At 35.8% G+C, this 71,133-nt stretch overlaps 8 protein-coding genes, 2 long non-coding RNA genes and 1 other non-coding gene across 11 annotated transcripts in view; 6 read left to right on the forward strand and 5 right to left on the reverse strand.

Moving 5' to 3' along the window:
• LOC108213731 (protein NRT1/ PTR FAMILY 5.5) overlaps window positions 1-1,821 on the forward strand; it is a 2,256-nt gene extending 435 nt beyond the window's left edge. Inside the window, exons 2-4 of the mRNA XM_017385521.2 lie at window positions 1-182; window positions 273-799; window positions 885-1,821. The exon at window positions 1-182 is cut by the window's left edge and continues 27 nt beyond it. Of these exons, the coding sequence (XP_017241010.1) occupies window positions 1-182; window positions 273-799; window positions 885-1,821 (1,646 nt within the window). The remainder of the gene's footprint in view (window positions 183-272; window positions 800-884) is intronic.
• LOC135151168 (uncharacterized) lies at window positions 606-4,216 on the reverse strand. The gene is made up of 4 exons (XR_010289715.1): window positions 3,793-4,216; window positions 3,521-3,661; window positions 914-2,113; window positions 606-741 (listed from the first exon to the last, which is right to left on the reverse strand). It is a non-coding gene; the product is annotated as an uncharacterized LOC135151168 (long non-coding RNA).
• A 4,704-nt stretch (window positions 4,217-8,920) lies between these two features.
• Window positions 8,921-19,285, reverse strand: LOC108212470 (uncharacterized). Its single transcript, XM_064090051.1, is given in 10 exon segments — window positions 8,921-8,971; window positions 9,452-9,655; window positions 10,742-10,877; window positions 11,011-11,087; window positions 11,194-11,630; window positions 12,650-12,773; window positions 12,915-13,034; window positions 18,927-19,065; window positions 19,067-19,185; window positions 19,187-19,285. Coding segments are annotated over 10 exon segments (1,506 nt in total).
• A 15,989-nt stretch (window positions 19,286-35,274) lies between these two features.
• On the reverse strand, window positions 35,275-40,019 carry LOC108211490 (glucan endo-1,3-beta-glucosidase). Its single transcript, XM_064088833.1, has 5 exons — window positions 39,747-40,019; window positions 37,022-38,588; window positions 35,931-36,907; window positions 35,504-35,822; window positions 35,275-35,400 (listed from the first exon to the last, which is right to left on the reverse strand). Exons 2-5 carry the CDS (start codon window positions 37,272-37,274, stop codon window positions 35,378-35,380), a joined length of 1,572 nt encoding a protein of 523 aa, XP_063944903.1. The 5' UTR covers window positions 37,275-38,588; window positions 39,747-40,019; the 3' UTR covers window positions 35,275-35,377.
• A 2,158-nt stretch (window positions 40,020-42,177) lies between these two features.
• On the reverse strand, window positions 42,178-42,248 carry TRNAG-CCC (transfer RNA glycine (anticodon CCC)). Its single transcript has one exon. It is a non-coding gene; the product is annotated as a tRNA-Gly (tRNA).
• Window positions 42,249-43,361: 1,113 nt separating this feature from the next.
• Window positions 43,362-44,682, forward strand: LOC108212471 (F-box/kelch-repeat protein At3g23880-like). The gene has a single exon (XM_017384196.2). It carries the CDS (start codon window positions 43,422-43,424, stop codon window positions 44,547-44,549), a length of 1,128 nt encoding a protein of 375 aa, XP_017239685.1. The 5' UTR covers window positions 43,362-43,421; the 3' UTR covers window positions 44,550-44,682.
• Window positions 44,683-45,375: 693 nt separating this feature from the next.
• LOC108212473 (F-box/kelch-repeat protein At3g23880-like) lies at window positions 45,376-46,566 on the forward strand. The gene has a single exon (XM_017384197.1). The coding sequence runs from the start codon at window positions 45,376-45,378 to the stop codon at window positions 46,564-46,566; it is 1,191 nt and encodes a 396-aa protein (XP_017239686.1).
• Window positions 46,567-49,105: 2,539 nt separating this feature from the next.
• Window positions 49,106-51,101, forward strand: LOC108213942 (uncharacterized). The gene is made up of 6 exons (XM_017385725.2): window positions 49,106-49,629; window positions 49,892-49,994; window positions 50,083-50,148; window positions 50,274-50,432; window positions 50,511-50,607; window positions 50,694-51,101. Exons 1-6 carry the CDS (start codon window positions 49,173-49,175, stop codon window positions 50,814-50,816), a joined length of 1,005 nt encoding a protein of 334 aa, XP_017241214.1. The 5' UTR covers window positions 49,106-49,172; the 3' UTR covers window positions 50,817-51,101.
• Window positions 51,102-56,950: 5,849 nt separating this feature from the next.
• On the forward strand, window positions 56,951-62,678 carry LOC108214485 (importin subunit beta-1). Its single transcript, XM_017386494.2, has 3 exons — window positions 56,951-57,128; window positions 59,053-61,485; window positions 61,579-62,678. The coding sequence occupies exons 2-3, from the start codon at window positions 59,060-59,062 to the stop codon at window positions 61,775-61,777; spliced, it is 2,625 nt and encodes an 874-aa protein (XP_017241983.1). The 5' UTR covers window positions 56,951-57,128; window positions 59,053-59,059; the 3' UTR covers window positions 61,778-62,678.
• Window positions 62,679-64,440: 1,762 nt separating this feature from the next.
• LOC135151647 (uncharacterized) lies at window positions 64,441-65,463 on the forward strand. Its single transcript, XR_010290450.1, has 3 exons — window positions 64,441-64,669; window positions 64,767-64,819; window positions 65,019-65,463. It is a non-coding gene; the product is annotated as an uncharacterized LOC135151647 (long non-coding RNA).
• A 1,039-nt stretch (window positions 65,464-66,502) lies between these two features.
• LOC108211010 (protein phosphatase 2C 57) lies at window positions 66,503-70,651 on the reverse strand. The gene is made up of 11 exons (XM_017382489.2): window positions 70,208-70,651; window positions 69,027-69,155; window positions 68,792-68,894; window positions 68,579-68,689; window positions 67,971-68,050; window positions 67,800-67,853; window positions 67,514-67,630; window positions 67,356-67,410; window positions 67,251-67,283; window positions 67,119-67,165; window positions 66,503-66,840 (listed from the first exon to the last, which is right to left on the reverse strand). Exons 1-11 carry the CDS (start codon window positions 70,528-70,530, stop codon window positions 66,717-66,719), a joined length of 1,176 nt encoding a protein of 391 aa, XP_017237978.1. The 5' UTR covers window positions 70,531-70,651; the 3' UTR covers window positions 66,503-66,716.
• Between the last annotated feature and the right edge of the window lie 482 nt (window positions 70,652-71,133).

A 71,133-nucleotide genomic window follows, 5' to 3' on the forward strand; every position in this document is an offset into this window, starting at 1 on the left:
TAATGTGGGTGATGCAGACATACTTGACGGATGTTTGGCAACTAGGTGTTTCGCATGCTGCTGGCATTATCAATGTCTGGAATGGAATAACATTTTTCTTGCCAATACCCTTCGCGTTCTTTGCTGATTCCTTTCTTGGAAACTTCTATACGCTCCTCATCTCCTGTTTTGCTGATGCCATTGTAAGTACCATGTGTAGTTGATTGTGATTTGTGCGTTTGTATATAGATCTATTAGTGTTGTAAAAATGACACGAAACATTTTCACTATAGGGGCTCGGGGTCTTGACACTGTCAACACCTCGGTTTCTTGGGCCATGTAAGGAAAATAAGCCGGAATGCATTGGTGGAACTCAGAAAACGCTGTTTTACTTTGCTTTAGCTTTGATTGCAGCAGGAATAGCCAGTCGTAATGTATCCCAGGACCAATTTTTCAAAGAACAGCAAGGAGAAACCACGGAAAATAATAAAAAAGAAGAAATTTGTGACTGTGGCTTAGGCCAAAAACTAGGCTGCTTTTTTATGGTAATTGTGATTGTAGTAAGCACTTTAGTCCTACCATTTATACAATCATGGTCAGTCAAGTTTGGGTTTCCAGCAATATGTAGCCTCGTGGCGCTACTCGTCTTCTTGAATGGCCAGTTTTGGCATCCCTACCAACACAAAGGACCTCAGGGAAGCCCATTAACGACATTCTTCAGAGTCTTTGTGGCCGCCATATCCAAAAAGTCCATGAAACTCCCTGAGGAAAAAAATCTTTATCAGTCAGATGATCGTGCTGAGCTCACTCGTTCCCTTCGGTATACAACCTTTTTAGTTTATATACTTGATCAGTCTAGATGTTTTGTATAAATAACATAATTCATTATGAATTCAAAACTGCAGGTGCTTGAACAAGGCTGCAATAATCTTACCAAGTCCATCGGAAGAAGAACAGAAATTGGATAAGTGGCACCTTTGCAGCGTGAGAGAAGTAGAGGACACCAAAGTCTGCCTTCGAATGGCTCCATTGTGTATTACCTTGATAGTCTGTGGATTTGTCCTCTCCCTCGGGAACACCTACTTTCTTGAACAAGCAAATCACCTAAATCAAACACTGGGCCGCCTCAGAGTTAACAGCATCATCTTCTTTTTCTTCTCTTTCGGTGCAAGTATCATTTCTACACGCATCTACCTCTTTGCCAAAGGATGGTCAGCCAAAGAGAAGAAAAAGTATTTCCCAATACTAGGAATAGGTCTCGCTTTAGTTACTTCCATTTTGTGCTGCATTACTGCTGCAAAGGTTGAAACACGAAGATTAAAAGTGATAAGTAGCAAACCTGATCTACTAACAGACAACCCTTCCAAAGATACTAAAATTTCGATGTCAATGTTCACCTTGGTTCCACAATACCTACTTCTTGGAGTGTTTAATGGAATTTCATATACTTGCTATGAAGAATTATTCAAGACCAGATATCCATCAACTATGGACAAGTACATACAGTATTTTACAACAGGATTGACAGGTATAGGAATTGCAGCTAGTTACTTGTCGGTGTATATAGTAGGAAAGGTGAGTGAGAATGGAGGATCGAAGACAAATTGGTTCAAGCACACATTAAACCAGTGTCGTCTGGATAATTATTATTGGACTTTGGCAGTTATCAGCTCACTCAATCTCTTTTGTTACCTTATTATTGTTGCCCTGATTTTACCTGAACCGAAACCGAAACCGAAACCAGCCACAAGACTACAGAAGGTGCGAGAAATGCTCTGTACATGTGCTCGCTGTGTGTGTAAATGTGCTCGTTGTGTGTGTGTATGTACGCGGTGTTGTTAGAAAATTAACTCCACATATGAGATTCAGGTAAAATATTATATATATGCATGTAATTTTTTTTTGTATATTCATGTAAGGGTGCCTGACAAGTCGAAATAAAGTTATAAAATAAAAATTTCTCAATATATCTCAAACCCGAATATTTGGCCTCCGTGAACAACTAGGCTGAATTACTCACCAAAACAAGTCTGTAGCTGATTATCTCCAGGAGATACGCACCATCTCCGATCAACTCTCAATTGCAGGATCACCAACGTCTAATGAAGGTGGTGCAAATTCTGGCTGTTTAATCCTGTCTCAATAGAAATACAGCAGATCTGCTTCAGGATTCTTATATGAATGATATTAATGGTTTACAAGTAAAATTTAACCTAACAAATAATCACAGCATGGCTTCCTTCACGCGTATACCATCACCAGCTACTGCTTAAACTTGACACTCTCTCACACCTCAAAGCCATAACCAAAAGCACACTATCACGCAACAAATTGAAGTCAATGTATATTTACTGTGCAATATAAAGTAAGAATTATATACAACTGAGCCATTCATTCTTAAAGTCTTGTATTACCAATTCAGCTGTTATGTAAATTAACCTAAAGCCAGCTACTTTTGCAGCCATATATATGGATGTGCAAAAAAATATTTAATAATTTATGAATTAGCTATTTTATATGTAAAATTTGCATGAAGCCATTAAAATTATTCTTTAATTATTTATTTATTTATTTATTTGATAAAGTCTTTTTATAAAAAAAATTCTTAAAACTTATGTAATAATAATCATATCTATCCAATAGCATAACAATAAAAGTTAAAAGGACATTTATATTGAAGGTCAAACAAATTTATCTATTTAAAGAGCAAAATTATTAAAAAAACATCATTTAAACACTATTAAATTTAGATGACAAACAATATATATTATTCAGCATTCAGATATTTAATTCATTCATATCATTCCAATAATCAGATATTTTAATCAATTAGATGTAACTCATTCAGATTTGCCAAATGACCTTAACTCTCTAATTAATATATTTTTTATATTTAAAAATAATAGCTGTGGTTCTGCACGGTTTACACGTTGGAATGTTTGTACTTCACCATCTATAGACTTGTATAACAGATACAATGCAGTGGAAGGCAGGGTGGCAGTTTCGGGTAACGGGTCGTGTTCGTGTCAGCAATCGGGTCGATTTCGAGTTGATTTCGGGTCAAGCTAAAATCACTTAAAATTGAATAAAACTTAAAATTGAAATTATTAGAAACAAAATTAGAATTTCGGGTCATGTCGGGTCCATTTCGTGTCAAAACGGGTGATTTTCGGGTCACTTTCGGGTTTTGTCTCAGTAAATCGGGTTACGGGTTTGGGTCGGGTTCGGGTCGGGTTCGGGTCGGGTTCGGGTCGTGTCTGATATTGCCGGCCCTTTTGTGCAGCTAGTGTGAAATGCCATTGAGCAAGAAAGGGATTGATACTTAAACAAAATACTGTGGATTAACTCTTATATCCCCTGAACTCCTTTTAATATACTAGGGGTTTTCTGTACTAAATAAAGTAATCCACAATAAATAAATCTGTGTTAAGCCCAAGTCCTGAGCGGAGCTATTGATATCATACAACACTTTGTGCGTATAACAGGTTTAATTTGGGCGAACATATTAAATGGGATTATAATGTGGGTGACGCAGACTTACTTGGACGAATGTTTGGAAGCTAAGTGTTGCACACGCAGCTGGTATTATCAACGTCTGGAATGGATTAACGTTCTTCTTATCAATACCTTTTGCATTCTTTGCCGACTCATTCCTTGGAAATTTCTATATGCTCCTGTTCTCCTGTTTTGTAGATACCATTATAAGTTATTTTGTAGTGTATGCTGTATACACATATCATATATAAGTGTATGTTTAAATATATATTATCAATATGTGTATCTATAACGCTCAATTTGTCATAAAAGAGTTACTTCTCTACTATTCAGGGGTTGATGCTTCTAACTGTGTCAATGCCAGCATTCAATATCGGACAATGTAGCAAGTATGAGCCAGAATGCATTAGTCGAACACAGAAAAACGTTTTTACATTTCTTTAGCTTTGATAGCATTGGCAGTACGCAGTCGCGTATCCCGGGTCCCATTCCTTGAAGAACAAGATGAAAAACAGAAAGAAGAAGCAACGGACAGTAACAAATAAATTGTAATTTTTGACTTCAGCTTGGGCCAACAATTAGGCTGCCTTGTCCTGGTGGTTGCTACTATAGGACGTTTTGTCTTGCCATTCTAGAAAGCAAGGATACTTCACTTGAGTGAAGAACTGCGTATGGAATACTTCACAGTGCGGGGGTGCGGCGGGGTGCGTATGGGATATGCCACGTGGAGTATCGGTGACGTTAGAGATGGGGATACGCCTTCCAATGTGATCTCCCAATCTCTCGGGCTTCTTCCAATTTCTATAACCCTTATTGACAAATGTCTCATTGTTTCCCCGAGCACCGCACTCATCTTTGAACAGGTAACAGAATAAGCAAAATGCAGCATCCTTTTGTATGCTATATTCCAACCAACTAGCATAATCTTTAAACCAAGAAACTTTAAACCTTCGCTTTTTCTTTCCAAATAATGTAAAAGGAAATACGTGGCTAACTAGTTGGAAAGGCCCATTTAGCAAATATGCTCGTCGAATTCTATCTTTCTCATTTAGAGAAATTTCGCTGATAGGTTTCCTCAGTCCCAGATCAACTTCAGTATCAGAAATATCAATTTTAATTGGAGACATATTAACTTCGGCAAGAGGAGTTGCTACTTCAGGTCATTGGATATATTAGCTTCTGAATCACTACTACTTCTGGAATCACAGGATTACTATCAGATGGTTTAAGCCTCTTATAAAATCTTTCCATGACTATGGCTCAAATACTGAAATAAATAATATAAACTTATCTATTGAAAGAGGGATTCAAGCATTTGAGATTTTATTTAAGACACCACAATTCAAGCATTTGGGATTTTATTTAAGAGACAACAATTAACATACAAAATTGAGATTGGAATTTAGAATAGAGGCAAAGACACACTTACATATGGATATGATATATAGAAATAGAATGCCGATTGCCGATGCTCTTCGGTCTTCAGTTTATCATCTTACCAAATTGCCAATGTTTCTTCAAGGTTTTAAGTTTTAAGTTTTAACCTCAAACCCCAAACTGAGGGGCTCAAATGTATGCACATGTCTGCTTATGCTTAAGAGAATTGATCTATCATTTTTTTAACAATATATACGGGGGCAAGTGCAGATATTTACATAAACAAAAGTAAAAAAATTAAAAAAAATCAAAAATAAAATTATTAGGTGGGCACGTGACCCCAAGGGTCCTTTGTATCCGCCTCTGGATACACGGGAATACGTAAAGTGGGGTGCGGGGATACATCATAATGGCAATTTTCGTAATTTCCAGTAACTTTTTTTATAAAAAAAACAATTTAATTTACACAATTAAAAAACGTTAATTAGTCAAAATAAACAAATAACATACCTGTGTGTCTATATGAGTTGTATATATATCTACTCGTGTGTTTATATAAGTTGCAGATCTCTGCATCAGGTATATTTGTATTATTGGTGAGTGTGTGTGATACACACACACATATATTATTTTTAATATTTTGCCTTATCCCCCGCACTTGTATCCCCATATTTTTAATTTTTCTGAATTCTAGAATCTCTGTATCCTGCACCCGCACTCATGCTTTCTAGCCATTCATAAAATTTTGGTCAATCAAGTTTGGCCTTACAGCAATATGTAGCTTGGTGGCACTATTCATTTTCTTAAGTGGCTTGTTTTAGCATCCCTACAAATGCAAAGGACCTCAGGGGAGCCAATTAACAACAATTATCAGTCTTTGTGGCCACTATACACAAAGAGTCCGAGAAACTCCCAAAAGATCGCAACAATGTAAAAAATTTTAAATGTCAGATGACCCTGTTCAGCTCACTCCTTCCCTCAGGTAGATGACACTTTAAAATTCATACATTACATCAGACAAATGTTCGTATCAATAAAATGCTATATTATTACTTTTACCTGCAGGTGCTTGGACAAAGCTTGCAAAGTCACAGTACTTCCGCCTAGCTCTGTCATATTGATTTCCCTACAGTACAATCACAAAATACATATTTTAGCAGTCTTTCTGAATTCCCACAGCAATAACAGAACACCGTTACTGAAGAACAAGAAGCAAAATTCAATGTAATTTCAGGCAACCCAAAGTGGCATTCATAAGTTGATCTTCTTCACAGATATTTCATCAGTTAATAAGTAAGAGTTACCTGCCACCGTCTCCAGACGCCCTCAAGCATAACAAGATGAAACAAACACAGGGATAGATTATGAAAATCATTTTTTATATAATAATTGACAAATAGCTGTGGTATGTTTTACATGTCATCCGAAGCCAATTATGCCTTGTAAATTTATAATCAACTGATGTGATGGTCCAAAATGACCTGTTTTCATGTAGTCCGGCTCTCTAAAATAATCTATTTTGTATATTTTAAAAATATAGCTGTGGTTCTGCACGGTTTACACGTTTGACTGTTAGTAGTTCATCGTCTATGAGAAAAGAGTAGCTGCTGACTTGTATTACAGATACAATGCAGTGGAAGGCAAAGGAGAGTGCATCCACAGTAAAGGAGCATGATTATGCTGGAGTGAACTGACAATGGCAAGAAAGGAATTGATACTTGGACAAGATGTTGCAGATCAACTTTTATTCTTCCTTTAGTATAAATCCTCTCAACTTTTAATAAACTGCTGGGTTTTCTACACCAGACACATTAATCCACAATCAATAAATCTGCATTGAGCAAAGTTGTGAGCCCAGCAATTGATATCATGCAACACTTTGTGCGTATAATAACAGGTTGTTTTCCCTTTTATTCAAACACATATATAGTTTTAATTTTGTATTAACAAAATCTGATTAATTATTATAAATTTGTTCTCTGTAAATTATTGTAGTATTAACGGGGCTGGACATATTAGAATCGATTATACTGTGGGTGATGCAGACATACTTGACGAATGTTTGGAAACTAAGTGTTTCACATGCTGCTGGCATTATTAATGTCTGGAATGGAATATCACTTTTCTTACCAATACCCTTCGCATTCTTCGCCGATTCCTTCCTTGGAAACTTCTATACGCTCCTGTTCTCCTGTTCTGTGGATACCATTGTAAGTAGGTTGTAGTGTATATACATATCAAGTAAATGTGTGTGTCTGTGTGTGTTTGTGTGTTATATTTGTGTATATGCTGAAATTGTCATAAAAGAGGTACCTCTTCGCTATAGGGGTTAATGTTTCTTACTGTGTCAACACCTCCATTTAATATCGGAAAATGCAACAAGTATGATCCAGAATGCATTGGTCGAACACAGAAAACACTGTTTTACATTTCATTAGCTTTGATGTCACTGGGAGGAGCCAGTCGTGTATCCCAATTCCCATTCTTCGAAGAACAAGAAGAAAAACAGGAAGACGAAGCCATGAACAGTAACATAAAAAACAAAATTTGTGACTGCAGCATAGGCCAACAATTAGGCTGCCTTCTTGTGGTCGTTGCTACAATAATAGGAGGTTTTGTCTTGCCATTCATAAAATCTTGGTCAATCAAGTTTGGCCTTACAGCAATATTTAGCCTGGTGGCACTATTCGTCTTCTTAAGTGGCTTGGTTTGGCATCCCTACATACGCAAAGGACCTCAGGGGAGCCCATTAACAACGATCATCAGAGTCTTTGGGGCCGCTATACACAAAAAGTCCAAGGAACTCCCTGAGGATCACAACAATGCAAAAAATCTATATATGTCAGATGATAATGTTCAGCTCACTCGTTCCCTCAGGTAGATGCTGCTTTGAAATTCCATATATGACATCTGCAAAAATGTTTGTATCAATAAAATACTATATCGTATATTCTTACCTGCAGATGCTTGGACAAGGCTGCAATAATCTTACCAACTCCGTCAGAAGACGAACAGAAAAAGCTTAAGTGGCATCTTTGTAGCGTGAGAGAAGTAGAGGACACCAAAGCCTGCCTTCAATTAGCCCCATTGTGGATAACCTTCATACTCTGCGGATTAGTATCCTCCCTAGGAAACACTTACTTTCTTGAACAAGCAAATCACATGAATCAAAAACTCGGACGCCTCAAAGTTACTATTCTCATCTTCTATCTCTTCTCTAGTGGCGCAGGTTTCATCTTTAGATACATCTACAGCACCTTCAAAGGTTGGTTACCTGAAAATTATCAAAAGTATGTACCCATATTTGGAATAGCTTTCGCTTTGATTGCTTCAATTTTTTGCTGCATTACTGCTGCTATAGTCGAAAATAGAAGACTGAAAGTGATAAGAAGCATCCCTGATCTACTAAAAGACAACCCACCTAAGAATATTAAGATTCCAATGACAATGTTTTGGTTGGTTCCACAATACATGCTCCTTGGAGTATTTACTGGGATTACAGATACCTGTTTCGAAGAGTTATTCAAGACTGGATATCCATCTTCCATGAACAAGTACATGCAATATTTTAAAGTAGGATTGACGGGTATAGGAACTGCAGCTAGTTATTTGTCGGTGTATATAGTGGGAAAGGTGAGTGAGCGGGGAGCAACCAGAAAAAATTGGTTCCAGCACACAATAAACCAGAGTCGCATTGATAGATATTATTGGACCTTGGCAGTTATCAGCTCACTTAATCTATTTCTTTACATTTTCATTGCCCGCATGTTACCTAAACCCATATTGGAACCACCAGAACAGGAAAAAGTTGAGGAAAGTTAATGCGTGTACATATCTGTAAGTGCAGCGATTCATACTGTAAATAAGCATTTACAGAACATCACTAATTTTCTAAAGGATGTACATTTTACCAAAACATTGACAAATATAATCTAAACTGTAAATCTAACTGGTTGTTGATGACATCTGAAGAATACTATATGTTACAAGAAACTGCAAAAATAAACATAAAAAGGTACAGCATAATTTCCTCCAACATAATCAGAACTGTAACCTCAAATTTGTCAGCTTAGCTTGCATAGTCACTGTACTTCTGTAAAGCTCTATGATATTGTTTTTCCTGCAACACAATTAGAAAATACATATTTTAGCGTACTACGTTCCCACAGCAATAACCAAAGAACGCTACTCCCTCCATTCCTTCCATTTTCTTTACAGTTTTTTCACTGCTTGACACATATTTTAAGGTGTACATAAAATATAGTTTCATAAATTATTTTTGAAATTTTCTTTTTCTGAATAAAAAAACTGAACATTAAATTTTATTAAAAAGAAAAAAATTAATATAATTTATGAAATTATACTTTACAGGAGGTTTAAAATGTGTGCAGAACCCTCTGTCCCAAAGGTTAATAATCTAGAGGGACAGAGGGAGTACTACTCAAGAACAAGAAGAAAAATTCAATGTATTTTCAGGTAGCCGAGACTGGTTTCAGAATATTAATGCATTCAAGTTGAAGTTCTACGGCGGAGATGTAACATAACACACAATATAGACTGAAAGGAACGTCTAAGTGACAAAACCAAATGTTTAAAGTACCTCCCAGTAAAGATGGTTGCACTCTTTGCACTGCCAAAACTCTACTTTCTTTTTTAACACACAATCAGGTATCACTTGGAAACCCTCTGCAACTTCAACTGCTTCTTCAATTGAAAGAGGTCTCTCGATGAACCTACCATTACATTTTGTGCACCTTGACATCAGCTGATCTTCATCAATATTCAGTTGAAAAGTACTAATAACCTGCAAATATCTTCTGTCGGCCTTTATTATACTGCATAGAGCTGACAAAGAAAAGGGACAGTTATATACTGAGAAATATCATGCATTCCACTTACATCACACACATGCAAACATACGCACAAGGACCCACACACCCACACTTTTGATGCTTGCTTCTTGTGATGAAGACTTCTAAATTAAGGGGAAAAAAGCTTTTTTTTAGTTTTCTGTTTTTTCCATAGAGAAAGGAGGTATAGAACTAGGAAAACAATTAAGTATATAGTTATCTGCAAATTGCATTCCTACACTTGAGGCCAAATTCACTTTAGTATACGTACTTTCGATAACTGCAGTACACATCCCCTCACAGAAAAAAACGCGCTGCAGTACAAACCCTTTCCGTTAAAATTAACAGAATTGTTCTAATGATGGTTCTGAGAGTTTTTTTTTACTGATTTAAGGAACAGGGTTTTTTCGGTCAGGTGCAGAAAACAAATCAGCTACAGTAACAAGTAAAAAGATGGCATCTCATGCAGATACTAAGTTTCTTGAAACTTCTGCAACAGATAGTCAGTATGGGAATTACAATGCACATCCAGACATGCTAATCGACTTCAATTTGCTCCATGACTATAAACGCATAGATGAGATTCTCTCAGCTTCTGCATCAAATTAAGTTTCGGATACACAAGCTTCAATATTTGACATGGATGAAACTCAAGTCTTCTCTCCTCTAAAACCCACTCAAATCTAAACCCACTAAACCCATCTTTTCTGAAGAGAAACAAATTTAAGAAAGTAATTAACAGAAAATTAGGGCAGATACACGATGAGGAAGAGGAAGAAACTACTTATATATGGGGGAGATGACCGTTGAAACACGTTTTTCCACAATCACCCTTGGTTAAAATGACGGTAACGTTCATATTTAACAGAAGTTGGTCTAAGAGGCGTGTACTGTAGCGAGTTTTTTAGCAAGGAGATGTGTACTGCCATTATCAAAAGTATATATATAGTAAAGTGAGTTTAGCCCCAAGTGTAGTGATGCAATTTGCAAATAACTCTCAAGTATATCCAGAATACTATTTTAGCATGAAACTTATGTACCTCAATCAGCTGGTCCTTTTTCAGATGATTCTTCAACCTATATATCTGATTTTTAATCAGATAATCATGTCTCAAAACTTTGGCATCTTGTGTTAAGAGCACCCTTTTCTCTTTGTCAGCTTGTTCTACTAAGGTCCTGAAGGCAATAAAGATGATACAAAATAAAGTTGTAGCATTCTTATTAGACTTGCATGTACTAATGCTTCCTTGCTGCTGCAAAACATTTTTGCGGGTTATTTCTATGATAAAGATACTTTGTTGCTCTATACCTATTATCAGGTTTTTTACTGTAAGGAACTGCAGCATCAATCCCGACACACCTCAGTTGTTTAGCCAAGCCTTCAATCTAAAACGTCATTTAGTAAAATTAAAAAACATAATTATAGAAACAAAAGAAAGAGGGGGAAAAAGGACAAAGTACAAAGTGAGAAACAACATAGAACACTACTTACCATCCTATCACATAAAAATTTAGGGCATCCATCCCCTCCCAGTGACAGATCCCAAAGTGGAGGGCCTTCCCAATCGTCAATATTTTCTAATCCAATTTGTTTGTTCCTCAATCCATTGGAGGTATGTCTTTTCCCCTTCCTTTTGGATGTCTCAGGTTTGCTATCAGATAGTTTCAACACAATTTTGTCACCATATCTTCTAACCATTCGCAGGATTATGTCATCAATATCTTGGTGTGTTTCTGATGGCCATCTCAATTCACAATCCTTACTGATTATTATTTCTTGAGATTCGGTACTTTTAGCTTGGACCATTTCTAAAGCATTGCAAAACTTGGTATTTATAATCACATGACAAGAATCAGGCTGCTTCAATCTAAGATTTAATTCGTGTAACAAATTTATCTCAGCAACAGCATATAATATATTCCCTAAAAGTTATAACCAAATAAACATATGGAAATCACTCCAGGATTCTTAAAATGATTGACCGAGTTAAACTCTAGTTACATACAAACTAAAAATGGTTGACCGTTAAACTAGATGGTTGTATCTTATTCTATGACAGCAGTAACTGCCTTGCAGAAAAACACACTCAAAGACACAATTAGGTTGCTTATTTTAGAATCATCTACAAGTCAGACTTATTATTTAGTTTCAGGAAAGTCCAACAAAACTAAGGTTGTTTTGGTTGGGATGAATGAATTGGAGTGGAATGAAACAAAATTCAAACTGCATTATGGGTAAATATGCAAAAAAAATAATAAAAAAATCATCCCTTCATCCAGTCCATTACTAAATCCTATCAACCAAAACTTAGTTTTTCTTAAAACCTCCTAATTTGAGAAGGATCGCTCCATTCTTCCCCATAACCAATCTCTTCACAAATCTTATCATAAAAAATTTGCACTTCTTTTTTTCTCCAAATATTTCCTTCTACCTCCATTTTTTCCCTCTGATGTAAGTCGCTCCGTTCCATTCTTCCCAACCAACACAACATAAGATATTGACATTGAAATCTAATTATTCAAAATATGGTCCATCAAATTACTCACTCTGGTCTATTTCATAAATCATTTGTCTTTTTTCACCTTTTTTTACGAGCTTCGGCTTGATAGTTAAAAATAATTTATTTTTTTTACTTCTTCTGAATAAAATTACACATAAACTTTTATTCAAAATAAGGAAATGTAAAACAATATTAATTTTAACTATCGAGTCAAATCTAGTGGATACACGTGAAAAAGGTCAAATGCCTTATAAAATGGATCTTAAAGAGTAGCTTTCTACTTTAGTCATTTATAAAGGTGTTTTCCGATTTATTGCCGTCAGTGTTTCAAATAAATAATAAACCAAAACCATAATCTAATTTTTTGGTACCAGTGACCATTTAAGTGCAAACAATATTCAAAAATTAATACAACAACAAAGGTTAGATGCATTATTAATCACAAACCTTCTTCTCGAAATTTGCATCGCAGGACATCAAATATCTTAAGCAGACAATGTGCATCTGCAGCTGCATACCGAATTTGCTCTTCAGTAAGAGGACGAAATGACCAATCACTGCATTGTTGCTCCTACTGTACACACTCACACATTAAATAATGAAAATGCATTACAAACTCATGCGCAATTCAAAATACAGTAAAAAAGAAAAAAAATCGTATCTCAAACTTTCTCCCACCACGGAACAAATGCGAAAAAAATAGAATGTGTGCCTTGGAAAGAGAAACCCCGAGCACATCCTTGCAGATAGCTGCCAAGCTCTTACTCGGCTTTTCAATTTGTTTGTATTGTAATGCATTATATATACTTGCAATATCTATATATGGCTCCACCTATCCAACACAATCAAATTAAAACATAATTTATCAATCAATTAGAACACAACAATAAATCGAAAGTTTACAAATAAACCATAATTTACATAAATATGTATATTGTTCTCACGTTAAAAGTGTTCACACTAGAATGTTGTCCTCATTAATCTATATACACAAATTCTAGATTGACTTTATCGAAGCAAGAATAACGGTCAAGTAAGAACACTTCAGCACTTTCAAAAATTTACAGATAAATGTATAGTATTCTCTTGCTAAAACTGCTTTCACTATACAGCGATCCTCGTAAATTTAAAAATTTACGGAACAATGTATACGTTAATATCATCAAAATGTTATGAGAAGAAAGAACCTAATTAGTTGCTATTTTATGTTTGAATCAGTACGACGTAGTTTCTTGTTGGGTTAATATTATTAGGCTTTTGTTAGATGGACTATGATCCTTTTAATTAGTAAGTTGGGTCAGGCCCAGTGCCTATATTAAGTCGTGGTTGTTTTAAGTAGTATAAATATCATAGAGGTGGATGTAGCAAGGACATAACAGAAATGATATTCTCTTTTTTCCTTTGATTCTATCGTCTTCTACAATTATTTTCTTCCTGTCCAAGTTAAACCCAAAACAGTATTAGCTTCTTCATAACAAAGTGGTATCAGAGCCCATGGCGGGGCCATCGTTACAGAAGCATGAGCAGGTCCTTAAGGCCTTAGAGACTCAGATTGAAGATGTACAGACCGCCAACTCCCAAAAACATGAGCAAACCATGGCTCAGATTGCTAGCCTTTCCTCTCAGTTGGCAGAAATGGGCTCTCATTTCCGTGGTATCGCCTCTCAATTGCAAACGGATCGAGATTTGATCTCTTCTCAGATCCAGGGTCTTTCAGCACAGTACCACCCCCAGGCTGCCACCATGCTCCCTCCATTTCCGTTAACAGGTACATCTTCTCCATTTCCCACAATCTCGTCTATGTCTCTTCCGTTTAGCCATGTTTCTACGGTACCCCCGTCTTCTACCCGGTCCTCCGCCACTACTTCTCCTCTGTACTCTGCCCCTCACACCACTCCCCCTAGTACACAGCTCCATACCTCTCTTCCCTGTACTATCACCCATACAAACCCACACACCCCACCCTTTATTCCCGCTTCACAGATCAACTTTCGTGCCCGACAACACATGTTCTCTCCGCCACAATCCCTCCCATTATCCTCCCCTTTTCTCTCCCCTCACGGGTCTCCTTACCATGACTCTTCAGCGTTCCGCCCACCATATCACCCTCATTATAAGTTTCCTAAGATGGACTTTCCCCGTTTTGATGGCTCTAATGTTCGTGGGTGGCTTAGCAAAGCCGATAAGTTTTTCCTTCTGAACCCTGTTATGGATTCCCAGACAAAAGTTCTGTATGCAGCATTATACCTTGACGGTGAGGCCGATTTCTGGTATCAAACTACTCAGGCTCAGTATCCAGGCCTTGGTTGGGAGATGTTTGTCTCGTTGGCTCTCAAACGCTTCACTACAGGTACCCAAGGTAATCTCATCGGTAAATTCACCAAACTTACTCAGACAGGCTCTGTCAGTTCCTATATTGCTCAATTTGAAGAGTTACGTAGCTTTATGATGTCTACCGCTGCTTTTCACACTGATGACTTTTACCTGTCCAGTTTTCTTAGTGGGTTACGTGCAGATATTCAGCAAGCTCTTTATGTCTATAACCCCACTTCTCTACAAGAGGCCATAGACAAAGCCCGTGAGCAAGAAATTTTTCTTGATTTACTGGAGAAGAAAATGAAACCCTCCCACCGACCATTTTTCCAATCAACAGTTGGGGCTAAATCTTCAGCAGACAATTCAAAGTCTCTGCCTATGTCCCCTTCTCTCACACGTGCTCAGGCAGATTCTTCCACTCCCAAGAGCACACCAGCAACTCGGGTACCCCCTATTCGCAGGATCTCTTCTACAGAGATGGCAAAGCGCCGTGAGCAGGGCCTTTGCTATAATTGTGATGAGCAGTTTACCCCTGGCCACAAGTGCCTCCGCCCACAGCTCTACATGATTGTTGGAGACATTGAGGAGGAGGACTCCATTCCTGACTCTGCTAGTGAACTTGCCCCAGTTGAGGATGGGGGTGTGTCCATTCATGCCCTTAATGGCACTCAAGGGTTACACACGTTGAAAATAGCGGGCACTATCACAAACCATCCTATCCAGTTGCTTGTCGATACGGGCTCGACACATAATTTCATCTCTCAAGCTTTAGTCCAACAATTGGGTCTCCCAATCTCTCCCTGCAACTCTTTGCGTGTTCAATTGGCCGATGGCACAACCACCACTTGTGCATCTAAACTTGAAGCTATGCACTGGACCATGGGTTCCACTCAATTCGTTTCGGATTTTTATTCTATTCCCTTAGGTGGGTATGATGCTATATTGGGGGTGCACTGGCTCACACAGGTCAGCCCTGTGGGCTTTGATTTTACGAAACAAGAGATCTCTATACATTGGAAGGGTAAGAAACATTACCTCCGTCAGGCTTCCTCCATCCCTAAGGATGTTCAAGTACTCACCAATGCCAAACACTTACCCAAGTCAGCTGATCACGCTTGTTTCTTGGTCCAACTCTCTGCTGTCGAACTTACAGAGCCAATCTCTTCCCCAATTCCCCCTCAAGTGGATGCTGTACTCCACAATTATGCTGATATTTTTCAGACCCCTACTGCATTGCCTCCCATGCGCCCACAAGACCACCTCATCCCTATTTTGGAGGGCAGTTCACCTGTCAACTTAAACCCATACAAATGCCCCTACCTGCAGCGGGTCGAGATTGAAAAAATGGTTCAGGAAATGCTGGCCAGCGGTATCATACGTCACAGCCAGTCACCGTATTCATCCCCAGTTCTGTTAGTCAAAAAACGTGACAACACTTGGCGTTTCTGCGTAGATTACAGAGCCTTAAACGCCATTACTGTGAAAAATCGGTTTCCCATTCCCTTGATTGATGAAATGCTTGATGAACTACACGGCAGCAAAATCTTTAGTAAACTGGACCTTCGTAGCGGTTACCACCAGATTCGTGTTAACGAACAAGATATCCACAAAACCGCCTTTAAGACTCAATTGGGTCATTATGAATTCGTTGTGATGCCTTTCGGCTTAACGAATGCCCCGGCTACTTTCCAAGGAGTGATGAATGAGATTTTTAAAGATTTTATTGGGGCCTTTGTTCTTGTCTTCTTTGACGACATTCTTGTTTATAGCACTTCTCTTGACGACCATCCGAAACACCTTCAAGCTGTACTTCAGCGCTTGCGAGATAATCAGTTGTTTGTAAAGCGTAGCAAATGTGCTTTCGCCCAGCCGCAAATTGAATATTTGGGGCATATAATCAGTGAGCAAGGGGTAGCCGCTGACTCCAACAAAATTCAGGCTATGACAGCTTGGCCTCAGCCTAAGAACATTAAAGCCCTACGGGGATTTTTGGGCCTCACCGGCTATTACCGTCGCTTTGTCAGAAATTATGGTGCCCTTAGCCGTCCCTTGACTGATTTGCTTAAGAAAGGGGCTTTTGCTTGGCCCCCTGCCGCTGAGACTGCGTTTAATCAACTCAAAGTGGCTATGAGCTCCACCCCGGTTCTAGCTCTTCCAGATTTTTCGAAAGTATTCGTAGTGGAAACCGATGCCTGCAAGTCAGGGGTGGGTGCTGTCCTTATGCAATCTGGCCGTCCTCTCGCCTTCTTTAGCAAAGCAATCGCTCCGCGCGACATGGGGTTGTCTACATATGAAAAAGAACTCTTGGCAGTGGTTCTAGCGGTGCAGAAGTGGCGCGGGTACTTATTAGGCCAACAATTTATAATCCGCACAGACCAGGAGGCTTTGAAGCACTTGCTGACTCAGAAAATAACTACATTGGTTCAGCAAAAATGGCTGACCAAACTGTTGGGTTTCGATTACACCATCGAGTATAAGAAAGGCAGAGACAATCTGGTTGCAGACCCTCTTTCCCGACAATTCGAGTCGGCTGTTGACACTCCGCCCGGCCTGTACGCCATCTCTTTTCATCTACCCAAGTGGAAAGAGGATCTCAAGGCCTCTTGGGAGCTTGACACAGCTACATCTCAAGTGCTGGCCCAGTTGGCTACCGATCCCAACTCTTTGCCTGAGTGGAGTTTTAATCAGGGCGAGTTGCGCCACCAGGGTCGTTTATATGTGGGTACACAAGGGGGATGGAGAAAATCAATCATTCACAATTTGCACGGCGGTTCTGAGGGTGGTCACTCCGGCATTAATGCCACAATTAAGCGTGTTACAAGCATTTTTTGGTGGCCAACTATCACTAAGGATATTACTTCTTTTGTTCAAGGCTGCGACATCTGCCAACGCTTCAAAGGGGAACATGTTCCTTCCCCTGGCCTCTTGCAACCCATTCCGACACCAGCAGCCGCTTGGCAGACTGTTACTTTGGACTTCATTGAAAGCCTTCCCTCGTCTAAAGGCTTCGACACCATTCTGGTTGTCATTGATAAATTCACTAAATATGCACATTTAATTCCACTCAAGCACCCTTTTTCAGCTACACAAGTTGCTCAGGCCTTCCTTGATTCTGTTGTCAAATTACACGGGCCACCGAAAGTACTTATTTCTGATCGTGACAAAATCTTTACTAGTCACTTCTGGGCTGCTCTGTTCAAAGCACTGGGAACTGCTTCACATCTCTCTACTGCTTATCACCCGCAGTCTGATGGACAAAGTGAACGCCTCAATCAGTGTGTTGAAATGTATCTACGTTGCCTCACACATCAAAAACCCAAGGACTGGTCCATATGGCTTCCCCTAGCCGAATGGTGGTACAATACATCCCACCATTCTGCCATCAATATGCCCCCCTTTAAAGCACTCTATGGTTATGACCCCCCAAGCACCAACTACCATCAAGCTCAGCATACTAAAGTTGAGTCTGTAGACTCTTTCATCAGCCAGAGGGCTGAGCTCCAATCTCTCTTAAAGGCCAACCTCTCCAAAGCCAGAGAGCGCATGATTTATTATGCCAATAAGCACCGCACTGATCGCCAATTTCAGGAAGGGGATTCTGTGTACTTAAAAGTCCAGGCCTTCAAACAACTTTCCCTCAAATCATCCAAGGACCACAAATTCTCTGCTCGTTACTATGGTCCTTACACTATTCTCAAGAAGATAGGCTCTGTTGCATACCGCTTAGCCCTTCCTCCCCAAGCCAAAATCCACAATACCTTCCATGTATCTCTCCTCAAACGACACATTGGTGCTAACACTTCCACCTCAGCTGTTCTTCCACCCATAGCTACAGACTCTGTTCCCCATGTGCCAGCAGCCATCCTGGACAGACGCCTTGTCAAGAAAAACAACAACCCCTCTGTCGATTTACTGATTCAATGGAAGGGGCAACTTCCTGAAGATGCAACCTGGGAACCTTATGAGGACATCCATCGCAACTTTCCATCTTTTATCGGCGAGGTCGCCGCTGTTTAAGAAAGGGGCAATTGTTATGAGAAGAAAGAACCTAATTAGTTGCTATTTTATGTTTGAATCAGTACGACGTAGTTTCTTGTTGGGTTAATATTATTAGGCTTTTGTTAGATGGACTATGATCCTTTTAATTAGTAAGTTGGGTCAGGCCCAGTGCCTATATTAAGTCGTGGTTGTTTTAAGTAGTATAAATATCATAGAGGTGGATGTAGCAAGGACATAACAGAAATGATATTCTCTTTTTTCCTTTGATTCTATCGTCTTCTACAATTATTTTCTTCCTGTCCAAGTTAAACCCAAAACAGTATTAGCTTCTTCATAACACAAAACTATATCACTAGAGCACGATTGTCAATAATATAAACACATTGTGAACTGTGGATTATAAATTGACCTTATTGAAGCCAGGATCGCAGCCTTGCGATACGAAAGTAGAAGACAGATACAACAAGTCTTGTTTAAATTGAAACCCTAATTTCAAGATACGAGGTGACTCGAATACTTGTTTCAACAACTCGTGGATTGAAACAAGATATCGCTAAGAGATCAAGTAAGAACACGAGCGACTCCGAGTCAACTCGGCAGGCGATTTGGAGAAGAGTGACCGTGGGGAAAGTTGATTGATGATGACGAACAGGCTTCCATTCGGCGTCTGAGGCCGACGAGTGAGGAACGAGTCAGCAACGAGTTGAGGTTGTTGAATTGGGGTGACTCGGTGGGCGAGACTATGTGAATGGGCGGGGAAAATTCCATAGCAAAAGTTAGTTCTTCCGTCGTTATTTGCCTTTTATTTTCACAAGACTTTCTAGAGGTATAAAAATTGTTTCCTTTGTTATGTAATAATATATGTAAAGAGACTGTTGAGAGAGCTAGACAAAAGAGAAAGGAGAAGATGTGATTGTATATATCATATGTGTTACACACATGTCCTTTATATAAGATTACAAAATCAGTTATAAGTAAACCAAAGGTCTAGTTAGTGAAAAGCCAAAGGTTTGGCTAATGAAAAGCCAAAGGACATCCACATAAATATATTATTTATAACACTCCCCCTTGGATGTCCGTCAAACGAAATAATGTCTCGTTATAGCCTTCTTGGAAAAACCCTGTGGGATAAAAACCAAGCGAAGGAACAAAAATATCTATTTCATAATGTGCACGTGATGCTGCCTCGTTAAAAACCTTTCCAGGAAAACCCAGTGGGAAAAACCATGGATAAGGAAAAAAGAGTGCAGCGTGCATTTGCTCCCCCTCATGATTATATTAAATAATATCTCTGAGTTGATGAGCTCCTCTGTTCTAGAACTTCTCAAATATATGTTAAAAGTGCCTTCATTGGGTTGTAGCTATCATAAGCAGTCAGTGGAGCTTTCATATATATATATATATAGTCGGTGGAGTTCTCATCCTTGTCATGCTACACTGTTTCTCCAGCTTTAGCCATCTTAGATTGCCGAAGTCAAAATATTGTGGAAGAAGTTCCTGCAAAAACTCATTTTATACCAAAAGAAAAACTCCAATATAATTTAATCAATTTTGATCCACCGTTAATATTAATTGAAATGAGGACTTTGCTCCTGTAAAATTAACTTAAAAACCTTATGAGATTGATTAGTGGAGATTGAATAAACTCTTAAGATTCACACGCCTTTAGAGCGAGCAAATTACTTAGCAATGAATACTAATCAAAAGCGGAAAACCAACTTTTAATAAATTTATAATTATGTCAAAACGTCTATGATAAAACATGTTGTAGTTTACTTAGATACGGTACTTCAGTACCGAGAATTTCTTTCAAGTGTTCACAAAAGTTAGTGTACTATCGTGTATTTATAATCCTTGTGGGATTCACATATGACAATATATCATTCATCCAAAGAGAAATTCTTCTTCCAATATATACACCAAGAAACATTTTATCACATAATATAACATATAGTATTTTAATCAGGTGCAACTCAATTCAATGTTAACTAGAAACACATTCTAGTTTCCATCTGCTCTGGCCAGAGACTTTATGAGTTGTCACCTATAATTTGATATATAATGATAACATGTATTTGTCAAAATAATTTTGTGTTGGACTGCTGGTCCGAATCCCTGTTCCATTTGAGAGGGTGTAGTTCTCGAGAGTTTGTTATACTGCTTCTGGCAGTTAAGATCCTTCTAGGATGATTATTGTCAAGTGGGTCGTATAAAACTTAAATCGAACCTTCACATATTGCGGGACTATTTCGCAATCAAATAATCATTTCCACCACAAATACTATTACTCTTCATGACCAATACAAGGTCATCATACAAATATCTGAGTTTCACATAATAATTTATTTATTTTTTGAAACTTCATCTTGTTTTCACAAAAACCTTTCATATCCCACTGACTTGACACCTTTAGGTGTGTTAACTGCAGTTTCAAATATTTCTCTATTAAGAGATAATGATTCGTACGGCGCACTATTTTCACAATTTCGGGTGTGAGAGGACTACTGGTCCAGATAATTTTTCTTTATAATTGCCTCAGTTATATCCTTTATTCTTTGGCCAATTATATCAATATTTTCTAATAGATTCTGCTTCATGATCCTCATTGTTATCAATAACCTCAAGTTTTATAAATATCATCGACGTCGATTCAATTTATGGTTCCACTTTATTCTGGACAAGACATAGTATATCGAGATCTCAATAATTTTCATTACTTTTATTTTCTCTAATTTGTCATGTCCATAATCTCTTCCGGAGATCCTTCAATGTCATATCCATAATCTCTTCCGGAGATCCTTCAAAAATTATTGATTTCTCAATCCAGCCATCATCAATTATTGCTCCTTTTCACTTTTTTTGGTATAAGATATATATATGGAACCAACTTGCCTATCACGCTTCAGGCGTTCTTTAGACATAATAATATCTTGAGGTTATCCCTCTGCGACATTAATATCATAGGAGCATATGTGGCCGGTGTTTGTGTCATAGTCACTATTTTTGGTCATCAAAATGAATTATCTTATGAACTTCTGGTTCATATTCTTTATTTTGAGGATCAAGATGAGGCAATGATAATTCATTCTTATATTCTATTTTCACCGGCTATTTATTTACTCCCCCTGATTTTGAGAAAACAACTCATCAAGTCATAACAAATACATATTGATGATTCCAAATGCACTCATATGTAATATATGAATCGATCTTACTAACGTGGTGGAAAATCTATGATGACCAAATAATTTATTTATGATGGGGGGGAGATTAAGAACAATTGTTTATATGATGCGAATCGATAAATATGTGATACAAAATACTCAACAATTATTATGGACGAGATAACACTCGTTATGAGATTCACCAGCATTATAAGCATATATTCCGAATAACAAAGCTTGCATACTTCAGGATGCAAGTTGATAATAACTTCGTATATTTTTCACATGTCTCATTATTCAATAATGGGATATTTATAACTCATGTCATATTTTCATCTATTCATTCTCAAAGATGAAAAATCACAACTATATCTTTGCTGGTGATCAATTTTGCCTTAAATAATACATGTATCACTGAGAAGAAAAAAACTTCTGGTTTACTTCAAAATCTACAGGCTCTTCAACAAAAGTCCATATAAAATATTAATTACTATTCGCATCTTTATCATTGAGATGGCTTAGCTAGTCAGGCCAAACAATAACCTTATAAGTAAACTTCTGGTTTACTTCAAAATCAATATCAGTTATGCTTATTATAAATTAGTGGAGAATCTTTCTCCAAATTACTTTTAGTGCAATGAATTAGACTCAATATTTAAAGGCACATAATGATTTTATCATTTACCAAGATATCATATAAAGATTTCGAAATAACACGTATTTGAAGCATGAATATGTAATATATGTTAATATGTGAGGAGGACAACTTGATATAAGTGACGTAGTGTGTGTGGTCACCAAATCATCTCATCTAAATCATAAAACATGTTGTTTTTCACTTTCTCAAAACTTTTAGTGATCACATAAATTCAATGATTAAATATAGAGACATGCAAGGACCTTTTTAATATATATTAATCGAGGATATATAGACAACGACTAGATATAAAGTCACACATGATTCACATAAATAAGAATGATAGAGAATTTTTGCATTCTTCATAAAGATATTAGCTATGCCACTAATTAGTATGCACAATCTGCTTATTATGATAATTAAGCTTAGTATCAATTCAAATCTCAATTTGAAGTAGATAATGACTTTAAGGAAATCAACTTTTGAATTACAGATATGCATATATGACTTTTAATAAATAGGACAACCTACTATCATACTTGATACGTTATCAAAAATAATCTCAAAACATATTAATCCAATATCAGAAATCAAAGAGTATCAATTTGCTCTATGATAAAGTCATAGAATTATGATAAAGTCAAAACTGACCAGTTTCAAAGAATATCAATTTACTCTATGAAGATCATTTTATCTGGAAATGTATAAAACACGAAAAACGTAGGATATTCCGAGACCTTTCCAGAATGGTAAGGCTCGTTAAAAACGAACAAGTAATGAATTCAGAAAACAAATATTTGTGGACTGCAAATGCAGAATTAGCTCCTGATTATGATAGTATTTTGATATTTAAGGCATCAAAATCACATAATATGATAATGGAATGTAAAGACAAAACGTAGATATCGAAAAGAGATTTCCAGAATGGTATCGTTCATAATATTTGGATCAATATTCAATTTACTATGAATTTTAGAAGTGACAGCAAATCAACTTGCATCATATAATCAGATTACACAAAATGCAGATTTTGACATACTTATAGGCAGATTTTAGAAATACGCGAAAAAGAAAAATTATAGATGATCAAAAGACCTTTACAACGAGTATAAGCTCAATAAATTCCGATGGACTAAAACATATACCAATATCATCCACAAAAGTTAAACAAAAGTAAACATAAACATGATCACTAAAAATATAATATAACATGGAAGATATTAATCATAGCCAAGTAAACAATTTACTATGCCAATATCAAACCAATCAATAATAACAAATATACAGAGAGAGACACAAACATATTAAGATTAAGCAAATATATGTTACTCAAACTAGATAGAAAACAATTTACAATACCTACAACCGAAGTCATACCATGCAGATGAATTCACAAACTTACATATATAATATCGTAAATCTTAACCAATTAAAGTTGTAGAAAATTGATGGACAAATATCTTTTATCTATTAATTCTGACGAACAACAAATTTAGTGTGATTTTTTTATTTTTTTTTTAGAAATGCAAGATTAACATATAACTCAAACATAGACGTTTATTTAGTATAATATCATAAAATGTAAAGAATAGTGAAAGGAGGCGTACCTTAAAAACTTACATTATTGTAAGTTCAAGATCCCTTGCTTCAAAAAAATTCTTTACCCAAATCAATGATAAAAACCTTTACCATCCGAAAGTATAACTCGCTCTTTGTACCAAAATAAGTGCTCGTCGATTATCCCATCTCAAATTTTCAAATCATGATCCTTTTGAATATGAGTACACGAATAGCGAATCTTACAACATAGAAACAAAACAGAATAGCGATTCGTGCTGATAACGTGTTATGTAATAATATATGTAAAGAGACTGTTGAGAGAGCTAGACAAAAGAGAAAGGAGAAGATGTGATTGTATATATCATATGTGTTACACACATGTCCTTTATATAAGATTACAAAATCAGTTATAAGTAAACCAAAGGTCTAGTTAGTGAAAAGCCAAAGGTTTGGCTAATGAAAAGCCAAAGGACATCCACATAAATATATTATTTATAACATCCTTCTCTTTTAGTTGTCGTATATTTATTTTTATTGATCAAATTAATTAATTTTTAATCAAAAATTATATGTCATTCTTACATTATTTTATAAAATTAAAAAATACATGTTAATTTCAAAAAAAAGTTACATGTTAAAGTAGATTAAAAATTATTTTTGATGGCTTAATTTTTTTATTTTTATCAATTAATAAAATATTAATAAATTTCAATCAAATTTTAGTCAATTTGACTGGTCAAAGTTAAATGTGACGATAAAAAGGGCGGGATTAATATAATATAGAACATTCAAGAAAGTTAGATCATGTAATCACATGACATGTAGACATTTACACCCTGCTCCCGGGTTTTAAAAAGGGAGGAAAGCAAGTGAAAAGGAAGTAAAGTTATCTAACTTTCACTCCTACTCGTGCTCCCGAGTTTTTTAAAAGGAGGAAAGCGAGTGAAAGTGAGTGAAAATATAGCATAGTTTCACTCCAAAACTTTCACTCCAAAAGTGGGATGAAAGTGAAAGCACACTTGCTTTCACTTGCATTCACTTGCTTTCTCCCCTAGATAAACTCGGGAGCAAGGCCTTAAAATTTTATGTGAGGTCTTGTTCTACATAACCAAACCAAACCAAACATACTCAGTATATCCCGCTTAGAGCAGGGTCTGAGGAGGGTAAGATGTACGCAGCCTTGCCCCTGCCCTTAAAGCAGAGAGGTTGTTTCCGTGAAGACCCCCGACTTAGTGCACAATAAATAATATAGCGTGTGATATAATATTAATATACCTTAGCCCATGGTCTTCTTCACATAGGACTTACCTAAACGGTTCCGTTTGTCGACGATGGGTGACAATGATCTGAAACGGAGATATCAAACTGGATAAGAACTACCACTACTTGCACACTTTTTTGAATTAACTTAATTCCTTCTTGTGTAATCCATCTATGTCGGTTCTGCTTCATCAAATCTTTCAACAAAACAACATCTGTGATGATCCATTAGTACGCACTAAACCTTATCAAATCCTTCGACAAACCAACATCAATGATGATCCATCTTACCAAATCCTTCGACGAACCAGCATCCGTGATGATCCATTAGTACGCACTAAATCTTACCAAATTCTTCGACGCACCAACATCCGTGATGATCCATTAATACGCATCGGTTAATGTAGATACAATGTTTGTGTCTATATCAACGAATCATAGAGAAGGAATTCTTGCGATGAAAACCGACTACAGGAGTTGCTCGAAGAAGAAAGACAACAGAAAATTATTCAGAAATTTGACATATTCAAATCACATACACTGCTAAATTGTAGGGAGACACGCTAAATTTTTGGGAGAGATAGATAACTGACAGGGCAAAGTAAATCGGTGTTCAAACCCAATTTCCGCGAAAATCGAAATTAAAGCTTGATAATCAGAGGTTTTTGAATAAAGATGACAGCTTCTTGGGTGCGTATGATCCTTATTCTTGGCCTTGGTGATAGAATGTATGACTATACAATCAAACGACCGTCAAGTGATAAAGAATTTGTGTGTGTCTGTCAACCGTCAAACTACAGATTAAGGTACGCATCGACATCTTTTGATTCAGAAATTTCTTGATAACCTCATTATAATTCACCATTCTGTATTGCAGTCTCTTTTTTGCTATTTGTTTCTCTCCCTAATTTCCCTCTCAATTGAATCTATGCACACATACATAACCGTGGCAATGATTGCCATGCTTCGATTAAGAGAATTAGGCAAGCAAAGTAGAAGGTCTAGAAAGGAAAAGATTATTCTTGTTCTACATTTCATCCTTTATTTCCGTCGAATATCCCAAAATAATACAACATAAAACAAGAACATAAGAAATTTATATATACAAGAAATGAGTTAAGTTCTATGGAGTACAAAAAAAATTGGAGTATTGGAGTACAAAGTTTGATAAAATGTAATCTAATCATCTAAATTTCAATTTTTTTGTCCAATAATATTTGTTAATATTTGACAACCAGCACATTATGTTCTGCAACATAAACATCGTGATCAAATGGTAGAATAATTACCTTTATAAATCATATGACTCTATGTTCTGCAATATAACTAATAAGCAGAACAATAATCTTAATACTTGTTAAAGTTGAAAGATATTAATGATTAATTGACAATTATGTGCAAGACAACTTATAAATGATAGATTATATCAAAATTTGGATAATCAAAGATGTTATATAGGATCAAACTAAAAAATTATGATTTGTACTTCAATACTCCAATGTTTTTATGTACTCCATAGAACTTATAATAAAATTAATTAAAAACTAATAAAAGGGAAAAGCCAACAAATTAATAATTAAATAGAAAAATTATATTCACACGTTATGATTTTTAGTAATTTGCACCCATATGTTTTAGACTTTTAGCTAAACATATTTTGCACTCAATAGTTTCATGACAAGTATTTTGTATCTTTTAACTTTAAAACCCGACATACTTCGAATCTTTTAGACACTTTTTCGTCATGGTTTGACAATTACCGAGTCAACTGAGGTATTCTAAATATTTCACATTAAATTATATTTTGCATTCCTTAGGTTTTGGCTAAATGTATTATGGACCAAGTAACTTTGCTTATATAACCATTAATCATATTCTCTTCTTCTTTTTTGCTAATTTAATCATATTCTCTTTTAATATTGATGACATATTGTTTTTGCAATTTGACTAATATATTAATCGCATTCAAAAAATTATACAATTTAATGTGAGTGACAAATATAAGGACCGATTGTTCATATAAACTGAATAGTGTCAATTAATTAGTATCACATACAATTAATCAATGTCACATACAATTAATTAATATGATTATATTAAAAAAAATTATAGAGCACGGTTGGATAACTCAGTGGTTAAGAACTTATCCTCTGTCATACTCATTTGTAAGCAGTGGCGGACTCAGAATTTTTTCTCAGTGGGTTCCTTGTTTTATTTTATTAATATAAATAATAAATATTTAATTAAATATTAATATTTAAATTTTTGATATTAATATTAAATGTTAATTTAAAGAACAACGGAAATTAAAAGGAATATATTTATACAAATATCTTAATAAATATGAGATGTTAAATAATTTCGAACAACAATCGCCTAATAATTAATAAGATTTCTGAATTATTAAAGTAAATTATGAATTTGGTAAAATATTTTAGTGGGTTCCCGCTAATTTTAAATTAATTTTTAACCGAAATTTACCTTATAATTACATTTCGGCGAGAAGTTGAGTGGGTGCCCGGGAACCCATAGCCAAAGCTATGGTTCCGCCCCTGTTTGTAAGGTTATAAGCCATATTTATAAAAAAAATAGATTATAAAATTATATCATCGTCATTATTCGTTGTCGAACAAAAAAACTTTTTGAGTTTCCGGGCAAACATCTCAGAGATAGATGGAGAGAGGTAGAAATTTATCTAACGAACCGTAGTGTCTTAATTCCGAATGAAATATCCTTATGTTAAAAAATAATTTTTCATTGCAATCTTAAGAAAAAAAACGAGTTATTAATAAAGTTGATGATGGTAGGAACATATGTTATCTTTCTATAAATTTTTATAAGATATATGTGTTAATTAATTGTATGTGATATTAATTAATTAACATTAATCAATATATATATACATAAACAATCGATTCTTGTACTTATTATTTATTATTGTATAATTTTAAATGTGATCAGTATACTACTCAAATTAATTTTGCAATAGTTTTTGCGAGAATAATTTTCTTGTGCGTAGATGTACATATAACAAAAACCATTTTCAGGACGAGAAATGCTATATCCAGAGTAAATTTTTAATATGCAGAGCAAACAAGCATGAAAAGACAAAACTAGCCCCGTGCATACACAATAACAACAAAAAGAAAAAGAAAATAATGTGAGAGATAATTTCGTCTTTTCATGTTTTTTCATATTTGGATATAAAAACTTGCTTTGGATATAACATTTCCCTTTGAGGACCAACGGCAACGAGTTTCGCCCGTGAAAAAGACTCAGGCTGCGGAATATGAGAATGATCAGTTCATGTAGTGTCTGCTTATTACATTTGAGCCCTCCCATTGAATAAAAATTCGCTATAATATCAGCAGGTTAACAACATCAGAAGCTCCAACATCCATTACTTTGTTATTTCAGATTAATATAATTAATTGAAATCTTATAGTTATGAGTAACTACCTTGAACAACATATACAACCACTTCTTTATGTTCCTCTAAATTATTTTTTATTTTTTTTTTGCTAAAAAAATTATTAACATTTCAAACATTATAAAAAGTAATAAGATTTTAAAAAACAAAATATAATATAAAAATCATGCGCCCCATGTACCAATATATACATGGAACTTTTATCACTAATGGACTTTTATCATTAACTAGTCTTTTTTGACCGCGCTCCGCGTGCGGGCTTTCTAAATCTTTTTTTCTAAACACCTTTTTTGGGACATTTATATATTTAATTTTTAAATATTAGTAAATTATTCACAAAAAATATATAAATATAAAATTAAGAATAGCGTAACAACATTATTTATAATATAAAGTTTAATTGTGATAATTAAAAAGATCATCATCCACTATGAATTCAATTGTAAATTTTCTAAAGAAAATTCATTAAAAGAAGATTGTTAAAAAGGTATTCTACGATAATAAAAGCATACAGTAGCTTAATGCCTAACAAAAATTAAAAACGGCCTCTCAATAACAATTAAAAGCCTTAATTTTTAAAAAAAAATTATTGACAATATTAAACACATCATAAACGTCTATAATTGATATTTTCATCAACATTCCAAATTTTTTTTGAATACAATAGTAAAATATTTAAAATAATGAACAAATTCTCGATATTTTTTTATACTTGATGTATATTTCAAGCTATTTCTCAAGAATATACACATTTAACAATTTAAATATTTTTGATATTTTCCGTCTCTTACCTAACCAGATTACTTGTTTTTTAATTTCGATCGTGAACAAACGATTCTCATTAATATTTAAATAAAAATGGAGAAAATATTACGGATGTTAATTTTAGGTGTAGAATTTAAAGAATATATAGTCAAATTCTACGGTGCACACCCCAAAATACCCAAAGTCGCCCAAACAATACTTTCAATCGAAGCAGGGCGTTGGCATAACTATCGAGCTCGGTTTTTTGCGGGGAGAAGAACACAACGCAAGAAACGCGTTCATCTTAGGGATCAACAACAATCAATGTTTGTTACATCACAACTTCTTCGGCAATCAAGGGTATGATTCTTGTTTTGCTGTCATTACATTGTTCGATGCGTTACGAATCGTGTTGATATTATTTCCGAATGTTTCTGGACTGTTTTTGTGTAGCAAGTATGAATACGCCATTGTTACATTACTTACATGATTAGGGGGTCGTTTGGTTGGAGAGAGGGTATGAGGTTGTAATGAGGTTTCGGGTTGAGGTGGTATAAGGTTGAGGTATCATTTTTAATATAATGTGTTTGGTTAGGTGCTGGAATGAGCATATATAGTTTAAATATTTTTAAGTGATTAATTATAATTAATTTAAAAATATTCTTGAAAGAATTTTTTTATATATCTATGAGTCATCAACTTCATTTGGTACTAATAATTTGAATTTAATGACATAAATAAAAATAAATAAAAAAGACAAACAAAGTTGATTCCTCAAACCTATGTTTCATACCCACCTCTCCCCTTGGGTATGAAAATCTCATACCTTGCAGGTTTGAGGTATGGGTTTGAAGGAAAAGAAAATCTAACCAAACACCAGGTATGGGTTTGGTATGAACGAAACCCATACCTGATATCAAAAAGATGCGAACCAAACGACCCCTAGAAGATTTCGAATTGCTTTACTACGCCCTGATGCTTTGAATATAACTGTGATTAAGGGTTAACTTCGTCTGATCATGTATTCTATATAAATAGATTTGTCAAAATATGAGATGTTTTTGTCTAATAGATACTTTGCTGTGGCATTGTTTCTGAGGTAATTAATTTCACTCTGTAACGATGCATCATCAAGTGTTTAAACATGTATATAGTGGAATAAACAGGACATGTTATGAATTGTTTGATTTTGGTTCATGGCTTATGGATTGCACAGCGATTAATTTTATTTGTAGTAAAGAATTGTTTAAGTTTAAGTTTAATATAACCATAGAGTTTAATAGTTGAAGTTTATACATTTTTGCGTAGTGTTCTTATAAAATTACAACAGGTCTCCCACGCTTTCTGGTAAAGCTCTATGGTTCCAGAACCTTGATGATGGTGATAGTAAGCACAAAACCTATACTTATATATAATTTGTTAGTTTTCTAATAGAAAAAAATCAAGCTGCAGTATCAACCTTCCTAATATTTTCTGCAAAATTACCTTCCCAGTTTGTCCATGCAGCAAATTTCGATATCCCGTCTAATGTAATACTCCAGATCCCATATGGGAGGGAGCTACACATACACTACAAAAAGCAAATGCAGTGCTTTACCTCTATAAAACCACTGTATACAGAGCTGGGTATTTTATATATGTTTGATAACAGAGTCAATTAGTTGCCTCATTGTTGTTAATGCTCTCTGTTGTTTGTATAATGTTCTCTTTGCCAAGATTAGACCGTCGCGATGATGACACTGTAGACATATACAACAAAATCAAACATATACATTATACAAACTAGGAAATGAATATTTATTATAAAGTATTACATTTCTGATTAGTCATAACAGACAACGGAGTCCTGGCAAATGACGACGATTCTCGTGATGCATCCGAAACATCCATATGATGATTATCTCGTCCTGGCGTATTTTCTGGTATATTTCCTTGATGATTTACAGTATCTGGAAACAAATATAAGACACGTACCACAAATGCACAGTGTCAAATGAAATTATCATCATAGAATTACCAGCACAATACACAAAATCGTCTATTACTAATCACAGGCTTATCATACATCTCAAATTCGTTATCTCGGAAAAAGGGGTCCTGAGAAAGGACGGACACTGATCATGTTGACCAGACGAATTTGAATGACACATTTGATCTTTAGATGATGACTTCGGTGGTCTACCCGCACTACGCAATGTAATGTCACCTATTAGTTTGAACACCGAAAGAAAATACCATACTCCGAGCAAGTCAATTTATACAAATCAATTAAAAAATATTTCTCCATATATGAGTGTAAAAAAAGCACACCAAGACTTGGTTCATTGTGTCTTGGTCGACCTCTCTTCCTCAAATCTGTCAAGCCAACACCATTAAATCCAGAACCTAAACAAAATACAGAGAAAGGCATCATGAATTATCAACGGAAATACCAGACTTATGCATACGCAAAACCATCTAGATTATCTACTGATCGTATTTAATTGACATACAAGAACAAATTAAAGTGGTAAACAGGCCGACTCTGGGACAGTACATGGAGACTTGGTAACTATTTAGGACAGACACACAAAAAAAGATGTACACGAAGAACATAAAGCAATCAAAACTCTATAGTAAAATACAAAGTAATACCACCTGAATTAACAGGATTTCCCTTTGGACGGCTCTCTTGCGCTTCGTGTTTCCCATATCATGTGTTTCAACAGCATAGTTGTTGATCGACGCAGGATACTTCGAAGGCCTACCTCTTTTCCTCACTGCGAACTGCGGTATATTTTTTAATACAAAAACGATGCAAATTAATATCAAAATTGCGATGATAGTACACGAACGAAAGCAAATTATGGTAGAAAATATTGGTTGAATTTGTTGAAATACCGTTGTTCTCCACTGGTTCCTCAGATTTTTCCGTAGATTTACGTGGTCGTCCTCGTGGTCTGCCTCGTCGTAGCGGAACGACGTCTGAAACAGCAGACGTCCGTGTACTGACTCTGTTATTATTTCGATCCATTTTATTCTGATTTATATCGATCATTGCTCTCTCTACGATGCGGCTGGGCTTGGAAGTACTACTGTCCATGTTAGAGTAGTAACCCTAACCTAATATATCAGATAAAATCACATGTAAGGATGGTTAATACGATCTTAACATCATTAACGGCATTCGTGGATGAGGCGTGATCATTGCCTGATTGCGGAGATCAACAAAGATTTTAGTTTAATGATGATTAGTGAAGAGGATTAAAGATCAGTTGAGAGGATGTTTGAAAATTTGAATTGGGAGAGGAGATGACATGGATAATGGGATGATTATGTGGCATTGAGGTGGCATTACGTGGCATTGGTGACGTGGACACAATGACACATTCAGGAATTATAATATACATAGATGCTACTATAAAATTTGATGTATTATATTTTTAAGTTTAAGTAGGGTTTATATTCTGGCCCCCTCTAAAAAATCTTCAAGGCTCCGTCACTGCATGGAAGGTGCGTGAGATTGCAAGGATCAAGAGGGATATAGATGACATAGAAGCAATTTTGAAGGAGAAGGAAGAGATTGAGAGGGTAAGAAATATAACAGAAGAAGAAAGAAATAGTGGGATAGGAGAAATCTAAAGCCTGCAGCTCCTTCCAACCAGAAATGAAGGTTTGTGCCGAAATACTACCATAAGGGTGCCTTTTACCAAACAGTTTTTGACCATCGCTTGTCAACTGCCGATTCAGATAATTTATTCAATCGTGATATCTCTGCACGGCTGCACCAAAATGTTGAGGCTAAAATAGTCATGCAGTTTAAGCATTTTGGCGGTACTGGAGGAACAAGATGCACTCATCTCGTCAACGAGGACACCACTGATTGGAATAATCCGTAAATGCATTAGTTATTGTCTTAAATATTTCTTTCAGCATTCATCCTTTTAAGATATATATAAGCTTTGTACAGTGTTATTTAAGATCACTCTAACTCTTTAATCCGATGTCTAATTGCTAATAGCCTGCCTATTTTGTTGCATTTGGTGACATATATTTTGTTGGTTAAATTCTATTTATTCATCTATCATTCCAGCATCTAAGTATTGGGCCTCAAGCAGCTACTATACTACCTTAGTGTATGCAACACAACCAGAAGTTCTAAAAAACCAAAGCTAAGTGTAGCAATCAGCAAAAAGAGTTATATAACTAAACCCGTCAATGCACAAAATAACATAACAATCAGAAAATCTCAATCTAATAGGATATGAAACACGTCTTATCACGCCCATTACAATTCCTATTCATCACAACCAGCAGCCTAAGATACACGTTAAGGCCGTCAGAATAACACCGACGCAACTTCTATTATACAAAATCATTACTCTAAAGAAAGACTCGAACAATCTAATTATCACCAATGGAATCTACAATTTCCTTGGACTGGAAATTAGACCCTTACCTAGCCCGTGGAAAAGCACTGACAACCAAACATATATTACATGCATCACATAGTACCAGACCCTGTTCTTCGGCACCCTTAAAAAACGACAATCGGACGGAATGGGTTTTATAGAGGATATCTCCTGTTCAACTAATAAACAATGGATTAACATTCATTCACAATAAGATTTTTAAGAGAATCAACAATCCTGACTACATAACTCCGACAATGTGTATAGTAGAAAAACTCACGAACACAGTTCAAAACGGAATGTTATCTCCACCATTATACATCAGCTGAAATTGCAACTCATGCTAACTTGGAAAAGAAATGACCCTTATTCGAAAGACCAAGCAGAACATCTAACTGGATGTCAATATTCCCAACTCCACATATTAGATTTTTGCATTGGACAAAACAACAACCTGTAGGAATTTTGAGCCTTGACCCAATAAACAAAAGGTGATACAGAAACTCTTTGTCTATAATTTTAGTCAACCTTCATGTTGAATATATTTGGTCAACCTCAGTTGTAACAAGATTAAAGACCGTTTATTATCATATTAAAACAATATATTTTATATATTATAATTTCAAACAATAATAACATTTCATTTTTAAAATATAACCAGTATCATTGAAATAAAATATTTTACAAATTTTCCATATGTCTTAGACGTGTGCAATTTAGCCCGACCTTTTGTACCAAACACCTGTTGGAGATGCTCAGAGGAAAACCAAATCTGCAGAAGGGAGACCGAAAATTTGGTCACACTGATAAAAAACAAACTGATTCTAATTACATTAACACAGAGAACAAGGATTCTCTCCAATCAATTTGTCCTGAAATTCTCAATGTATTGCATTCAGCGCAATTATTTTTAAAGAGGAAAATGAAGACAACAAGGGGTCCATCAATAAAACTTAATTGATCCAGTAACCAAAAAAAAGGATAAAGAAGACATAGATGATCAGCAATGCAATTATACATTTTTATAAAGAATAGATTACAAGATAATTAAATGTTTACATGCAATGCATGAAAGACAATCAAGCAACAAATTTGGTCTCTAGCCTTAAACCGGAAGACTTGTAACAGGAATACTAGCAGAGATGGAAGAAGAAACGCTAGGGGATGGGAGAATGGTGAGCATGAGAGGATTTTCATTGGCCCCTTCGTCATCATCTTCATCATCCGTGTCTGCTGTGTTCAAATGCACGCATGAGAATCGTTCAAGTGATGCGAAGAATGCAGCAGATACGCTGAGACCCAACCAATTCGCCAGATCATTTACTCTGTCAGATGACATGTAAGGTGTGATGCTTAAATCCTCTTCCATCTCGAAGCTTCGTTTATCTCCAGCACCAGAGAGATAAATTTGGTTCTTTTAGATGAATGTTTCAACAGATACTAGGTGCAACAAACAACGGAAGATCTCATTTTTGGCCTTTTTATTTATTTATTTTTAAAACCATTGGCCTGTTTGGTGGAGTTCTGTTTATTTTCTATTTTTTGACCGAGTTAATTAAAGGATTAGTATGCTATGCCATAAATTAAAATCCTCTTGAAAATATCGGATGTCAAAGATTTATTTTTTCAATTGTACAAAAATTAACGCGTTGGCTATGATATCTAGACTCCAGATCAGTAAATGCATTTTCCATAGCCTGCACCAGAACAGAGAAAATTGTAATTACTTGTTAACAATCATTTGAGAATAAAAGGAATGAATAATCATGTTATGGTAGTGAAATAAGTGTAGAGAAATACTTGGATTGGAGATGGTGGTGGCTGCAGTCTGAGCAAAATCACAGTCGTACCCATTTTTGGCTGTAGTCTGGTAGTATGCATTCATGGCGTAGGCAGCATGAGCTCGGACGGTGTCAGGATAGAAGCATGCACCTCCTTCTTTGATAGGTCCACAATCTATTCCCAGTCCACATACATAATCAATGTTCTTCTGTAAGTTTTCGTCGTTAGCTTCTGGTTTAGGAAGGCACCATCGTTTTCCACTGTTTGGTTTCGGCTCTGGACTAATTGGCACTCCAACAACTACAGGAGTTGGGCTCGAAGGATAATTTACGTTTGCCTGCCATGATTAGATCTAACTATTAACAAGTAATTATGTGCATTTGATGTAATGAAGTAATGCACATGAAACAGGTTGATTAGAGAAACTTTTCTGTAATAAACTTGCCTTTTTCCTTAGAATACCGATATCATAAACAGGGGTCATGTCTGGTTGGAAAAGGCCAAAGTTCCTTTCGCTGGTTGGACCCGGCTTAAGATTTTCATTGAAGAGTCCAAAAATGTAGGTCTCAAATGTCCGGTTAGGCATGAGTGGTGTGCCAACCCCTGATGACACATGTTGCATAAGTTTTCCATTGTACTCGGCTGCACTGTCCACATCAACCCCAAGTTGGCCAGGTTCGCCCTTTGATGGCCAACCAGTTTCTGCTATGACAATCTCTATGTCATCGAAGTGAAGGAGTTTTAATGCAGAGTGGACTGCATCTAATTGGGCATCTAGCATGTTTGTGTATGTAAGTTTTGTGTTTTCATCTAAGACTTTTGAGTTGGTCCTAAAGAGGGCGTAATCTAGTGTGTCTTTTGAACAGCCAAAGAATGGATATGGGTTAATCAAGAAGGGGGAGCCTGTGGCTTTTAAAAAATCAAGAATTTGTTTTAGGACCTGGTTTTCATACTCTGGCCTAAATTTTCCAGCTGAGGGCGGGCTGGAAGTTAAAAGTATGCCTAACGAATGTGGTGTTGAGACTTTGATAAGACGGTCTAGTGACACGCCAACAAGGGCTGTGTGAATGGCCTGCATAGCTGGGACAAGATTCTCAACAGTGAGCTTATCTCCCGTGGAGACTACTTCATTACCCACAAGAATTCGGACAATGTTGGTAGCTGGGACGTGACGTACAATGTTGGTTTCTAACCACTCTTTAGCATAACTGAGCTTGGCAAGGGATGAAATTTGGTTGTTTGGAATGTTAACTGTGACAGCAATACCTGTGTGGGCAAAGGCTTTTATGGTGTCAGCGTTGGTGTCATAGAGACGAACACGATTAATGATGGTGGAGTGTAGGAGGAAATGTGCCGCTTGTACAGGATGAGGAAGGTTGTTTGCCACTCTGCCATAATTCACACCAATGGTTCCCTTCACTCCTAAGATATATAAACAAACAACAAAGCTGATAATAACATATAGTCGAGCATAGGGGTGTATTAGGATGGAAATATTAAGAAAAAAATTTAGTAAATTTCAGACTGAAATTATACCTGGGATGTAAGTTGATGCGATGAGAACTGGTATACTGATAAAGATTACAGCTAGATTAAGCATGGATAGTTTGTTATCCATGATGGCGTGGTCAGTTAATGTGGTTTCATAGAGATGAGGAATAAATAGGCAGATGAAAGAGTGTTGTCTAGGAGATGCTTTTCTTTGTTTGTTGGGGATATATTGATTCAAAGCTTGATCCTGGAGTGTTGCTTTATTCATGTTTTTTGTATCTTTACTAGTAACATACATGCTCTCTTTTTAACACATTATATGATGGTTACTTTGTTAGTGAAACTTTTTGTAAAGAAAAGAAAGATACTTCATAAAAATTTAGTGTTTATTATGAAACAGATTTCAGGGAAGAACATTTCTATGCTAGTATTTCATCTTTTATAAATTAGAATAAAAAATAGAAATTTTAGTTAAAACCTTTTCTCAAATGCATGCCTGGACTGCCTTCTTCAGCGATAAAACACACGTCTAATCTCTTACCGCAGTCTGATGATTGATAACGGAAGCTCTACTTGTGGTCAGAAACGACAAGTACTCAGAATTAGGGGAGACGATGTTAACTTTGTAAACAACAAGAACAAAAATAACAATATGTAGCAAAAGAAAAGGGGGAATGAGGAGAGAGCAACCTAAATGGTCATTAGGCTTCATGCTTATTTCCAATCTGGTCATTTTACTTAAAAATATTTTACTCTGGTAACTGTACTATTATTAGTTTCACTAATCATCATTCTGTCAATTAGCTGTGTATAACTAACGGAAGAATTATGTCATCGGTAAGTCTTTTTAACTTGTGTATTTCAATTTAGAATATAAAGATTAGTTTTCTATATTTGATATCAATTTTATTTTTATTTTGAAAGGTGAAAAGGAAAAAAAATACGGAAGCAACAAGCAATGAGGCTGAAGCTGAAGTTAATATCTGACTTTCATTGATTAACCATTTTATCATAATGACCTGGAGCTTAACAAGGAGTCTGCAAAAATTTGGAAGAATGTTTATTCTGAGTAATTTTATTGGTTGGACATTAAATATTATTTGGAAGCTACTTAGGTTCAGTTTTACTGCATGAAATTATTTTCAGCAGCTTGCACTTGGTAAGACTATGAACATGTTTTTTCCTTTCCAGGTGCTTGTGTTTAGTTAATGTTAGGTTGGAAAATCATGAGGCTGCATTGATTTAAGGATGTCTGAATAAATGTTCTCTGCAAATTACTTGGAGCTACAGGAGGGCGCTTGCTCTAATGGTATCTTCTTTACAGAAGGTTTAAGATTAGAGTTTGCCAGCAAGAAAATGCGCGAGGTTCAGTTGGCAGAATAAATTCCAAAGAGGGAACAACATAGGGATTTGGCAAATTTAACAAATGAAAAATGGAGTAGATAAAATCTCCACAAAGATGATGATAACAATACATGTTGAATCCAGCAATATATTCACTCAACTAATTTTTCTAGTTGTCTCCGTCTAGTTCTCTCATCTGATTGCATATATATTTTCTGTCGAAGTTCTTTCCTCCTTGAAGCCAGAGTGATTTGGCTGTCTGGTTTCTCTACATGGACATAAGTACTATTTATATGTTTATTTATTGTAATAGGAAATGCAAGCAAAGAATAGCAGTGTACAAGTTATATACTTTAACAGTGTGACTAACAGAACTACACCATATATGGCCTGTTGTAACACCTAAAAAACTGTTGGCAAAGCACCAAAAGTGTTACTGAAAGTGTACAAAAGTGGCTACGGTAACACTTTGACCAAATTTAGTGGTGTTACTAAAATCGGTGAAACCATAGGGGTCTATTGTTACACTTTTTCTACTTTAGGTCACATAGTGTAAATATGTAACCGTAGACCTCTATGGCAACATTATTTTAGTTTTGGTAACACCATGATACTTAGTTCTCAATATATACTAGACCAGTCACTTCTAGCTTTAATAAACACCTCAACGTAATCCAAACATGCAAATAAAAAACTGATAAAAACAAATAAATAAATACAAAACACAAATAATACAGACCACGCAAGTAGATAATCGAAGGAGTGCTGATCAGGAGTACATATATCAGTACTCTACTGTAATGCATATCAATCACACTCACATTGTTGAGTCTCTGATTTTTGGACAGGGCAATTGCATTGGTGAATATTTTGAGCAATCTAGCCTCCACCAAATCAGTCACTGGTGCTTATTTGTGAGTTTATACTCTTCCTTTACTTACCAAACATCAATGTTTGTGTCCCTAATTTCTGCGTTGCGTTTTTTTCCCCTTGTAATTATAGGTCTGTTGCAAACTCTTTCAGTCTTGGAAACTATCCATGGATCAATTGGTAAGTCTCCTTCCCTCTCTCTCTCCCCCCCCCCCCCTCTCTCTCTCTCCCCCCCCCCCCCCTCTCTCTCTTTCTCTCTCTCTCTCTCCTTCCCTCCCTCCCTCCCTCCGCCCCACTCTCTCTCTCTCTCTCTCCCTCTCTCTCCCTCTCTCTCTCCAAATCAACAAACTGTAGCTACCCATACATTTTCATTACAAATTACCTTACTGCTACATATATCCATACTCTCTCTATTACAAATTAAACATATAAATCCAGACATGCAAACAAAAAAACTGAGAAAAACAAACAAATAAATACAAAACACAAATAATCGCATTCAAGACCTAATTGAAGAGCAAATAAACATAAACCCTAAAAGAAGAAGCTAGCATACCTGTACAAGATCCAATTGAAGAGAAAATTACGACCCAACCAAGAACCCCAACCGTATGAGAGTGGAAAATCTGATTTAGAGCGAGCCCCAACCTTCAAGACCCGAATGCAGAACCCTAACCCGATTGTAAAGCTGATTGAAGACCTGATTGTAGAACCCTAACTGAGTGAAGACCCGATTGTAGAACCCTAACTGAGTAAAGCCGATTGTAAAGCCGATTGAGAGGGAAATGTGGTCGAGCAAGAGGGAGAGTGTCTGAATGAAATGAGAGAGTGAGTGTGTTTAGTTTTAGGACATTTTAAATCCCCGCCTACATTTTTCATTAATTTTAAATCGACCCGCCCACATATATATTTTATATATATATAAGCCGCCTAAAATTTCAGTTACTAGTTACACTAATTTTTATGACCAACGGTAACAACACTTTTGGTGTAACCGTAGATGTCTAATTTCCTATATGGTTACATTAAGTCACACTAATGGTTACAACAAAAAAAGAGTGTAACTGTAGATGGCCTAAAATAATTTTAAGACATCTATGGTTACATTTTTGCTAGTAACACTGAAAAGTTTTGTTACAACAGGCCATATATGGTGTAGTGAGAATGACCATAATTAAGTAAGTATGTGGTTAAGTGACTATTAAAAAATAATTAAACCAAAATGACCAGATTGGAAATAAGTATGAAGTTTAATGACCATTTAGGCTGCTCTCTCGGGGAATGAGTGGCTTCCAGGATTTGACGCGACAACATAATGCAAAACATATTCTCCCTGAAACCATCTTAGCTACTTTCCTACTCCTGGTTCTTATGGCCAAATAATTTTGCCGCAAAATGACATAGTGATCTTTATCTGCCAAGTAATGTAACACCAACAAATATCTCTACTTATCTGAATTTGCTGGAAAACATTCTTATGAGCTGCACCAGTGTAAAACTAAGCTCCAAAACCTTAAGTTGTAACATTTCTTGCATAAATGAGTATCCATAAGCTGACGGCCCCCTAAGCAGCAGCAGACGACAAGATGGTCGTGGATGCGAGGCTATGGAATACTCATTTAAGCAAGAAACATGACAAAGAAGGATAGAAGAAATTCTTAGTTTACTTATTTCCATTGCTGAAATGAACTTTATTCTGGTGGATGGGGCCTCAGAGCATAAATGGAGAAGTGAAGTATATGTTGGTGGTACCAGGTATAGTAGTTTTGGTTGTTGGCAACAACCCACAAGGCTGCAACAATAGTGAGCAGCATACCAACCTGTTAATTTGCATGTGGTGGTCCTGGTGGAAGGGGGTGCACGGAGAGAGCAGTCTAAATGGTCATTAAACTTCATACTTATTTCCAATCTGGTCATTTTGGTTTAATTATTTTTTTATTAGTCACTTAACTACATACTTACTTAATTAAGGTCATTCTATTAGTCACACCCTTAAAGCATATAACTTGTACACTGCTATTCTTTGCTTGCATTTCCTATTACAATAAATAAACATATAAATAGTACTTATGTCCATGTAGAGAAACCAGACAGCCAAATCACTCTGGCTTCAAGGAGGAAAGAACTTTGACAGAAAATATATAGAGGGACTAGACGCAGACAACTAGAAAAACTAGTTGAGTAAAAATATATTGCTGGATTCAACATGTATTGTTATCATCATCTTTGTGGAGATTTTATCTATTTATCCATTTTTCATTTGTTTAATTTGCCAAATCCGTAACTGAACCTCGCACATCTTCTTGCTGACAAACTCTAATCTTAAACCTTCAGTAAAGAAGATACCCTTAGAGCAAGCGCCATGCTGTAGCTCCAAGTAATTTGCAGAGAACATTCATTCAGACATATTTAAATCAATGCATGAAGTCACAGAAAAAAAGAAGCATTTTTAGCAGATAAATATAGAAATGCTACCTAAAGGCATTTTTAGCAGTTACATAGTTGTGAAAATGTGATATCTACAGGGCCTATTAATTTTAATTTGAGGCAGTGTGGCTAAATGTTATGGCAGAACAGCCCTATATCATGTGTACAATGTTGATGCAACTCATGATTTTCCAACCTAACATTAACTAAATACAAGCACCTGGAAAAGAAAAAACATGTTCATAGTTTCTGTATTTTTTTTTCTTTTCACCTTTCACAATAAAAATAAAATTGCTATCAAATATAGAAAACTAATCTTTATATTCTAAATTGAGATAAACAAGTTAAAAAGACTTACCGATAACATAATTCTTCTGTTAGTTATACACAGCTAGTTGACAAAATGATGATTAGTGAAACTAATTATAGTACAGTTACCACAATAAAATATTTTAAAGTAAAATGACCAGATTGAAAACAAGGAAGAAGTTTAATGACCATTTAGGCTGCTCTCTCGGGGTGCACGCAAGACTATAACAAAACATGGCTTAAAAAATAAATGCGCATCCAGGGAATCGAACCCTGGTCAGTACCGTGGGAGGGTACTATGATACCACTACACCAGATGCGCCTCTTGCTGTAAAATTGATGATAAACTCTTTATATTTTGAGGTAGAATTGAACCCGAGAAGAGATAAACGTCTTGGCACATGATCTAGTTTCATGTTTTTAATATTACTAGCTTATAGCCCGTGCAAGGCACGAGAGCTTTTTAATTATTTATAAACTTTTTAAATATATTTTAAATGGTGTGGAAAAATTTAATTTATAAATAATAAATTAAAATTTTCAATAAAATAAAATTCGAAATTATGATTTGTTTGTAAGTTAGAACTTTGGTAAATACATCATCACAGCCATTAATGGTTTCAAATAAATTATTTTAATCAAGCAATTCCTTTTCTCGTATGTATCATGCCAAAGTATTAAATTCTATCTATCAAATTTTAATATATTTTGAGTGGAATACATTATGCCAACTCCTATTAGATTATATTAATAAATGTGTTTTATATTAAAATTATTATAATGTGATTTAAATATTTTTCAAAAAATTTATATGGTTCTAAATTAAAATTGATAAACATAATTTGTTTTGAATTAAGAAAAGGAATCATAAATATGCAATAAGAAGGTAGAATCTATTTTGGATTAAGAAAAAGTTTTTGTATTTGTTCCTCACATAAATCCGGCTTATTAATTTTAAAATATATTATAAAAAAATTGTGACGGTGAGATTTATATGATTCTACGAATAAAACTGGTAGGAAATATTTATTTAGGATTAAAAAAAATCATATACATGTGAAAGACAGAATTTGTTTTGGATTCATAAAAGGAATTATAAACATGCAAGTAGATATCAGTTGTCTTCTAGAACAGAATTTAATTTTGTTCCAATCTAACGGTGCTTATTTGTTCAATATAAGATCCAACTGATGATAAGCTTTTGAACCAGAGGACCATGCGACCAAATTATCTCCCTTACGCTTATTATATATAAGTATATAATATAATTTTAAGGGGTCATTTGAGAGAATCAGGACACGCATTGCGTTGGCACATAAATATTCTTACGAAATCGTTTTTGACAAGGAATGTAAATACTTAGTATATCCCGGAGTTGTAGATATCCACCTCATCACCAAGTTGTATAACCAGTAATGTGGTACAATACTATTTACTAATAGTAATTCTTTACAACTTTCTGTCGGTTACAACCTCTCTGAAACTCAACATATCAATGGCTGACTCCTTACCTCCAGACATGTTATCAGAAATTTTCAAGAGGCTACCAGTCAATCATGTTCTGCGTTGCATGTGCGTTAAAAAATCATGGTATCGTGTCATAAAAACTTGTATTTTTGTTTCTCTTCACTTGAATTATCGACAGAGCGTCTCAAGTAAAAGGTATCTCCTCTTTCACTCCAATTACAGTGGTTTTTCAGTACATTCTGACGATAAAAAGTGCAGAGAAACGTACAAGTGGCGTCCTGACGACGTTGGTCAGACGTCGTATGGGACGTCGAATGGCCTCATATGTCTGTCAGACTTGGAGCTGGAATATGATAGTCATATTTATCTTTGGAATCCTGCTATTAGAAGATCAAAACTTCTTCCCCCTTCTTCACTATTTTTAGATATTTTCAAACTTGAATTTAAGGGTAAGGTCTTCAAAATGAGTTTAGCTTTCGGGTATTCGTCCAGCAGGGATGATTACAAAGTGGTGAAAGTTATGATTTACTGTCTGGAAAAAGGTGCAAAGTGGTTGTCACTAGTAGATGTTTATAGTCTGAGAAGTAATTCGTGGAAGGAAATCGGCCAGGAGGTTTCGTGCTGTAAATTAGGCCGTCCTGTGTTTGTGAAAGGAGTTGTCTATTGGATAGCGAAGAAATGTGATGGAAAGAGGTTAATTTTGTGTTTTGATACGGAGGAGGAAGTTTTTCGAGAGATTTTGTTGCCAGGGTATGATTGTGCATATAAACTTGATCACTTTGTTCAGAAGTTTGGTGAATTGCTCTGTGTTTTGGTTTTCCACCCGCCTTCAGAAGCGGTTGACATGTGGGTGATGGAAGAAGCCGAGGTTTGGAGAAAGATAACCAGCATTGGTCTAGCAGACAAATATGGATTGCCAATGGGCTTCAGAAACAATGGTGAAATGGTACTAAGGATGTTAAATTATGAATTTGGATTTGTTTCGTATGATCTTAAGAGGAATAAGCCGACAGGGATCATGAAATCGAAGCATCTGAAGCCGTTTGGATGGGATTTCAGTGACGATGACGAGAAGGAGGCTGTGGATAATTTGGATCAAAAGGTCTATTTTGTGAATCCATTCATGGAGAGTTTGGTTTTGCTGGATGACAAGTGAAGTCCATTAGGTCCTTTCAGTTTTAGTTATACAATCAAGCATCCTTTTTGTGTTCATTTCGATTCATGTATCCAGTTTATCTTGAATTCAGTTCAATTGCCCTGATATAAGTTGTCAGTTTGCCTAGTTTATACAAGTCTGATAAGGCAATAAGTAGGCTCCAAGTCCGAGAGCTAATATATATTGTAACAGTAAGGCAAAGCCAAAGAATACAGGCTACGGATCCGTCCCATTGGATTGTTAACATTACTTTTTGACACCCTTTCTAAAACCTCTTTAAAATATAGTTCCTTGATATTTTTTTTTAAAAAAAATATTCTGATTCAAAAAGAAATAAATTGAAAAAATATTATAAAACTATACTTTATAAGATCCTCAAGATGCGTGGGACGGAGGAGTATTACATGTGCCTTCAGTTTAAAAATTGGAAAACAGCAATCAAAATCCATTTATTAGTTTGATTTTGGCTTCAACACTTTCGACTAAGAACAATTTGGTTTTGGATACTAAGCTAACTAATCAAGAATTATCATCTGGAGAAAGTGATTGCAGAATTAATTCTGAAGTATGCATGATTAAACCCAATATAAATAATTAATCAAGATTAAATAAACTTAATAAATTATTGTGACTAAACTGTAGGTAACTAATAAAAGAAGATTCAGTTACCATAGTAAAAAGAATTCTTGATTAAACATGATTGTTTGATAAGTGTGAAGTATTAGTGTTCCAATTGAATACTAATTTACTTGCTTGTCAAGTTATTTGTAGTGATTTAATCTGTTTTTATCGTACTGGGAGCTCTGAGGGTGTTGTTCTAGTGGTAATGGATTCTCCAGCAGTCAAGGAAATTTTATCTAGACTTATGAACTTCAACTCTCCTCAAAAAAGACCAGTCCCCCCCTTGCCTCCTGGAATTTTACCAGAAATCTTCAAAAGGCTGCCAGTGAGATATGTTCTCCGGTGCAGGTGCGTTCAGAAATCGTGGTATCGGGTAATACACAGTTCTAGTTTTATTACTCTGCACTTGAATTATCAGATTAATTCTCAGAGGAAAAGATACCTCCTTTTCCACTCCAATTATAGTAGTTATTCGATACATTCTGATAATAATAAGTGTAGGTTATCCTACAATTGGTATCCGAATGTTAGTCTGACATCGTATGGGACGTCAGGTGGTCTGATATGCTTGTCTGATTTATGCTTGGATTATAGTAGCCATATATATCTCTGGAATCCCGCCATTCGGATGTTAAAAGCTCTTCCACCTTCTTCATTTTTTTCAAATATTTTTGTGCTAGATTTTAAGGGCTATGTCTATAAACTGAGTTTAGCTTTTGGATATTCGCCCCATGTGGACGATTACAAAGTGGTGAAAGTTATGATTTATTGCATGGAAGAATATGCAAAGTGGTTGACAGTTGTTGATGTTTATAGTCTAAGAAGTAATTCCTGGAAGAGAGTTGGTGGAGACCTTTCATGCTGCAAGCTAAGCCGTCCGGTGTTTATAAATGGTGCTGCATATTGGGTGGCGAAGAAATCTCATGGCAAGAAAATCATTGTGTGCTTTGATACTGAGAATGAAATTTTTCGGGAGATTTTGTTACCACAGTATGATTGTTTGTATAAACTAAATTACTTTGTTCAAGAGTTTTGTGAATCATTATGTGTTTTTGTTAACCACCGGCCTTTGGGAGTTGTTGACGTGTGGGTGATGGAAGAAGCGGATGTTTGGAAGAAGAAAACGAGTATTAATCTGGGAGGGATTTACGGTTTGCCCATGGGTTTTAGAAGCAATGGTCAGATGGTACTTAGGATGTTAAATGAATTTGGATATGTTTCGTATAATCTGGAGAAAGATAAGGCAGAACAAGTATTGAAATCACAGCGCTTACGTCAGTTTGGATACATTAATACTACTAGCAAAGATGTTGCAGATAGTTTGGATCAAAAGGTCTATTTTGTGAATCCCTTCATGGAGAGCTTGCTTCTGCTTGATGACAAACTCGGGTTTTAGCACAGAATATCTACGGAGAGAAGATCCTACCTTGCTGATTGAAAGTAGAAGATTTTTTGCAGGCCCAGTCACACATAACTGGACAGCTGGTATTTCTGAGTACTAGATAATTAAAGCTTTGTTAACATTCAAATCTAAATCACTACTGTTTACTTCTTAAAGAATTTGTGCTGAATTTCATTGTTTAGTAGAATAATTTGTTAATTTTCAGTGTTCTAAAAATCAGTGACTCTTGTGAGTACCAGACTCTGCCAAAGTGAAGATGGTGAACACAGAGTGGAGTCGACTGAAACTTGTATATTAATCCATTGGATTGTCTAGTATTGTCTATCAATTGTCTTTCGCTTATCGCTTATCCATCTGTTAAATTTGTGAGCTTCAGTAATTGATTATCAGTCTTTATGGAGAGTGTTTAGCTTACATCCTTAATCATAAACGAAATTAACAGACTTCAATTAAATAATTTCTAGGCACTGCAAGAATATATTCGGCAAGTGCAGAACAAGGTAGTCAAAGAACTAACACTGTTCCATCAAATACAAAAAGAAAAAAATAACTGTGAAGAAAGATTTTAATTATGTGAAGGTCCTATATAGTGACTAAACTAGAGCTCATCATGTAAATCAGCATCTTCTTCGGCTTCTGTTCCTGCACCGGATCTTTGATAAACTGCTGTAATAATTGGGTTGCAAAAAGCTTCCACTTCCTTAAGCTTTCATCATGATCTTCTTTTTCAACATTTTGATTATCATCCAACCACTAAAGAATTCGACTCCAACTTGTCTGAAATTTTTTCCTTGTCGTTGATTTGATTCTTCATGTTGTAGATGTACGTCTCCAAGTGGTTTCAGCTGGCCTCCATTTTCTCTCTAGCCTTCTTGTCTTCCTCTGCAAACTCATCAGCCTCTCATGCAAATTTTCCTGAGGCCTTGTCTTCTGCCCTTGTGTTAAGAATGCTGTTATCATCAACTTAAAAAATGTGAATTCAATTTGAGGAGTTCCTCTGCAGAAAAGGTTTATTGGAATCTAAGCGGATACATATAAAATAGTATTAGTTAGAAAGGTCAATGGTCCAAAGTATATAGCTTGGAGCTGGAGGTATTCCAGTTAGATCAAATGTTCCAAGCAGCCTACAATCTTTTGTAAGAACCAAAAGATTAAGCCTAAATCAGAACAGAAGAGCCGTGCATTCTAAATCAACTCAAGGTTAAGATTATATCTTGCAGTACTAAGCAGCAGCGGATATAATACGAACACAGGAAGATTATAATACCTTGATGGGGACAGTAGTCTGTTGATCCTGGAGAGTCGTAAAAGTTTATGACTTTTTGGTGGGTATACCAGTATTTCTTGGAACTAACTTAGTCATCACGCGGCCAGCAGTTTAAATGCCCAATGTGAGAGGAGTTGCAGCTATTACTAGCATATCTGATTCGAATATAAAAAGAAAATGTTAGTTTTGAACTGAAGCCTGCTAACAACATAATCTTAAAATTTTTTAAAAATAGAAGAGACACCTTTTGTTTCATTGCCACCTTCTCCTCTTAGGATCCCTACTTGTACAGTAGCACCAAAAGCTACAGCCTCATCAGGGTTTACCCCTTTACTAAGCTCCTTCCCATTGAAATAATCACTAAGAAGCTGTTGGACTTTGGGAATTCTGGTGCTTCCACAGACAAGAACAATTTCATGAATTTGGTGTTCTCCAAACTAGGGTCCTGTATAGCCTTCTTGACAGGCCCCGTTGTCTTTCTAAATAGATCATTAACTCCTCAAACGAGCTCGAGTCAGTGGTTCTGAGAAATCCACGCCATCAAAGAGTGTATCAATCTCTAGTCGGACTTGATGTTGGTTGCTCAAAGCGCTCTTTGTGCACTCAGCTTCCTTTCTCAGTTTGCCAAGAGCTCTGTTATCCTTATTGATGTCCTTATTGTACTTTATTGATCAACTTAAGGAAGTACTCCATAATTCTCTGATCAAATTCTTCAACTGCCCAAGATAACCAAACATAATAATACTCTGTTCATCAAGAATAGAATCAAAGGCTCATTCATACAATTTAAACTTACTATCAATATTAAGGATAAATAAGAAATTAAGAACAAACGGAATTAAGTGGTAGATTATTAGTACCTCCCAAATGAGTGTCTCCACTTGTGGCAAAAACCTCAAAAACATGCAACTAGCTAAGATGAAATTAAGCTTTGTTCTTAAAATTTTATCTCTGTGAAATTTGTATAAGATGAAACCAGCATGCAACTAAGGCTTTATATAGGGCACTACTACCATGACTATCTTTAGAAATTTTAACTAACGACCAAACATGTCATATTTGATTACGTGGACCAATTAGGTTCGAGCTGTCTGTTGTTAGATTCTCCTGCATCAATCGGAAAGCAAAAAAAAATAAAAAATAAATTAATCAATGGTGTCAAAATTTGTGACTATTGTGAATCTCAACCAAGCTGTTAATCTGGTGGATAAGTTTTATTGATAATTTGGCATCCATTATTTAAAGGCCATATTAAACAATGGTTTCGAAAAACAGAAGGGAAAAAAAACATCCAGCAAAGGTACCAGGAGAGGAGACATAAATTTTGGTTCCAATGGGACAGACGGTGGTGGTGGTGACCACCGTCTATCTTGTCCTCGCAACAACATTATATCAAGTGATGAGAAACAGTGACAACCAATACAATTCCATCAGTGCTGCACGGCGTTTAGGATACAATATTTCACCACCAAATTTTGATCCTCTGGTGGAAAGCATTCAAAGATCGGTTGATGACAACACTGCTGAGAAGCTGCAGAATGATTCCAGTTATTTGGATGATGATGGCAAGATCAACACAACTTATAGAATAATGGTGTTGTTTCCATTTCTAGATGTCGCGCCAAAGGATGGCTTTGTAGATTCTAAGGAATTGGAGAAATGGATTTTACAACAGGCGGTTGATCGGTTAAATTTTGGTACAAGACAAGCATTGGAACTACATGATGAAAATGGAGATGGCCTTGTTTCCTTTCCTGAGTATCTTCCTCACGTTTCAAATCAAGATCTCGGTAATTCACCTCCTGCCTCCTAGTTGATCATCAATTCATCATGTATTCAATCATTAACCATATTGGTTTAAATGCATGCATGTCTGTAAATGAATTTCGTGACATCTCATCATTGTAATGTAATATATTTCATAATTTTCAGTCAGACAAATTTAAATTGACCTCTATTACTTGTGGGATATCTCCCAGAGTCCCAGATGGCCAGATATCTTACTAAGATATAAGTGATCAAGTAAATTTATATTGTTCCATGTATTAACAGAGGGAGACGATAAAAGGCGTGGGGCAGCTGGATGGTGGTATGAGCAGTTCAAAAATGCGGATGCTGATCACAATGGACTGCTCGACTTTGATGAACTTAAAGAGTAATACTTAATTTTCCAACAGTTACATAACCTTCCTATACCACTCCTGTTTCAATTTGAAACCGTCTAGTAAACTTTTTTGTTGCAGCTTCTTGCATCCAGAGGACAGTACAAACGAACGAATACAAAAATGGTTGTTGAGGGATGAGATAAGGTATGTCTCGAATCATTTTGTTCTCAAATGCATCTATGCAAACAATTCTTGTTTGATTTATGATTTTAAGTTGTTTCGTTATGTGGAGAAAACTTAACACTGTTAAGCCTATAAATCTGAATCAGGGAAATGGACTATGATAACAATCAGAAACTTGATTGGATGGAATTTGAGACGGGGGCATATGATGGTTACTTGAATTATATAGCACTTGAGGCCAAGGGAGATAAAGATGTGCCCTCGGAACAAGATGTATTTGCTAAGCTAGATCTTGATCAAGATGAGTAAGTATCACGTCCTCTCTTCTCCGGACCACTATTACATTTCCAATATGATTTTCTGACCTGTTTTATTAACCGCAGACTACTAGATTTGGATGAATTGAGGCCTTTCCTCCAATACATGAATCCCGGAGTACTGCAGAATGCACGACATCATACACTGCACTTGATTGATGAGGTACAACTTTTAAGTACATTATTCGACAAGCAGGTGCAGATTTTCAACAATTGTACTAATCATATGTTCATGACTTTGCTAATCAGGCTGACCAGGATGAAGATGGGAAACTAACAATCCAAGAGATGATTAACAATGACCGTGTTTTCTACGACAGCTTGTTTCATCAGACGAATGTATCTGATGACAAATTCCATGATGAACTTTGATAGAGATTGATCATTTTTCTAGCAAATGCAGTTGGAAGTTTCATTTCCTCTCTCAGTTTTGATTGTCTTAGGCCAATTATGTCTTTTACATGTATTTTTGATTCCTTTTTTTGCCATGCAATGTTGAATGCAAAGATGATTTTACAGGTTTATGATCTCTTTAAAATCAAGAACCAATTAAAAAATTATCAGCATATAATATGGCTTGCATAAAGATACATAGTAAAGGTCTGCAAAATAAAATTGTTCTCAGAATTTATTTTGTTAAAAAGCTAGCAAACAAGGCAGCCCACTGTTTGCCGCGTGTTCCTTGCATGCTTAATAGCTACAATGCTTTTAGGTCTCCTCCGAGTATATTGTTGGAGACATTGATGTCGGATTCTCCTTCTTTTTAATGAAATCTGCAGTTTCAAAAAAAAAAAAAAAGTAATTCAGACGTAAATTTTAATTGGTTATAAATTCTACCATTATATTAAAATCAAGCGATTATATTTCTATCCTTTCCCGAGAATTTGGATAACTTGCAGAGAAAAAGTTAGTCAAAAATAATATAAATGATATTGATTCGAAGACATAATCAGGGACCGTTTGGTTAGGGGTAACTAACAAAGGGAAAGGGAAACAACCCGTTTTATTCTCTTTGTTATTGTTTGTTTTATGAAATCTGTCATTCCCTTTTTGGTTTTAGGTTTACCCCAAATCCCTCCTGATCCATTCCCACCCCCACCAGGTATTTCTTTTCCCTTTCCCTTTCCTGATTCTTATTTTATTTTCAATTATAATTTATTTCAAAAATCATTAACATTAAAAAATAATATGTAAAATATATTTGAAGATCAAAAATAAATTTTAATTTAGTTTTTACATATTAAAAATAATTTTAATATAATTTATAAGTCAAGATATTTATAAAATTAATAAAATTTTTAAATAATAAAATATATCAAATTATAAAGGTAAATATATTTGACTCTTTTGATATTATTTAATATTTAAAAATCAAATATAGGAATAATCATATAATTTTTCATTCCGTTTCCGGATCAAAACCAAACAGGTAATACAATCTAGCATCATTCCTTTCCTTTCTCTTCGTTTCCCTTTCTAAATTTCATTCCGTTTCCTTAACTCGAACCAAACGGCCCCTTAATCTATTAGAGGAAATAAAGTATACAAATTATTAATAGTAAGGGATATACACATATATTTTCTATTAATATTAAATACATAGAATAGAAAATAAACATTTAATTACATCATATTTAACTGATACAGATTATTTATGACATCCCATATCATTTATTTTGTATTAACTAATAAAAACTTATGACAAAACAAAATAAAAAATAAAAATTAGCATTTCATTCTATGCCAAGCACAACATACTCTTGGTTACATAAAATATTGTAATCTTTTTTGACAAATTTTTATGCATTTGATTATGACAAAAAACAATTATTATGCATTTGATTGAAAAATGGGAATCGACAAATCCACAAGTTAGTTGATAAACAATTAAAACTAAAGAAATAGCAGTTTTGTTTCCGGATTGCTTAACATTTTGAATAGAAATATTCTTTGAACTAACAAAATATTATAATGACTTCCTGAAAAACGAAACTACTCCATCCCTACAATAGCCCTACAATAGCATTACAATCGACCTCCACATAATTTAGAGCCAGTTTGTTTAAACTTGAAGTTGGGCTTAAAGTTGTTGTTAACTTTAAGCCGAAAAAAATTTGTTTGTATAATAATTCATAAGTCAGCTTAAAATCAAGAATAAACCAGAAACTGACTTAAAACCGACTTAAAACCACAAGTTAGTTTGAGGTACTTTTTTCGGTGACTTAATTTTTTTGAAATTTTATTTGATAAAAGTTAACCATAAGTCATAAGTTATCCATAAATCATTTTTATTTTTATTATTACATTTTTAATAACCCATAAGTCATCAATAAGTCAAAATTACCCAAACATGCATTTTAAACTCTCAGCTTATCATATAAGTCACGTTAAGTCATAAGCTCCGCCAAAAGGGCTCTTAGTCTAATGTTCACAATTTTCGGTTGTACCAACTAAAATCTGAGGGACAATTGCCCTTATAATATGAACAATCCTCCCCTGTGAGAGGTGAGCTTTTGTGATTTTTACCACTGACTCGGTGTTGGCTTTTGAAATCCCCGGAACACCAATTAAGAAAATATATTGAAGGAGTACATGGTCAAGAACGAAGTTAGTAGATCTCGGACTGAAGCTCTTGCCCAAAGTCAAGCAGCATAAAGAAACTTGGAGAATCAGGTTGGGCAGCTGGCTAATGAGCTAAGAAATTGACCACATGGCACTCTCCCTAGTGACACTGAAAATCCTAAGAGTGTTGGGAATGAGCATTGTAAGGCCATGACATTGAAGAGTGAAAATTTTTTGGGGAACACTACTACTAATGCTAAACATGATGATTCTATTGTAGTTAGAGGCAATGATGAAATTTATGACGACAAGGAACTCGAGAATGAACAGGTATCTCCACCAATGACTTCCGAAAAATCCCAAAAATCGTATGCCCTGCACCTTAGGAATATATGCTTTAACAAAATTTACACAAGGGTAGATTATATATCTCTAGTAAAATGTCTTCTCACAATCGTTCGACTCTTTTTACTTGGTGTAGCTTATTAGATGTTCTTGAGTGGGAGTTTAATTTCTGTTTAGGTCTGTGTTGAACAAGGCATGCTTGTATATTAACAATACTAAATCAAATTGAGCAAGCTAAGGATAAATTTTTTTCATAATTTGTACCTAGAAGTTATGTGGTGGAATTTGTAATAACTCGGTGAAGACACTATTGGAGTATTTTTCTCTCTACATTAAAGGTTTGGCTATAATAAAGATTTTTAAAAAAGAAGATCGTCGATATCATGTACTAGAAAAGTGAATAATAAAGTTGAAGTAAAATAATTTGCAGAGTTAAAAATATTCTAATTAAGATGACGAGAGGTAAATTCCACTACACATCGACAAGTCTAGGCGGCCTACCAAATCCTCAAGCCTTGTATCAGAAACTAGAATTGTTGACAAGAGTTTTTTACTGCATTCTCCAAGTGTTTCATATTCTCAAATCTATCATAAAGCAAAAATTACTATTGAGATTTTTCATGAAGGAAAGTCATCTTGTATTTGTAAAGTATAATGTAACGTAGACTGTAATAACGATAACTCAACATCATAAAAAGACAGGAGATAAGAAGTAAGTATAATACAAAAATTGACCGGTTGAACAGGTACATACATAATCAGGTAATCAAGAAAACTGAAGTCATCACAAAATAATTGAAATAAGTTCATTATTACGTTCAGGCCACAGTGAAGAATAAAGTACAAGTTGCCTCAAGAATAAGAAGTTGTCTACTGATTCAGTATAAAGTACTAGATTCTAGTACACCAACCTGATCATTCGTAATTAAACCTAAAACATCTTTCATAATCAAATCTGAATTATCTCTAACCTGAAATGAACTGATCATTGTTCGCTCACAAAGACTGTACGAAGTTTGATTTCAGTGTTAGTCATTTGTAAATCAGATCGGTACACTAAATGTCAACACGTATTAAATAGTATTTACTTATCACTTTACCCATTCTTTTACATTTCTTCATTAAATTATATTTTTTCTTAATAACTGTGCCCTACCCCATATGTATATTATTCCATGGAAAGTATTCAATTAAAATTCCCTTGGGATATATATTGTGTTGATTTCAAATGTTTTAGTGGACTTGTTGAGTACTTAATTGCTCATTTTTGCATTTATTTATAATTTGTAAAAAATAAAGAGTGAATACGACACATATCTGAAGGACGATCCAGAAGCGAGTGGCGGTTAGGGAAAAAAGAAGGCGTGATCCAGAAGCAAGGAGGTTCGTTGAGAAGTTCCGTGACGAGAGTGATTATAATTATCTTTGTAAATTATAGTAATAGACACTGTATTATAATAATCTTTTAGACTAAATAGTATGTAGATTATCGACTCTTGGCTTGTGGGACGAATTTTTGTATTATAAGATAAGATGCTAGAGTTGAAGGGACGACCTAGATTTACGGGACGTGGATAGGGACATCAAATTTACTATAGAGATAATGTATATAAAAATGTTTGTAAAAAGGTCAAACCTATGAAACAAAATAGAGCGAGTTGGTGAACAAACAACGAGAGAGATAGATGCCTCCTTGTATGACAAGTAAAGACTTCCTCTTTGTACTGCCTCCTTGTACTACCTCTTTCTCCTCCCCTCCCCCTCTCTGACAGACTTCCGTCTAGTCTCCGGCTCCGATTATCGGTGGCATTTGTTTGATATCTGCAGTGCTCCCTCAGTCTGGAGATCGCGCCAACAACAAAAACCGAACACAAAGATGAGGTTTTGGGTTGATCCGGTGGTGGAAAATTTAGATCGAACAGGAACACTAGTTCTTCGCTTACTTTCCTCCTCCTTAGGTAGAATTCTTTGGGTAAAGTAGGAGATGATTTGTCCATAATCCACACCACTCTGCTGCTGAATCAAGACTCAAGGAAAAGGAAAATAGGTGTGATATTTCTAAAATATAAAACTACATGATTATGTGATTTTCATTTATTTATGGTATATATGATTGTGACTTGATTCATATTTCATTTTTCATGATTCGGTATAATTGTGGGCTTAAATCTATTTTTGTATGGATTGGTTTGTATCCTACTTCATCTTTTCATCCGTTTTAGTCCGATTTTGAGGAGTTTTGGATATGTGTTTTTAATCTTGTATTATATGATCAGTTATTTTTTATGTGTTCTATATCTTTTTTTGATTCTTTGTTTCGCTAGTGTTCATGATAAATGTTTGTCGTTCTTGGATGGTGGTGGCGGAGATGGTGACTTAATTAGTGGGCGTGGTGTAATTAGATTATTCTAATACTAATTTTATTGCTTGTTTTTAATTTTGGTTTTGTAATCTTGAATTTTGTTTGGTTTAGATAGATCATAATTTTAGTTATTTTTTGAATGGTAAGTTGACTTATTTAAATTCATTTATATGTGGAATTTGACTTTTCTCTTTATGATATGATTAGAATTTTTGTTTCTTCATTAAAAATTACTAATTGATAGCATTTATGGTTAATTATTGTATCTGAATTTCATTATTCATGGGGCATAAAAGATGGCTTTATCGTGCCTTAATGAGGTATTAGTGCGCCATTAATGGCTGTTTGTTTTATTGGTGTATACCAAATATATATTGTGCTGATAATGATTTTGAGCTTAAATCGTGTTTCATGACAAGATTTTTGTCATTTATTTGAATAGATATATCTTAGTTATGTATTAATTTCAGTTTTATTTTCTTATTTATATTTTAATTATTTATTATTATATCCATCAATTATTCTATGATGGGATTTATATTTTAGATTTTATTAGTTTTTTAGGTAACCAATCAAAGAGATCTCATTGTCTCTTTGGTGTAGATTTTTTGTTTTGTTTTACATATATTTTCATTTTATTTTCCCCTATTTTTTAGAGTTATATTATTTTCATATCCTTTTCTAAATTATGAGTTTGTTTGACCTTTTCCATTATCGTTTTTAAGAATTTTATTATTGTATGTATGAACTTATTATGTTCTTTTATTTTGTTGTATTTTTTCAGGGTATGCGAGTGGAAGAAAGGATGGTAGCGGAACCTTTATGGATGTGTTCTTATCGAATATTAAAGCTTTATTGTCTAAGTTTCTCCGGTCATCTTTGCATGTCCGAGGGTTAGATGGTAAATTTTCTTGAACGAAAGGAACTCCTGGCAGCAGCTCTTGTATTTTGATACAATTCGCTCTACGAGAAAGTATCTTGTGACAAAAAAATAGAGCGAGTTATACTGATGGCAAAATTTTATAATGGTAGGTGTTTTTAAAATATAATAAAATCATATTTATGATAACGCTGACGGTGGACAATGTATTAGTTAAACCGTACGCTTAGTGTTATGGGCTTAATAACTGGTATTGCATTATTCACTTAAAATAAATTAAATAATGAGTCCCCCATAAGAAACAAAGGCAACAAATAAAGAATTTATAAACAATTCTATACAGATAGGCTCAGAGTTGTAATACACATTCGCCAGTCTCGCTGCTTTACATACTCTCTCTCTCCCCCCATAAAAACTCAAATACTCTCTCTCTCTCTCTCCCCCCCTGTGTGTCCCCTTTTTCTAGGGTTTCAAGCGCCGCTTCGCCGCTGGGAAATCAATTCTCCGATCAAATCTATCTCTCTCGCCGGAGCTCGTAATCTCTCTGCCCTCTCTCCGTTTCGTAATTCGATTTGCTTTAATTACGTTTAATTAGGGTTTTATAACTGCTTTTTACTGACGGATCTCGTGCTCTCTTGATCCGATTTGTGCTTTTCGAGGTGGTAATTACAGCTTTCTAATGTGTTTTTCGATGAATATAATCAAAAAGCTGTTTATAATTGATCGATTGTTTTTCAGTGATTTGAATCGTGTAATTGGATCGGTGATTTGTTTAGTGTGTTTGTTGGATTTAGCTGTTTGACTGACGATGAGAGCATATGGAAAGTTGTATCATTTCGTGTCTTTTTGGAGCTGGTTGTGTGATTGTGTTTGTTTATATTTAGCAGATATCGAAACTTTCTTTTTGATTGGATGTTGGAGAATTGTCTTTTTGTGAATACTTTTTGCCTGTTCTGGCTTTATGTGTAATATAGCGGGCTAAGATATGTGGAAGGCTGAAGTAACTACTGTTTAGGTAATGGATTCCGTGACTATGTTTACCATAGTGTGACTATTGAATTGCATGACTTGAGATGGTAGGTAGTCTGTGCTAAGTTCATTGGTTTCGGTTATATATATATGATTGTTTTTGTCATAATTTTGTGGTATTTGATACTTTGCTTTTTTATTCGATGTCGGAGAAACTCTCTTTTTGTGAAAACTTTTTGCCCTTATATTATACATATATTTGGAAGACTCTTCTATATATTGGTAATATATCTCGTGACGTAGTTAAATGACGTTATTGATAGTCGAAGTAGATAGTTATGACCTTACAATCTCTGTAGACAATAGTGTGACGTGAAATATAATAAAACTTATTGACAATAGTGTGATGCAGATAATTACTCCCTCTGTTTTGAAATATAGGTCGCTTGATTTTTTTGCACGCAATTCTAAGTCCTTTGACCGCATGTTAAAAATCATTATTTTTGAATTTTTTTTTTTCTGAATAAAAATATATATCACATATTTTTATTCACAAAAAGAAAATTTTAAAAATAATAATTTTTAGCATGCGGTCAAAACACTTAGAATTGTGTGCAATAAAGTCAAACGACCTATATTTCAAAACGGAGGGAGTATAACCTTAGTTGACAATTGTGAGGCATAGTATTTAATTAATTTTATTTTGTTATTGTTCTATTTACTTCCAAGTTTGAACAGACTGTGTTAGCATTTTCATGTGTTGTACCATGACCAAAATTGATAAAAAATTAGTTCACTGTTATTTTTATTACAAGGTTTTTGATATTTTTTGCATAATAACTGTGGGACTTAGGGTTGTCATTTGGGGTAAATTGGAAATGTTGGTGTGCAGGATTTAATACTGTTGGGATATTGATTATAAGTCCATTGTTATTTCCAACATCCATTTTTGGCATAGGAAATTAATGGTTTGCTGGTGTTTGATAAAGTTAAAATTAATATACTTTTCTATTGTTTACATTGACTTTACAGTTATCATAGTTTATATTAATGTTTTGCCGACTTATTTTTATTTTTCAAATGTTTGACTATGTAATTTCCTTCTGCTATCAGTTTTCATATATTTTTATAGGGGGTGTTTGGTTCATGGTTAATGGGCCCGGGAGTCTGAACCTCTATTCCATGTGTTAGTGTTTGGATTAATAATTTTGTGAATCAGAACCTTCTCTATCCCATGTGTTAGTGTTTGGATTAGGAATTTTGTTGCTTGGAATGGGCACCTCATTTCCGTTGGGCGAGTAAAGCATGCCTTAACTACACCTTGGGATTTCGTATCATTTTCCATTCCTATTAATCCTTCATTCGCATGTTATTCATTCTCATTCTTGATTCCTGTTCCCATTACCATGAACGATCCAAACGCCCCCCTTAATGTTTGCTTGATTGTTTTATAAAATGATTGAACGTGTGAACTTTATGTTTGTCTACAGATAAAGTATGGCTACAGAGATCACTCTGGTTCTATTGAATGCACAATCAGGAGATGGAACAGTAAGGAAGCAGGCAGAAGAGAACTTGAAGCAGTTTCAAGATCAAAACCTTGCTGGTTTCTTGTTGTCGCTCGCTGGAGAGCTTTCAAGTGATGAAAAGCCTGTGGACAGCCGTAAATTGGCAGGTTTGATTCTTAAAAATGCATTGGACGCTAAGGAACAACATAGAAAGTTTGAGCTTGTTCAGAGATGGTTATCTCTTGATGTAGCTGTGAAGGGGCAGATTAAGACATGTTTGCTTCAGACCCTTTCTTCTCCTGTACCTGATGCTCGTTCAACTGCATCACAAGTTATAGCCAAGGTTGCAAGCATTGAGCTCCCACAGAAACAGTGGCCTGAGTTGATAGTATCTTTGTTGGGAAACATTCACATGGTTCCTGTTCATGTCAAGCAAGCCACCTTGGAAACACTAGGTTATTTGTGTGAAGAAGTCTCCCCAGATGTTGTTGAGCAGGATCAAGTAAATAAGATACTTACAGCCGTTGTTCAGGGCATGAATGCATCTGAAGGAAATAATGAAGTGAGGCTTGCTGCTACTAGAGCATTATATAATGCTCTTGGCTTTGCTCAGGCAAATTTTACCAATGATATGGAGCGTGATTATATTATGAGAGTTGTTTGTGAGGCAACTTTGTCTCCAGAAGTTAAGATCCGTCAAGCAGCCTACGAGTGTTTGGTTTCCATCTCATCGACGTATTATGAGAAACTAGCTCCTTACATTCAGGATATTTTCAACATCACGGCCAAGGCTGTTAGAGAAGATGAAGAGGCTGTTGCTCTTCAGGCCATGGAATTTTGGAGCTCAATATGTGACGAGGAGATAGATATCTTAGAAGATTATGGAGGTGATTTTAATGTTGCAGACTCAGATATTCCTTGCTTTTATTTTATCAAGCAGGCGCTTCCTGCTCTTGTGCCCATGTTGTTGGAAACTCTTTTAAAGCAAGAAGAAGATCAAGACCAGGATGAAGGTGCCTGGAACCTTGCTATGGCTGGGGGAACCTGCCTTGGTTTGGTTGCACGGACAGTTGGGGATGATATTGTCCCACTTGTCATGCCGTTTATTCAAGAGAGTATAGCGAAAGATGACTGGAGGCAGAGAGAGGCAGCCACTTACGCATTTGGTTCTATATTGGAGGGTCCTTCTCCTGACAAATTAACTCCTATTGTCAATGTTGCTCTAAATTTTATGCTTACGGCTTTAACAAAGGACCCAAATAACCATGTGAAAGACACAACTGCTTGGACACTTGGAAGAATATTTGAATTTCTTCATGGTTCAACTGTGGAGACGCCTATTATAAATCAGACCAACTGCCAGCAGATTATCACAGTGCTTTTGCAAAGCTTGAATGACGTTCCAAATGTTGCAGAAAAGGCCTGTGGTGCTCTATATTTTCTTGCCCAAGGTTTTGAGGACGTGGGTTCCTCTTCTCCTTTAACTCCTTATTTTCAGGAGATTGTTCAGGCCCTCCTCACAGTCTCACGTAGAGAAGACGCTGGGGAGTCTCGCTTAAGGACTGCTGCTTATGAGACATTAAATGAAGTGGTGCGTTGTTCGACAGAGGAAACAGCTCCCATGGTGATGCAACTAGTTCCTGTCATTATGATGGAGCTTCACAATACTCTCGAGGCACAAGTACAGAAGCTTGTGTCTGATGAGAGAGAGAGGCAGAATGAGCTGCAAGGTCTTCTTTGTGGGTGCTTACAAGTGATTATTCAGAAGCTTGGAACATCTGAGCCAACAAAGTATGCCTTCATGCAGTATGCAGATCAAATAATGAATCTCTTCCTGAGGGTTTTTGCTTGCAGAAGTGCAACTGTGCATGAGGAAGCCATGCTTGCAATTGGTGCCCTCGCATATGCAGCAGGTCCCGATTTTGCCAAGTACATGTCGGAATTCTATAAGTACGTGGAAATGGGTCTTCAGAATTACGAGGAGTATCAAGTATGTGCAGTCACAGTTGGTGTGGTGGGTGATATATGCAGAGCATTAGAGGACAAGGTCATGCCCTTCTGCGATGGCATTATGACCCAGCTCCTCAAAGATTTGTCTAGCAGCCAGCTGCACCGATCTGTAAAGCCTCCAATATTTTCATGCTTTGGTGACATAGCACTGGCAATTGGGGAGAATTTTGAGAAATATTTGACTTATGCGATGCCTATGCTCCAGAGTGCAGCTGAGTTGTCTGCCCACACCTCAGGTGCGGATGATGAAATGATAGAGTACACAAATCTTTTGAGAAATGGTATCTTGGAAGCCTATTCTGGGATATTCCAAGGCTTTAAGAACTCTCCAAAAACCCAGCTGTTAATTCCATATGCTCCGCATATCCTCCAGTTCTTGGATAGCATTTATATGGAAAAAGACATGTGAGTTAATATTGTACTTGTGTTTACTTAAGTTCTGTTTGTGATATGTGTCGTATATCTCTAGCATCTAACTTAATATTTGTTGGCTATCAGGGATGACGTAGTAATGAAAACTGCCATTGGTGTCCTTGGGGATTTAGCTGATACACTGGGGAGCAATGCAGGTGCCTTAATTCAGCAATCTATGTCGAGCAAAGACTTTTTGAATGAATGCTTGACCTCTGAGGATCACTTGATTAAAGAATCTGCTGAGTGGGCTCGATTGGCCATTCATCGTGCAATTTCTGTCTGAGTTGTGTCTGCTTGGTATATTTTACCTTTTAGTTTAAAGTCCCTGCATGCATACGGGTGTGTCGAGTCGGGTCCAGGACTGCATTCAACGGGTCGGGTCATCAGCATTTCTAACAGAAGGTATCTTCAAGTGTCTCTAACTCATGCATCAGCACCATAGGTGGGTCTTTTTGTCAGCGGAGGGGAATGCCTTGTAAATGTCATCGAAAACTGAATGGTAACATGGTGCTGAAAACTTGGGGTTTTTTTCATTGAAATCGCCCCGGGGGGGGGGGGGGGGGGGGGGGGGGGGGGGGGGGGTGGGGGGTTATGGGTATGGAGGTGCAACTCTGCTGAATGGACGAGCTGCTTGACATTTCTTCTACATGCCTGGAGGTACAAGTGATACCCATGAAGCTGGTCCTGCCAGGTTTCCAGGTGGTACAAAATTGAATGTACAAGTGCAAACAATGAAGGACCATCCATGACATAGAGACGCCACCTTTTCAACTTTTCCTTGATCAGCCTTTTTTTTTTTTTTTTTTTTTTTCATTTTGGTCGGTTTCATGCATTATTAGTCCGAGTCGTCAATATTCAGGTCTGTCACATTCGGATTGCATTCCTTTTTTCAAATTCTTGCATGGTGGGGGTGGTTGGTATAATCCAAATTTAGTTAGGTCACATCATTTTGCATAGGTCCTGGTTGATTTTGGTCAGCCTACAGTAGGTGTTTTGTATGCAAGTGTTGAATACAGTGCATCCATGAAGTCATGTGTGCTTCAGTTTTTCTTTTTATCGAAGTACAGTTTCTCGTCATGTTTTGAGACGCTCGCTCTTATTTTGGTTCGCTGCCTAAATAGAAGTGGTATACTATATTGTAATATTTCAGATTGTAATGACAATGAAAGATTGTTCAAGTTTCACTTGTGCGAGGCAACGGATTGATAGTCTTGCTTTGTATTATTTACTTTGGTTTCAAGTTTTACATTATGCATGCCATCCGTATTTAAGAAACGAGTCTGTTTCTTGGGTATCACAGGACACTGAAGGAGTATAAGCTCCTACAGTTGGAAGATGTGATGCCTTTTCTTTCAGATATCTTGTTTAAAGGGTGTTGTCATGACACATTAGTTGGTATTTTGGCATATTTTGTGCAAATTTGTAATATGTTGTCATGGTTTCAGGTTAAGTGAACAAAATGGTTTTCAAATGGTGTTGGGTTGGTGTGGTGCTAAAAGTTGTTTTTCATGGTTAGAGAACCTGCAGTTGCTTTGTCTTTCTGGCTTTAACTTTCAAGCAATTGTAGTTTAGTAAGTGTAATGTCACTGTTTGAGCTCAGTGAGCAGGCAAGCGTTTATCTCTCGTCAGTCCCAGGACTAACATTTCGATGATCTTATAAAAAAAAAATATTCACTCTATCGCATATAGACTTAAGGGTATCGCGGCATAACCAAATTTTAACAGGAAAAAAGATCTTAGGTATTCTGTTATGCGTCTTGTACATGTTAATGCACATAGAATGGGGATAAAGAGGGAGCAAATCCAATTTTATGAAATCAATTTACCTGCCCGCTGGATTAATGAAACCATCATAACAGATGTTCTGTCTCCCAACAAAACGAGATTAAACAAATGTTTTGTGTTAATGAATGTTGAAAACACAATTAGTGTAAAGAGTTCAGTACAGTAATTGTGCTTTGTTGTCTATCTTTTTGTAGTAGTGCTACCACTAATGGCTTACCAAAATTCAACTCTCTAAAGTCCTGCACACTGATTTTATTTATAGGTCACTGTCTGTTTCTGTCTCCCTCTCAGTACCATTTCATTTCGAAATTTAACGAAAGCCGAAACATAAGGATCAAAGGTGTTCCTAGGCCCTTGCCATATTTTTCGTATCGTAATATAATATACCATGTTCCCATGGTGGATCTAGATTACCAACACGGATACCGTGAATGACTGTGAAAGCCTCGTGGGTACGGCCTGTGCACAAGACTACCGCATGAGCGAGCGTCGAGCGACATCGGTACAATAGTACATACATAGTGGCTCTAAAAGGAGTCACAACAAGGAAAAGCAGCATATGAGAGATAGTGAGGAACGAGAAATGAATGAGAATTAGCATGAGCTATATGAGATGCCACTTGAGTGCACAAACATTGTGGAGGGCAGAAAAGTAGATTGACTTATAAAAGGAGAAGGCAAGAGAAGTATGATTACATAGATGTCAAGCTGAAAACGCAAAATCATCTGCGCCATGCAAAGGCTTGGTGAATGTAAGGTGTCCACATGCAAGCTATTGCTCCTCTTCTGATGTAACACCAGAGATATAGTGTAGTTGACTTTCAGATTGTGGTCTAAACCTAATGCATTTCATCATCATTATACTGCTCCGAATGCATCACAACCTGTTCTCCTAAGCCACTTTCCTCTCATTTTTTATATATATTTTTTTCTCATATGTTACAAATATTTTCAAGTACATACGGGAGGTGAAAATTGAAATTGTATTTTGTATCTGATCATGATGAGGTCTTCCTCTGACTCCTTAAGATTTTAGAAGAACTTCACTTCTCAGCTGATCCCGCGGTAATTCCACGGTAACCCACGAGAAGTGAGGATCACAACCTATGATCTTAATCGATGGAAGCACTATAATTTTGAAGAGATTCCTTAAAAGTGGTAGCTTACCTTATTTTGTTTTTTTTCACTCGTTTTCGTGAGCCAACTTTTGTTGGTTAAAGTCACTTTCTGTGCCCCTCTGAGCAAGGATAAAAGCACCCTCTTCCTCCCATTTCTCCCTCTCATCTTCAAATCATAGCTTCAATTCTAATACTGTTAATAAAACCAGCCATGGTCACTAGAATTAAGACCTCTCACTTAATCTTCCTTCTCTTTCTGTGCCTATCTTCAGGTAATAAAAGTCTAGGAACAGTCTCAGTGTTCATTTCAAAGTATGTCACTAGCTTATCAAAGCGTACCATTTAACAAGTGTTTACATTTTTCTCTAGGCATGATCGAAGGAGTGAGCAATGGCATGAACCCCGCTAGTATGCTCCACGAGGTAAACCTTAAACCACATGCAGAAACTAGGAACTGACTCGACTATATGATTTGAATGTATACGAGTGCACTACACGGCATGATACAGTATATTACGTTCAAGTAGATAGATAGGAACAAAAGATTAAGCTTTTATACTTCTTACGTTCGCCACTGGTTATTATGCAGAAAAATACTAACTTAGCTCATGTTTTGTGAAGGGCCGTGACAAAATGAGTTCAAGGAAGCTTCTAAGTCATGATGTCGTGCTAGACTACGAAGATCCAGGAGCAAATCCTAAACATGATCCAAGGGGGAAGAAAGGAGGAGGCGGCAGGAACAAATGATTGCAAATAACTCCTAGTTTCGAGCATCAGGCTGTCAAAGCAAATACTCCAGAGGAATTTGTACTGCAACATCACAGGATAGTAAGCGGCATATTCTAATTTCCCTACAGTATCACAGCATCCTTTCGTTTGAGGGTCTGAGGTGTTAAATTATACTATGATTGTAAAATCCTTCTATAAGGGTACAATAAGACCATAAAGGTTCTTTCACGTCTTAGGTACTTTCAACACTCTCATCCGATTTTCCTCACACATCAAGGCTAATAGTTTTGTTGTCTCTCTATTTAAGATCTTTTATATAATAAAATTTATTCACTAATGAATTTATCTAGACGACAAATCTAAATGATAAACAGGTTACCCCACCCCCCCCCCCCCCCCCCCCCCCACCCCCACCCACCAAAAAAAAAAAAAAAAAGAGAGAGAAGAAGAAGAAGACCCCCCTAGCTATAAACAAGCGTGCCAATTGTTTCATATGAGAAAGTTATCATTCTTGACTATTCATTTTTTTTCACTAATTATTCTCTCAACTACTTTTGCACACATATATTGTGTATTTCCTCTTTGCAATCATACCAACATATTTGGATGGCTGCCGAAGAAAGAGTTGTCTCACATTAATTAGATTCAGAGAATCATGAATGAAGTCTGCAGATGTCAAATTCTGAAGCAGTGAATTGCTAAGCCTATGCATGGATTTTACTAAGTTTTCATCGAACAAAGTGGTCAAATCAGATGTATAAGCTTTTTGTCGGCAGATTTAGGTTCTTAGATCTCTTCAAAGCTACAGGTCAAGCATTCATATTTTCTGGTATATTTCTTGTCTTTACAGATCTTATCCATAAACTATCCCCTCCATCCCCCTAATAATCATAGTTCTGACTAACTATAGTCATTATGTATATAATTTCAATCTTTTTCATAGATCTATGTTAAGTGATTATATATTATAGTTACAATATTTATCTAGTGGGGAACCAACTTTGCAGAGCATCCAATGAATATGTGGTCTCTAAGTACTAACTAAATCACTTGTATATCACAAATAAGATACAAGAACCTTAATTTCTAACTACTGTTTCTTTCCACTGACAATAACATAAAGCTTCTTAGCTACAAACCTAACTGTTCCCAGTATCTAAGCGATTGTAACATTAATTTATCTAGGTAATTCAAACAAACAAAAAAATGAAAAATGAGTATAATCATCCCCTTGCAAGGATATGATGTTTAATATCTAATATTAAAACTTCTTTATTCATCATCCCTTGTAATATATGAACGAACTATTGAGTGCAACAGCAACCATGACAGACACAAGAAGTTAAATGAATCAACAATTGGTTAACATACACATATTAAGTAGAAACACATCAAATATCTATAACATTTAGCATTACAAGATACTTTTACAGAACTAGCTAGGAATTATATGTATTCTAATAAGATGCTAAAGAATGCCATTACGTATAATAGCAATAACATAAGGAAATGTACATGTACAGAGTATGCAGGAGATAAAAAGTAAATTTGTGTTAATTATTTATATACAGTATAACAGGGCCTCAGAACTCATGAACCTAGCATGGATGTCATCCATATTCCAAATGACACAATACCTAAAGTTGCAAAAGCTTGGCCCAGTTCAAAAAAGATATTTTGCTGCTGAATAGGCACACTTTCCCAGTTGGTTCTCCTGAGTTCGAAACAAATGCACAGCAAAAAAAAAAGTTAAACAGAGTAGATGGTAAATTTTCACTTATAAGTGTATGATAGGTGTATTGAAAGCGGAAAATATCTCATTGCAGGCGGGATAGCAAATGTAGTAAAAGGGAAAAACAATGGCAAAAAAAGCCATCAGCCACAATAAGTTGCCTCTTTTAAAGTCCATATAGTTCTAAAATTAAAGCTTAAAGATAATACTTATGCTGAAGTGAAGTGGGAACATGGGGCAGTTAATTAGTGAGGGCATACCCAAAATCAGCAAGAACAATGGTTATATTGTCTTGTGACCGCCGATCCTGCAGCAAAAATAAAGTTGCAGGTTAGTAGGAGAGGGAAAACATGACAAATGTGAGAGATGGGGGACTAAATTGTTGTTATTACCAGGGCAACTTGTCCGAGTGCTTCACAAGCCATCTACAGTAAGACACAAGGCACTTAGAATCTATTTGCAAAATAAGAAACTAAAGATCCGGGGTAAGTGCTTACCTGTACATCTCCATGTTTTCGTAGTTGATTCCTAACAAAAGTGACTGCTTCTGAGCTGGAATAACCAATCAAAGGAGATAAATTATGCTTAAAGATTTCGGGGAAATATAATAAATACTAATATGCTAGATCATGCCAGTCTCATCTCAAAAGAAGACCTGTTTATGTAATCCCACAAGCCATCAGATGCCAATAGTATAAATTCTGTATCTACTCCAAGATCTACTTGGAAAACATCAGGACAGACAGTAACAAGATCCCCAGAAAATTTAATCCTGGCACAAATGTAGCAATATTGTTAACCCTTAAAGTAACAACAACAATATCAACTATCTTGGTGAATTCATTTCAGTTAGCAAGTGCGGAGCCAAAACTGCAAATGTAGGTCTATATTAATTTTGCAACTACAACTGTAGCCTAGTTCAAGCATGTGAGAGATCCTACCGGGAAACAAACTTTGGAGACCATCTCCCTTCCTGAACTCCCTTTTCTAGCATCCTTTCCATCAGTAAAATCCATCCATTGTTAGTACGAGGAAGTTGGTTCCTAATGTGGTCATTATAATACAAAACTGGGCACATGTTCAAGAAGTAGTGAGAAAGTTCAAGAACATACTCATATTTCTTTGTCTTAAACCGCATGTCACCAAAAGCACGAGACACTGAGATATCTCCACAAATTCTTCCATTAACAATCTGCGGAGTCAGTACAGGAAACACGATTTTACATAATTTGAACCATACTGTCACAATTTACATATAACATACAAGGGTATAGCATTTCACTACAGCAACATTAATTCAATCCTTTTCACATATCAGTTAAATGGTGCCTAGCTCTTTTGAGTTTAAGTTATACATTCTAGCACATGGTGTCAAGAAATGAATTTTAATGAGGACTAGAGATGGAGAAAATATTTGGGTCAACGGCTCATGATCATGTTGAGGTATCTTCGCATGATAGGGTAAATCTTGTATGTGAACCTATATGAATGAGTTTATGAAGACTACTTTTCAGAGTTATACAAATGTTATGTCCCATCAGAAGAGCTTTCAGATGCAACATGTATATGTAAAGGACTTTCTTTGAAGATGTAAAGGGTTATTGATTGATGCCTAACTATACTGTTGGATAGTCAAGTACTTCTTGACATGCAACAGATACAAAGTACAATAAGAAACTTAATGCATAATATACATTGAAATTAAATTTGGAAAACACACCCATCCACCTGCTTCTCTGATTCTTCTGATTTCATTAAGAGAAGCTTTGTTGCTTCCATATGGTCGATGGGAACCAGTTAATACTTCAGGTTTTCCAGCTCGTGAAAGAACCTGCTTGAAAAGTCCGAGCGTGCATAAGCAATATGATTTTGATCATGAATAGACTGCTAATTAGTTTTACGCATGACCTTAGGGGCAGAAATAGGAACATACAGCGCATGAGTCACCAACGTGTGATATAAACAGCAAATCATTGTTAATGAACAGAGCAGTGGCCGTTGAACCAGATTCAGTTTCCTCGCCGCTCGTCTCAAGCCTTTACAAAATGAAACAGCATCTAAACCTTCAACGCAATGATACAAGATACAAAATCATACTGAGACAATATTACATTGCCATATTTCACTGAGACAGTGTTAATTTGTAAGTGAAGGCATTAAGATTTTACCAATTTATGAGCTTCTCATCAGCTGTTTGAAATGCGTCTTGTAATGCCTTTTTAATGACATTAAAATTCTTCCCCGTGAGCAACATTCCACCTTGTAAAGCCGTAACACACTCTCTATATAACTCATCCCTGTATCAAGGACACTAAAGCATTCAGTGCGTATATATAAAGACAGCACGCTCAGTATGCCCTAGTCACATAAAGGAACTACAGCAAACAAGATTATCATATAAAAGAAAAACTTGTGTGTGTGTGTAGGGTCATTTTCCAATCCAAACTATTTTAGTGGTACTGCAAATCAACATTTTGCTGTTTGCAGGCAAAATTGGTCTGTATATGAACCAACACCCTCATATATAGGTGCCCGTTCAATTGTCAAATAAAAACCAAAAATACAATGAAGCAAAAAACTCGCCACAGCCATCCATTATATATTAATGGTCAAGGCTATATTTGTTTGAAATGATCATAATCGAAAGATTATATTCCGATCACTACAAACCATTGGACTATAGTCCTTTACAAAATCAAGATCTCATAATTATTTTTCTCGCAATAAGGACAAATACTTTAGCGGAGGATGTAGTATTCGATTCTCTCAAGTCATTAATTAATCCTCTTGAACTATAACAAACAATTTAACAAATTTTAAAATGGTTAAATATCAATCTCAAAGCTAACTCCTCAAAAAAAACACAGCATGGAAGGACAATAATCCAAAATTATAATCCTTACATCACAGTTCTTATCAATATAGTCCTTGGACCATTAGTCCCATAAATAGTCAAATCCCTCGTGTTTATCAAACAGAATTACTTGATGGATAAATTTTTGCAATAACTATATATATCCATTCTTGGATTAAACAAGTAGTATAAGTCATGTATTTAAATCCTCTACTATAATAATTTAATCCTTATTAAAATCCTAAATTCAAATTCATTTGGCAAGTAGGCTAAAACAAACATGATAGTATTATAACTGAATCCCTTATTTAATCCTCTCAACAAATATATCTAAGTGCATTGCAACTAACATGACTCCCCGTGTGAGCGGTGATTTGTAGCAATGTAATCCGTAATCTCTTACCCATAAACTTTTATTCACAAAAAATATCAAGCAAAGTATCTTTCTGATGAACTTGAAATTACGTGCAAAAAGTCAAAGAGACCGGAAAAAACCTTAGGAATTTAACTGAAGAGTAACCGGCATGACCATCGAAAACAGCAGCAAAGGAAAAGGCATCAAGACCATCAGCACTAGACTTGACAATCACAACATCATCTTCCATCTCTTCTCTAGCCCCTTGCAACTTGGTGGACCCCCATCGAATCCCACTCACTCCCGTTAAAGAAGAGGGCGTGTTTATCGCAATAGCTGAGCTGCAACAACGGCCACCGAGGTTCTTGGTCTTTGTCTTGTAATAACTTAGGTGGTTGTGGTTTTTACAGTGAGCTGTGTTGAATATCATCAACTTGTGCAAGTTAAGGCTTGGTAAAGACATTGATGATCGGAGGGGGAAGAAGAGGAAGGGGTGAGTTTGAGTAAAATGTGTTTGGTTTTATTTGGTTTGTGTGAAGGAGATTCCAGAGTGAAGATGCACCTCTTAATTGCAACGGATTAGATTTCAGATTCCCGGCCTTTTTTTACCCATCCTCCGTGGCCGAGCAAAAAGCCCATCTCAAACCGAAACCGGGAAAAACAAAAAAAAAAACCGATCTGGATGTAACCAATCCGAAACTGAAATTTAAAAATTAGAAATTAATCCGATTTAAATGATTTGGTTCCGGTTATACCTCCCACCCGAACCGACAAAAACCGAACCGAAATTGTTATTAAAATAATAATAAAATAATATGTAATATATAACAAGGGTCGCGCTCAACAGAGCACAATATTTAAAATAGAATCAGAGAACCACTAAGTAACTACTGCAGAATCCTAAAGTTTAAATAAATTTTTAGGATCTAAATCTAAATACATGTTTTTTCCATGTTTTTCATCGTTGTTTGTGTTTCAAAAATAATTTTAAAATATAATACATAGATATTGACATTTTTGCATGTGAAGTTATGCTGCAGAACCCTAACTAATCTATACTATACTA

Source organism: Daucus carota, chromosome 3 (genome assembly GCF_001625215.2).
Source record: "Daucus carota subsp. sativus chromosome 3, DH1 v3.0, whole genome shotgun sequence".
Lineage (NCBI taxonomy): Eukaryota > Viridiplantae > Streptophyta > Magnoliopsida > Apiales > Apiaceae > Daucus > Daucus carota.

What these genes read in the sequence shown, in the direction of transcription:
- LOC108211490 (XM_064088833.1), bottom strand. Translation starts at nt 37,274, where the DNA reads ATGTATGTTACTAGTAAAGATACAAAAAACATGAATAAAGCAACACTC. An exon ending in CGCATCAACTTACATCCCAG is followed by an intron (nt 36,908 to 37,021) that starts GTATAATTTCAG and finishes TATATATCTTAG; the next exon opens with GAGTGAAGGGAACCATTGGT. An exon ending in CACCACCATCTCCAATCCAA is followed by an intron (nt 35,401 to 35,503) that starts GTATTTCTCTAC and finishes GTTCTGGTGCAG; the next exon opens with GCTATGGAAAATGCATTTAC.
- LOC108212471 (XM_017384196.2), top strand. Translation starts at nt 43,422, where the DNA reads ATGGCTGACTCCTTACCTCCAGACATGTTATCAGAAATTTTCAAGAGG.
- LOC108212473 (XM_017384197.1), top strand. Translation starts at nt 45,376, where the DNA reads ATGGATTCTCCAGCAGTCAAGGAAATTTTATCTAGACTTATGAACTTC.
- LOC108213942 (XM_017385725.2), top strand. Translation starts at nt 49,173, where the DNA reads ATGGGACAGACGGTGGTGGTGGTGACCACCGTCTATCTTGTCCTCGCA. An exon ending in CTAGATCTTGATCAAGATGA is followed by an intron (nt 50,433 to 50,510) that starts GTAAGTATCACG and finishes TATTAACCGCAG; the next exon opens with ACTACTAGATTTGGATGAAT. An exon ending in CACTGCACTTGATTGATGAG is followed by an intron (nt 50,608 to 50,693) that starts GTACAACTTTTA and finishes TTTGCTAATCAG; the next exon opens with GCTGACCAGGATGAAGATGG.
- LOC108214485 (XM_017386494.2), top strand. Translation starts at nt 59,060, where the DNA reads ATGGCTACAGAGATCACTCTGGTTCTATTGAATGCACAATCAGGAGAT. An exon ending in ATTTATATGGAAAAAGACAT is followed by an intron (nt 61,486 to 61,578) that starts GTGAGTTAATAT and finishes GTTGGCTATCAG; the next exon opens with GGATGACGTAGTAATGAAAA.
- LOC108211010 (XM_017382489.2), bottom strand. Translation starts at nt 70,530, where the DNA reads ATGTCTTTACCAAGCCTTAACTTGCACAAGTTGATGATATTCAACACA. An exon ending in ACGTTGGTGACTCATGCGCT is followed by an intron (nt 68,690 to 68,791) that starts GTATGTTCCTAT and finishes CTTTTCAAGCAG; the next exon opens with GTTCTTTCACGAGCTGGAAA. An exon ending in TCAGAGAAGCAGGTGGATGG is followed by an intron (nt 68,051 to 68,578) that starts GTGTGTTTTCCA and finishes CTGACTCCGCAG; the next exon opens with ATTGTTAATGGAAGAATTTG.